This window comes from Centroberyx gerrardi, chromosome 8, assembly GCF_048128805.1.
Source record: "Centroberyx gerrardi isolate f3 chromosome 8, fCenGer3.hap1.cur.20231027, whole genome shotgun sequence".
NCBI lineage: Eukaryota > Metazoa > Chordata > Actinopteri > Beryciformes > Berycidae > Centroberyx > Centroberyx gerrardi.
Genome location: NC_136004.1, coordinates 10901605 through 10962552, shown reverse-complemented (window position 1 = coordinate 10962552; position 60948 = coordinate 10901605). Strand labels below are relative to the sequence as shown.

General features: G+C 41.7%; 7 protein-coding genes across 7 annotated transcripts; 2 read left to right on the top strand and 5 right to left on the bottom strand.

Moving 5' to 3' along the window:
• Positions 1–907: 907 nt before the first annotated feature.
• Positions 908–5179, bottom strand: gatd3l (glutamine amidotransferase class 1 domain containing 3, like). Its single transcript, XM_071927873.2, has 7 exons — positions 4999–5179; positions 4788–4840; positions 4576–4689; positions 4295–4426; positions 4074–4166; positions 1288–1453; positions 908–1160 (listed from the first exon to the last, which is right to left on the bottom strand). Exons 1-7 carry the CDS (start codon positions 5113–5115, stop codon positions 1026–1028), a joined length of 810 nt encoding a protein of 269 aa, XP_071783974.1. The 5' UTR covers positions 5116–5179; the 3' UTR covers positions 908–1025.
• A 760-nt stretch (positions 5180–5939) lies between these two features.
• tmem127 (transmembrane protein 127) lies at positions 5940–8686 on the bottom strand. Its single transcript, XM_071927861.2, has 3 exons — positions 7923–8686; positions 7649–7813; positions 5940–7473 (listed from the first exon to the last, which is right to left on the bottom strand). Exons 1-3 carry the CDS (start codon positions 8164–8166, stop codon positions 7163–7165), a joined length of 720 nt encoding a protein of 239 aa, XP_071783962.1. The 5' UTR covers positions 8167–8686; the 3' UTR covers positions 5940–7162.
• Positions 8687–8862: 176 nt separating this feature from the next.
• ciao1 (cytosolic iron-sulfur assembly component 1) lies at positions 8863–13127 on the top strand. Its single transcript, XM_071927865.2, has 7 exons — positions 8863–9256; positions 9880–10028; positions 10122–10233; positions 10368–10456; positions 10539–10740; positions 11537–11606; positions 12304–13127. Exons 1-7 carry the CDS (start codon positions 9118–9120, stop codon positions 12536–12538), a joined length of 996 nt encoding a protein of 331 aa, XP_071783966.1. The 5' UTR covers positions 8863–9117; the 3' UTR covers positions 12539–13127.
• Positions 13128–13199: 72 nt separating this feature from the next.
• On the bottom strand, positions 13200–27652 carry snrnp200 (small nuclear ribonucleoprotein 200 (U5)). Its single transcript, XM_071927846.2, has 44 exons — positions 27400–27652; positions 27018–27181; positions 26706–26877; positions 26394–26586; positions 26172–26227; positions 25923–26021; positions 25648–25800; positions 25446–25545; positions 25215–25351; positions 25032–25109; positions 24418–24591; positions 24133–24270; positions 23840–23995; positions 23260–23430; positions 22933–23126; positions 22568–22691; positions 22164–22313; positions 21798–22040; positions 21518–21706; positions 21220–21417; positions 20956–21108; positions 20771–20851; positions 20228–20311; positions 19902–20008; positions 19651–19769; positions 19413–19567; positions 19130–19319; positions 18867–19040; positions 18440–18600; positions 18121–18348; positions 17802–17993; positions 17321–17499; positions 17045–17196; positions 16833–16941; positions 16619–16727; positions 16338–16527; positions 16062–16226; positions 15817–15938; positions 15528–15671; positions 15233–15409; positions 14687–14847; positions 14349–14430; positions 14156–14248; positions 13200–14008 (listed from the first exon to the last, which is right to left on the bottom strand). Exons 1-44 carry the CDS (start codon positions 27442–27444, stop codon positions 13859–13861), a joined length of 6411 nt encoding a protein of 2136 aa, XP_071783947.1. The 5' UTR covers positions 27445–27652; the 3' UTR covers positions 13200–13858.
• A 1743-nt stretch (positions 27653–29395) lies between these two features.
• slc20a1a (solute carrier family 20 member 1a) lies at positions 29396–37771 on the bottom strand. Its single transcript, XM_071927847.2, has 11 exons — positions 37634–37771; positions 35360–36018; positions 34845–34985; positions 34639–34724; positions 34388–34484; positions 31910–32029; positions 31305–31514; positions 30665–31136; positions 30396–30581; positions 30185–30269; positions 29396–30012 (listed from the first exon to the last, which is right to left on the bottom strand). The coding sequence occupies exons 2-11, from the start codon at positions 35706–35708 to the stop codon at positions 29857–29859; spliced, it is 1902 nt and encodes a 633-aa protein (XP_071783948.2). The 5' UTR covers positions 35709–36018; positions 37634–37771; the 3' UTR covers positions 29396–29856.
• Positions 37772–41512: 3741 nt separating this feature from the next.
• vgll4l (vestigial like 4 like) lies at positions 41513–45733 on the bottom strand. Its single transcript, XM_071927868.2, has 5 exons — positions 45581–45733; positions 43669–43792; positions 43270–43522; positions 42574–42655; positions 41513–42408 (listed from the first exon to the last, which is right to left on the bottom strand). Exons 1-5 carry the CDS (start codon positions 45645–45647, stop codon positions 42113–42115), a joined length of 822 nt encoding a protein of 273 aa, XP_071783969.1. The 5' UTR covers positions 45648–45733; the 3' UTR covers positions 41513–42112.
• Positions 45734–50286: 4553 nt separating this feature from the next.
• On the top strand, positions 50287–58343 carry syn1 (synapsin I). The gene is made up of 13 exons (XM_071927859.2): positions 50287–50600; positions 51611–51668; positions 52984–53075; positions 53262–53418; positions 53559–53648; positions 54217–54279; positions 54389–54531; positions 54682–54756; positions 54855–54957; positions 55051–55200; positions 55744–55813; positions 55964–56516; positions 58208–58343. Exons 1-13 carry the CDS (start codon positions 50287–50289, stop codon positions 58341–58343), a joined length of 2004 nt encoding a protein of 667 aa, XP_071783960.2.
• The last annotated feature ends 2605 nt before the right edge of the window (positions 58344–60948 follow it).

Genomic DNA, 60948 nt, shown 5'->3' with positions numbered 1-60948 from the left:
AGGAAACAGTGATGAGGAGGGAAGGTAAAACACTCTCAAATGAAATCCAGTCTTTGTGTGCCATTCAATGAAATAAAGACACAATTTAATGGATGCATAGTCCAAAAATGTTACTGGAGCTTAGTGGTTGTAGGCTGAATAAACCAGCTAACTCAAATAGCTTCTAGTTAGCTAATAGACAATGCCATGTTTCAATAGTGTCAGAATCATCAGTTCTTTGACAGATTTAACATCTCAGTGCTGTGTGTCTCTGTCATGGAGTTTGAGTCAAGTTAAAAAATGAATAGTGTCTACATGCAAGGCTTATATTAACTTTGAATCGGCCTTTATGTGACCAAAAAATATTTGCTGTTACTTTTGGATATATATTGTTTATGCTTTTCAGTTGTCTTCCTCACAATGTGACCTACTGACATAAGAATGCCACTGGTGACAAGCATCTCAAAATCAAAAATTGTCCTGCATGAAAATATATTTTTAGACAGTGTAATAGTACTGCTCAACTACGACAAACTGATGCTTAGTGCTCAAATTCATTGCACTGCTGACCTCTAGTGACCAGGTCAGTGTTAGCTTTGATTGATTTAAGATGTGGGCTCCCAGGACTAGTGTGCGTGTTACAGATGTAGTGATCCCCCTCCTGCATGAAGAAGAACTACTTTCTCTAGTCCAGAAAGATGTCTAAACAAGGGGTCACAGCAGATGGAAAGGGTGTCCTTTTTGTAGACTTAAGCCCCTGCCCCCTCTAAATGTCAGTGCACCACCCTGCTGTCTGTAATCTTTATCCAAGCTCATTAATACAGCTACATTGGCTCACATACACGTGACATGTTTGACCTATTACCCAATACTGTTAACTATAAATCTGACTTCATGAAAAAAATGAGACGACAAGCCATTTGCTCTTTAACTAAAGCGTTTATATGAATACCGGTATTCATTTTAAAATTCATCACAATACAAAGGTATATTTTGGATGTCAACAGAACCTTCCTCTATTCCTCGTCCAGGCTCATCATCTTCGCTTACTTGGTTGACATACGCATGACATGTTTGACCATATTGCCAATACCATCAAAAATATAATGATAGTGGTAGTCTGTCTCCCACATGAATGTAGGGGTGCTGATGACTTTGTTCTTCTCGTCCACATAGGCTTCGTGATACAAACAGTCAAGGCCAACACAGGAATTAGCAGTTCAGAACAAATAAACAGACAGTGTGCATCATTTCGCGCAGCGTTAGTTAACTAACATCTATAGTAAAAAGAGACATTATAAAGGATATGTATGGCTCACGGACGGTGTGGCGTGCGCCCATGCTCTTTACAGCTTGCACCATGTTTGTGTGGGGCCAGTTACCCCAGCGACTGTTCTCATCCCGCTCATAGCCCATGGTCACCTCGATGCCGGGCAGCACGCGGCAGGCCAGCACAGGAGCCATGCTGGCAAGCCTGGAACAAAGGACAGCAGCAGACAGTCAGTGGAGCTTTTTATTAAGTCAAGATTAGGAGAGCAAGACTGATCAGGGTGTAAGAACATTTGCTGTACCTGTATCAGCCAGGAAAAATGTAAAGCCTGAAGAGTTATGGCTTTCACAGCATACAGTCAGTTGCGGAAGTATGGCGACAGTGGTGTGATGTTGGTTGTTTTCACTGTATACTTAAACAACTTGCATTACTGACCAAAATATGAGTATGAGGCAAAAGTACAGACTGTCAGCATTTGATTATGACTACATATTGCCTACAAGTTAAAACAAATTAGAGAAATTGCTATTGTTGTGGCCAGCCACCCTCCCCCAACTTGAGAGAACAAATATTCAGAAATTAAACTTAGTCAAGTTAATATTTGATTACTTGCTCTTTGTGAGCAAAATTGGCAAGTAGCTGTTCAAAATATCCTGTATAAGGTAGCAGCTTTAATTGTGCCTAAAATTTTTAAATAGAAGTACATATCTATTACTTGTGCACCATATAGGTCATAACTAATTACTTTTGTTTACAGTGACAGCAGCCTTCTCTGTCACAATAGGTAATTAATCAGCATCCTTAGCAAATACCACTTTGGGGGTTCCACAGGGCTTAATTTTAGGATGTATGTTCGTCTCCCCATGCATACTCCCACTTGGCCACATCTGTAAATAAAATGTACCTTTCCACACAGATGATGCCCAGTTATATCTTAGCTAACCCAGTGATCCAACTTGCCTTGACACAATGAAAGATTGCCTCACAGATATCATGTTGGATGTCGCAAAGTAAATTACAATTCAGAAAATCAAATCTGAAATTGTTCATTTTGGCCCTTCAAACTCTACAAAAATGTTTTGGTTTTTTTGGTCAAGATCAAAGTGCAATTCTGCTTCTTTGTACTGAATATTTTCAAAATCAAGCCATTTTTACCACTGTGATCTGAGGAAGGTCAACCATGCTTTTAACTCCTCTTGCTTAAGACTGCTGCAAATCTCCCTACTCCTGCCTGAGTCAAGTCACACCTTCAGCTGCCAGTTCTAATTGGTGTATTTAGATAACTGAAAAGGATTTGGAAGACCAATTATGCTCCTCCCTTGACAATTACAGGACTAATTCTAAACTGTCTGTCCTGGCCAAAGTGCTCAAATCTCTGATGAGGCAGCAACTCAAGGAATTAAATGTAGTTGTATCAACTTACCAATCAGGCTTCACGAAGCAAAACATAAATGGTAAGTATTAAGATTTTAAATGATATTGCTGCTGCCTTTAATAGGCAGCATTATCTCCTTATTTAACCTACAGATCTTTATAGAATTCTCAGCTCAAGCACTTGGTGTTTTGTAAACTATCCTGTCCAGTGCACACTATGTGATAATGTTAGTTCTGTGAAGGAGTGACCCAGGTCTCTGTGCTTGGCCCTTTCTTATTTATTATCTGCATTGATAATTTAGGCCACAATGTGTCAAAATGTGCCTTCATTCTGATGATATGATCATTTACTATCCTGGAAACCTTGTAAACACTTCTAAAATGTTTTTAAATCCATTGGATTGAACCCTGACAAAATGAAACTTTGTACTGACCACTTTTAAAGGAAGGCTAGGTCTAAGCCAAAGCTCCACATACCTTTAACCCCATATGAGCCACAGTAGAGGTCATAGGTCAGGGCCCCAGATTCAAAACTGAAGTTCATCAGACTTTGACCATCTGGGCTCTCAAACAATATATTGACAGTTTGTAATGCACATTTTTACAGGATTGCTATTATATACTGTTTATATGTTTGTTTGTTTTTCTTTTACTTGATACCTCTACTGGTTTTATTTCAGCTTATGGTTTTACTACTATTCTCTATTTTTATGGTGTTCCTTTAAGATACAATCTGAAATTTATTTAAAGATATAAATTGTGACTATATTTCCTTTGTTCTTTTAGACTGAATTGTAGTTGAAAGTTTTTGAGAATTGTCTTAGTCCATCCTACATCAAAAGGCCTGTTTTACTCCAGTGTTTAAAAATACAAATTACAAAATACATGTAATCCTCAGGTTTAGCTGTCACATGCTGTCAATCATTGTAGCATTATTATTATTATTGTTATTATTAGTAGTACTAGTAGTAGTAGTAGTTTTAGTAGAGGAATTATCAGTATTATTATTAATTGTTATGCATAACTTATTGTTCATAATAACTATAATAATAATGAATGTTGGGGGAAAAGGACACAGTTCTCCAAACTTTTTTAACATGTGAGCAACATCCATTTTGACGTATACAGCGCTCACTGTCTGTCTTATTCTTATCTAGCTTATATCCAATTCTCTGCTGCTGCGACCCGATTTCCCCATTATGATAATTTAAGCCTCATCTAATTATCTAGTCTAATCTAATTTAATATATGGTCAGAATCAATGGCAGTCTGTGATTTTGCCTCACATTCATGTCTGGATCTAAAATACAAATGTAATGTGAGTGAGTGTACAGCCAAAAGAAGTTCAGTTTCACACCGCTGCCCCAATACTTGAACCTCTGATTGCACTTCAGCAGGGATCTGCTGTACCTTTAGACAGAATAGACTGAATATTCAGAGTCATACATACCCAATAGGCTTGCGTGAACGGTGGAAATCTTTAAGGATCTTTTCCACATCATTTTGGAGCTTGCAGTCTTTGCCATCCTTCATAAATGTGGATCTAAAGAGTTGAGAGTTATTTTTACATAAAAATACTGCTGCTATTCACTCTATCGTATCATAATCATTATGTATGGAGTTTTCTCTCACAACCTCTAAGTGACTACTTCACATTCCACTATTCCTCACAGATTCTTGGTGATGCCATGGCCTCCAGGAAAGATGACAGCATCAAAGCTGTTGACATCCAGCTTGGACAGGTCCTGCATTTGCATCATTCCCTGGCCATGACTGAAACGAGCTGACTCCACCATCATGTGCCTATGTAATGGCCAAAAATAATCATAAATACTATTTTGTGGAATTAGTCAAGTCAGACATACAAAGCATGCGACATCAAACAACTCACTGGACTGATCTGTAACCTCTTTCCATTTGAAAGTGTACCGATGCCGTCCTAACAGACATACCGGTTGTCTCCGGAGGCAGGCTGCTTTTTCATGTGGTCCATCACATGCATCTGCTGCTGATTTGGAGCAAACATCTGGAAGCGTGCTCCGTTACGGCTCAGGTGGTACATAGTGCTGAAGACACAGTTGTGAATTACATCTCTGTGTGTTGAAATGTAATGCTGTGCAATAAACTGAAATTCCTATTCTGAGTCAGCAGGCATGATACTCACTATACTGCCTCATGGACATCAGTCCCATCCCACCAGCCACATCCTGAGAAAACCTGAAGTAAGGGTTAGATACTGTCGGTATCACTTTTACATAGTGGTTCACAAATCAGAATACAAAGACAGCCTTTTTTTCCTGCTAATCATATAATTGCCCACAATAATGTATTTTCTATCTATTTTGCCAGAGCCTGTATTGATATGTTCCACTTACCACTGCAACATTGGTATTTCCCCAGTTGCCATAGTCACCTTGGTGAACAAAGCAGGCAGGCTGACGAGAAAGAGCAGCCAGTGTCTGTTTTGAAAGCAAGGTCCTGGTTGCCAACATGATTTAGCTTCAACCTGTCAAAGTGTTGTAAAAGAAATCTGAGTTTATGCCACCAAGCCTTGAAGACGTTTGATGCGTGCAATATTCCTCTCGCTGCGGCTGTATTTATACCGGCAAACTCTGGCGAAGTGACGCCGCCGCATAAGCCTTATTTTCTGGGAAGAGCCCTTGCTTCCTTGCCTAGACTGACCTATACCTCTCCTTAACACCTCCTCCCTATTAATACCTTGTTTATTCATCGAATTAACTTAAGTCATTTGGCCACCAAGCAACCCCTCAGCTTTGCAATGTAGTCTAAACATGAACTGATTTAACCCATGAAATGTCTTGTGGCCCATTTAGAATTTAACTCTTAAAATGGTCTCTTGTTGGAAAAGGTCAGAGAAATAACGGCAAGTGTTTGGCTTTAAAAACTAAAATTCAATATAACGTGCTGAGGTAGTTGCCCGTGACTGCTGACCTTTGTGCAACACTCTACATCAGTATGTATTTTGTGAAAAAGTGCTGAAAATGCTGTTTATGTGGTGCATGTAAGGTAGCAGTGGAAGTGATGTCTTTGTACAGTATGAGACATATGCCCTTTAAAGTCTATTAAGTTGTAAGGCTCTTACTTGCTGTAATGCCAGGTTGCGTCTACAATGTCTAGACAGCAAACCTTGAAATACCCCGGTCAGACGGAAGTGCCAAAGTCAATGTACTCTCTGCCTGTTGAATCCAAACTGCGGCTCCTGCCCACAGTGCTGCATGCGATTGTCATTAGTAAGGTCAGATTTCCCATTCCCCAGGTTCAACGTCTGGTCACAGATGACAAATGCGAGGCAAAACTGGGCATTTATTTTTATTATGACCACTCTTATGTATAAACAGTCAACAATATTTACATACTGAAGAAAGTATAGCAACAATTTGAGAAACAAAATGCAGAAATTGCGTAAACAGAACAATATATGACCAAGTAGAATCAATACATCGTAGATCACAACTTTAAGCCTCGGCTGGCCCCTAACTCGAGATGCTCTTGTAGGATTCTGCCAACAGGTTTAAAATTTGACAAATGGGATAGTCATGCATAGAAAACACATACTTAACTGTCACACAGGGGGATCACGGGGTACAAATAAGGTTTGTAAATCAAACACAAGAACGTGACAAGACTAATTTATGTGGTGAGATTTTGTCTACTAAATGTTGCCCTTATTGTCATTGTGAAACATAGAAAAAACATGTTCCTCTATTTTCTCCACGAGTGTCAACTTTCTTATGCTGTAGCAAAAGACACAGAGCATGCCATAATCCTTTTTAAAGTACATCCTGTCTCACATTATCTGAAAAATCTGTTTTTTTACCTTGTGTCATCTCAAATACAGATGTGATTAAATGAGACTAAAACAGTAACAACAGATGTCTACACAGCAAAGGAAAGAAAATAAGACACAGCACTAGGGACAACCAGTTAATAAATAAAGGTCCATTTGATAGAATATAAAAAAGAAATGTCTAAAACAATCTTCTCAGTGTATTTCTACATTGTTGATGTTTCAGTCAAATAAAACCATGTACATGTGGCAAGCATATCAAAAAATCAATTCAAAATGATGCTTAATGATGTTCCATCCACATCCAACCAGGCGCAACACAACTGCTGTGACACACTGCCAACAGCCCACCTTCAAAATTTGGCATTGATCAGGCTGCGACTTAGACCATTCCATCAATTACTGGCGATGAGCCATGTTGAAACTGCACTTCATATAGTTTAGTTTGCTTTACATGTAAGGACCAAATCCTAAGAGCCATTTACATGCAAATCACTAAAAGCTTCAGTGGTGAAAGAAAGAATCAACTCCCAAATTTCGGCCCACCACTAAAGAAAGCTTTCATGCACCCAAGCACCGACAATCAAGGAAGATGTGCGCTCACTGTGCACATTGTGTTCATTATGGAGAGTATTTGCGAAGATATCCACCTGATAAAGAGTGGGTTTGCTGATGAAGCCACTAGCAGTGCTCATAGAGAAGCGTGTGTTAACAAGGCCAGTCTGGTTACATTAGGGCGTGTAGGCAGGCGGCGGCTGAAACTGATTGGCAATGTCATAATCAGCGGGATATGTCTCGCTGCTCTCCTCCATCTCGGAGAGCAACTCTAAAGCCTGCTCCTCCTCCTCGGTGGGGTAGTGGCGCAGGAGGTTTGCAGCTGTGGCGAGGATAGAGGCTCCGCCAGCGCCGGCCACCAGGTAGAAGCTGATGGCGAATGTGACGTATATGAGGGAACCGTGGTACTTTTTGTGCTGCTGCTGTAGCGACAAAATCAGCTCCGAGGCCCAGTAGCAGAAGCCTATCACCGTGGCACACTGCAGCACTGAGGGCACAAACAGATAAACAGGGAAAACAATCATTTACTAGTTAATTGGCTGATCCAGGAATAGTTCAGATTTAAATCAGTTAGTACAAATGACCTACTTGGAACATCAATGACAAATTAAAGTACTTCTCTGCGGCTCGTACTGAAGAGCAGTGATAGGAGAAACTCATACCTGTGAGAATGTGGGCAAACGCATATCTGCGTGTGATCTTGAGAGCAGGGTGCTTGGGTCCAAACACATCTAAAAGGAAAGCAGTCAGGCTGCACAGGATGCCCAGGAAGCAGAAGGCAGCGATCACCCTCAGCAGCAGGATGGTCTGGGGGTTCACACAGTAGTCTAAAAGACAGTGACAACAACACAAAGCATTAGAACTAAGCCATTGGATATTGACCGTTTCACAGCTGGTTTTGATGTTATTTGCGCTGGGCCTAGGGCTGGTTCTCACCATCCAGAAGCTTGGGGTCAATGTACCCCAGGACGTCTGCTACCCCCAGCTCTTGCCTCGGACACGTGCCCCCGTGAACCCGCAGCCAGGCCGGTTCCGCCAGGGCCGTGCACAGCGCCGTGATGGAGAGGGCGCCGGGCAGCGCCGATGCCAGGCTTCGCTCTGGCTGCTTGGGCAGAGAGGTGCCCCCTCTCCTTCTCCGGCCTCCAGGAACGTTGGACCCCGGTGGTGCATACATTGTCATCCAATTTCCTTATCGTCTGTCGTTATGGTGTCCCACTAGTTTCGATTTTAAAATCCCTAAGGCTACAAAGGTCAGCAAACTGACAAGCTCCCTCGGTAGCCAGTACAAATTTTTGTAGCCGACCCAGCTAGCTAGCCAATGGATGATAGACAGGAGGACAGTTATTGTTAATTATAGTAATGTTCCACAGTCGACGTTTTTAACTTTAAATTAGCTGCTCAATCGAAACGCGACAGGCAAATGACGGGCGGACAATGGACAGATGGCCTTCAGGCCTACTGTGTTGTTGTTAGCGTTGTGAGCTAACGTTTGCTGGCCAAATCTCGTCAACGTTACTCTCATACAAAAATCGACGCACTTAACAGAAACAACTAAAGTAAACTCACATATATAACGAATCTAGCTAACTAATCCTATGATAAAGATCCATCCATTTGGTAGAAAAAATAAAGACAAAACAAAAACAAAAGACAGCTTATGCTGGCTTCCTGTAAAATATTTTCTTCCTTGTTCATGCCATTCTTCTTCGTGGCTTCCACAAGCCACCGTGTAAACGATAGTGGTGAACAGTGCTTCCATCTACTGGTGATTTCTGTAAGGACACAGCCGCATTGGGAACATGGCGAGCTAACGTTATACTCCCGACCGATAGAGGGCAGTAATATCAAGGTTGTAACGTTACTCATGACTGTCAGAAGTAGAGGCATGGACAGGAAGTTTGTGAAATGTAACTAAACTGGAAAAGTAAGGGATTGAACTCATATTTTGCATGATTTTGTACTTTGTCAGGTGGTGCAAATAGTTTCCGTGTTTTCCTTTCCTTTCTAACTCGACGTTTATTTCTGTTTTGGAGATTAGCATTTCGTTTGCGGTTGGGTTGTTGCAGCGCATTGTGGCGCACGTTAATTTAGGTACCGTTAGCCAACTGTCAGTTGTAACAGTTAGCTAGATATGAAGAACGCGTTGGTCCTTGTTGAGAGACTGAACGCACATCCAGACTCCCGGTGCTGGTATGCTGCCTGGAACCCGACCGGGACGCTGCTGGCCTCGTGCGGAGGCGACCGGGCCGTCCGGATATGGGGACGAGAAGGTGAGCTGGTCAGCTAAATGTATTGAGTGGAAAGATTACAATGCAATGACTGCCTGTGAAGCTACTGCTAGGTCTCTGTTACAATTCTGCATTGGCAATTTCTGGCACAGCAAGAATAATGAACCGTTTCCAGTGATGTAACGGTGAAATAACAAGGTGGGTAAACCATGACCTACAGTCTGCGATCAGCATAAGGCAAACACCCGCGAAAAACTGTTATATTTTCACAAAAGCAACATTTTTTTCTTTGAAAGACCCTATCCCCATAACCTAGTTACCTCTCCTGTGAATGACCAGAGAAACCAATAGTGTTGATGTCCAATGTTCCTACCATACTTTTGTCAGATCAGAGACAGTAATCTTTTCTGCCATATCTCATCTAACGTTAAGCTATAGCTATTTTTTTGGATAATTCAACTTCAATCTGATAATCAAAGTAACAAGTTATTTATTGGATTGGTAACTGTAAAGGTATTACTGAAGATGAAAGAGCAGTTTGTTACTGAAAAACAAAATAAGATTACTGTAATGCATTACCACCCAACAGTAATTGCTAGCTCCTCTGTTATTTGTACAATTACACTTTTGGGACAGCAAGAATAACATAGCTCCCCCCATTTTAGGTGACTCTTGGAAATGCAAGACTGTGCTCCAGGACGGACACCAGCGCACTGTGAGGAAGGTGGCATGGTCTCCCTGTGGGAACTATCTGGCCTCTGCCAGCTTTGATGCGACTACAAGCATCTGGAAGAAGAAGAACAATGATTTTGAGGTCAGATGAGATGTTTAATCTGCAGTGTATTTGTCATTTAATGCTTTGCTCTACCTGTTCAGATTTTGCTTATAGTGTAATCTCGTTTTCTAGAGTTTGACTGTGTTGGAAGGACATGAAAATGAGGTCAAGTGTGCGGCCTGGGCACCTTCAGGGAATCTGCTGGCCACATGTAGCCGAGACAAGAGTGTCTGGGTTTGGGAAGGTTAGTGCTAAACTACAGTATGTCGACACCTCATTCATTCTTTTCATTGACGGCAAGAGAATGGCCATCTCATTATTTACCAATGCATCCCACAATGTTTATGGAAACGATCTCTTATGTTTTGCGTTTCACAGTGGATGAGGAGGATGAGTATGAGTGTGTTACCGTCTTGAACTCTCACACGCAAGATGTCAAGCATGTTGTGTGGCACCCAACACAGGAGGTAGGTAACGGCTTACTCCATACTCCTTATTGATTCCCCGGTTTTGCCACACCGCTGTTCTCTGATCTATGTCTCTCTGTAGCTTCTGGCCTCAGCCAGCTACGACAACAACATTTGTATTTACAAGGAAGAGGATGATGATTGGGAGTGCAGGGCCACCTTGACGGGGCACACATCCACAGTCTGGAGTCTGTGCTTTGACCCGAGTGGACAGAGACTGGCCTCCTGCAGCGATGACCGCACAGTGAAGATTTGGAAAGAGTCTCCAAATGGAGATGGACAGGGTGAGCTCGTATTCTGTTATGTTCTGTGTGGGCAGCGTTAATCCTCTCACGATAATGACAGAAAATGTATGAATTTTGGGGGTTTTTTTGTTTTGTTTTTTATTTAGTCAACAATGTCTATGTAAAATTCTATTCTAAAATTCTTTACCATTACTGTGTTAGAAATAATTTCATATCATTCAGTTTATTGATAAAAATATGTCAAAATGAAAAACACTGCAGGAGACGATTATCATAACTATCCTGGAGAAAAAGGTACTGTTTTGTTAAAAGTATATTTGGAAAGAACATAGTTTATAATATCTAATCACATTCACATATTTACTCTCGAAGACTAGCAAACACAATGCATGCATACCATTGGAGACATGATTTATTATTATCCAATGATTCCAGTCACAGACATGCATTAATGTACAGAGCGTGGCACCTCTTTGTCCATCTTGACAAGTTTCCCAAAAATTTCAGACAGCTCTCAGATTGTGAATGTTTGTTTGCAGCTTCCAGGTCTACAGAATTGAGAAATGTGTAGATGTTTTAATCTACACTAATGCAGTGGTGCTAATTCTTCTAATATACAGTTAAAGAGCTGCTGCAGTAGACATTTTTGTCAACTATATTGCTATTTTTGTTGACTAAAACTATTTACTATTTTAGTCAGTTAATAATACGGTGAACTGAATCATTTATATGACTAAAATCTGACTAAATTAAAGTGAGTGTGGATGCGTGATGGGACAGAGACTGGTACAATATTTCATCTTAACCGTTCCCTTCTGCTCTGCTTGTTTAACAGGAAATGCATCTTGGAAGTGTGTTTGCACTCTGTCAGGTTACCATGGACGCGCAGTGTACGATGTCGCTTGGTAAGACACATTTCCTCTTGAGAGGATTAACTGATGATTCCCATATATGGGCACAATACACTCTCTCCTTCCGTTCATACATTTGTTCGTTCATCCATCACGTACAATATCTCAGACACCACTGTGAGGATTTTGACGAAACCACTGTGTTCAACACGTAAAATGTTACTAATTGGCCCAAGGGGGGTGCTACATCATTCGTTTTGTTTGTCCATGTGTTATATGCGGTATCTCAGACACCACTGATCAGTAGATGAAACTTGGGGGAATGATGCATTTTAACACTGCATTTTGTCATTTTCAAAATTACACCAATTATTGTCTGTCATGCTATATTTCAGACACCAATAATTTGATTTTGACGAAACTTGGACAACTGATGCATTTCACTACTGCACTCCAGCATTTTCAAAATTACATGGAGTGGCCAAAGGGAGGCGCTACCGTTACAGGTCAAAACACAACTGACCAAGAGGGGGACTGCATCATTTGTGGAGGATGACATGTTAACTGTTGCCTCGTTTCCAACCAGTAGGGATAACAGTGTGGTATAATTTTGAGGAAATGGCACTTAGTCCATACAGTACCATGAAAACACATGAAAATGTGCCATCTGCCCTTCACAGGTCTGCACTGAGCTGAGTTTATTCCAAGTCACCTAGTTAGATTAACCTGATTAACCTGCATTTGTGTTCAGGTGTCCGCTAACCGGTGCTCTGGCGACTGCCTGCGGTGATGATGGAGTGCGTGTTTTTAAGGAGGATGAGACAGCCGATCCAGACCAGCCGGTATTCTCTGTGGCTGCCCAGGTACCCAAGGCCCACAGCCAGGATATCAACTGTGTGGCCTGGCATCCAAAGGAGGCAGGACTCCTAGTCTCCTGCAGTGACAATGGAGAGATGGCCGTCTGGAGGTACCAAGAAGAGGACTGAACACATAAGCAACATGACTGGCCTCTCATCAAAGAAAGACAGTATTCATCATTGCAGCTCACACTGGGATGTGTGTGGCACTTTAGTTGCCACACATATCAGCACTGTTGGGTAAAAATCTTATATTTCCCAAATCCCAACTTTTCAGGAAGAAAAACAACTTTGTTTCCAGATTGACCATCATGCATTTTTGAGTTTATACGATGGGGTTTTGAAAGGGTTTCATAATTTTTTTCAACCCGTAGAAGAGCATGTAATCTTTCAATTGAAGCTAAAACATGAAAATTGCCAAATTTGGAGTTACAAGATTTTCACACGGCAATAGAGATATGTTAATATTGTTCATTCATCCTTATACAATAATTGTGCTAGTTGGGTAGGTTCATGCTTGATATTAATTATGGTGTATCAGATCATTAACATGTCACCTGTAGGCCCTCAGGTCTGTTTCTAAAATGAATATACTGCCTCAGCAAGTATTGTGCTTGGTGCATCTGTTTTTATAACAATGTAATTAATTTTCTGCCATTTCATGATAAATGTTTAAAGAGTTTACATTAAATGATTTAATTAAAGGGGGTCATCATCAGGTCGTTGTCCTGTTCTTTGTCATAATTACAGAATTTGTCAACCATGAGGATTAACAGAAGATAGTCAGAACTATGTGGATTCTCTTTATTGCAAAAAAAATACTCAAGACAGCACATCATACTAAAAACTTTTAGACCAGTCCAAGAATTACATCTCATAACAAAGCAATTAAAGCCCACAAATATAACTGGACAGTTTACCTGAATATTTAAAGGCCCAATCTGGAATAAGAGTATAGCACCAACTATATTCTATAGGCCTGACCATGATAAATTTGTTTTTGAATCTACGTGGTTTATACAATCTGTTGCTGGTAAAATAGCAATAGAATAGCAAATTACTATGTAGTACTACCCTCCAAAGAGTCTGTAGATAATATTGATATACTCAATAAAATCCCAGATTGGGGCTTTAATGACAATTGTTCACTACAACGGTAAGCAGACTTTCCCATGTACCTGTGATACATGTCTGGTGACATTAACAGATCCTGTACATTATAATTCTGGACTGGTGTACATCTTACACGTGATCTAAACTAAGAAAACTGTACTCACAAAATTGCCATTGTTATTGTCACAAGAGCAGAGAAGATAATGGCATACTTAGAGACAAAGATAAGGGAAGTGAATCTGGTTGAATATCTACAGTGAGAACAGCTACTGATCCCTCCAGATCAAACAAGATATTGGAGGCTACAGTGATTTCTGGTCATCGTCGGGTCACTGATTAGTCAGAGTCGCTATCTCCATCGCTGTCGGCCTCCTTCACATCCGCGCTGAACTTGTACTCCTGGTCACAGCCCATGTAGGCGTCGCTCATGAAGTACAGGGTGTAGTTGTGAACACCCATCACCGGGGCAACAAAGTCCAGCTTGACCTGCAGTGGGGGGAAACAATTAAACATAATGAGAACGCCACTGGTTTACTTATTGCATTTATACAGATTATATTAAATGATTTTGCAGCACCAACAAGACTTCGACTTTACAAGCTCATAGCTGCCTATTTGGGGCGACTCACTGACCTTGGCTTTCTGCTGAAGAGTTAGCCTCTTGATAGAGATGAGGCTATTAGACTTGGGGTCTCCGATCACAACCCACCAGCCCTCCTCACGTTTCTGGAACAATAAAAAGAATTTATATGACAGGGTCATTAAACACGGTTAATGAAAACTAATTATAGAAACTTGAGAAAACTCAAAGATACTTGGTACATACCTGGGGGAAGAGAGGTGCAATGACAGGCCCAGTCACCTCCTCCTCTCTCTCTAGCTGAACCAGAACCAGCACTGGACTACCACTGTGAATGAATATGGAAACATGCACACTTTATATTAACATGTGCCTCCTATTCAAATTCAGAATTTTTATTTTGGCATGAAAATATTGACAATATCCACAATGAAATCAAGATTCCTCTTTGCCTCATAAAATGTAAACGTGTATGCTTGTAGCAGCTCTTCTGTCTGTATTTTTTCCTTCACAATATTATTACTATATTTTTAACAGTCATTACTTCCTCTAACAGTACTGCTGACAGAATCTATTCAGTGTACCTCTTGATGTTGTCCTTTTCTGCCACCTCGTATGACAGCTCGATGTTGGGGTAGCGGTTGCAGAAGCGAGCCACATCAGCCATCTGGGTGTCTGAGAGCTGCAGCAGGCCAGTTCGGTCTTCATCCTCCATCTCCATGATGTCAAAGATACTCTCCACACCCTAATGGAAAGAGGGAGGATAAGAGGATCAGTTTCAAGTAGTTAAGTCCCACAGATTGAATCAGAAAAGAAGAAAAAAAAAAAAAAAACTTACAGGGTACAGTGTCATCCCTAGCATTTTTACATCGTCAGTGAACCAAATCTAAACATCTATTTTGTATTTTAGTTTATCTGTCATGATGTTTGATGACGAAGTCAGCCTTCACTGTCAGCAGACTGCATTATGTTAAAACTAATACTACCAAGCATAAAGAGAGACCATTAGCATCGCCAGAGTAATAGCTGTAAACCGCAAGTACAAAAATGATCAATGTGCATCATCTATACTGAAGTAAGAATTTGATTTTGTCAAGTACTTTCAGCATAATGAGGAAGGATTAGTTTACCTTGTCTGTGCAGCGCTTGATGTGCTCAGAGGTAAAGAAGGGCAGTTGTTTGAGATAGGAGTCCTTGGACCACATGGCCTGGGTGACCATCTGGGCCAGCTCCATAGCTGCCAGCGCAGGACTCAGCCAGCCGTTACTGGACAGCACATCGACACAGGCCTGGATCAGACGGACCGCCTACAAACAGCACAAACACGCAGGTTAACACACACTCGGATCCAGAAATATAACAGTCTCTGTGCATGGTTTGTTCCCCTAAAGCAGCCAGAGTGTCAACATCTTCAGGCATCCTAACCTTGCTCAGAATCTCCTCAGTGTCCGACTGGAGCTCAGCGCTCAGCTGCATCCTGGACAGATGGGCTTGCAGCAGCAGGTTAGTCTTCACATGGGGGTCGTTGAACTTAGGGTTGTTCAGTTTGTGGGGGACTTTCTGTGCAAGCTGAAATATAAAAAGGAGTTGTTCCAACAAAATTAGTTTCATCTTATTGACAAGCAATGGAAGGCCGTGTTTATGTTTACTTATTCAAAAGTAATGAGGAAAGATGGTCATTCATATTTGAGTTACGTCAATATAGTGGGTTCACCTGTCGGAGTAGTGCATCCTCATGGTGTCTGATGGGAATGTTCTTGTACTCAGCGGCGTTGGAGATGATCTCAATCAACCCACGGATCTTTGTCTTGGCATTCAGGGACATGCTGAACAACTCTGCCATACACAAAAGTAAACAACACATAGGCACTTACAGGAAGGATCTATGACAAGCATGACAGTCAGGCAGTTTTAACAGATTTTCAGTGAGTGTGGTAGGATAGTTGTGTTGGCACAAACCGATGGTGGTGTAGTTAATGTAGTAGTAGGCTGCGATCATGCCCAAATTGAGGGGAGCCACATCCATCTCATCCTCAATGCTGATACATTTGGACTGCTCCAGGTCATGTAGCGTGTTCTCCACCAGTTCAGACAGGTGGTCCGACAGGTGACGATGGGACATGCCTGATGGGCAGAGAGAGAGCATATCACACAAAACCCTACACTTGAAACTTGTAGTATAACTTTGTTTTGTCCTTTCTATTAGCCTTTAAATCTGAGCGTGCAGTGGCTCACCCTGCAGGTTGTAGTAGTTGGGGTTCTGGGTCATACGGCGGTAGAGGAACGTCCAGGTCAGGTAGTCCACAGCATCCTGCTTGTTCTCCACCGTCTTGGTGACGATCTCAGCGTTGAAGTGGTCGTGGAGACAGTGGTCCAGATGAGACTCCACTGGCAGTGGCTCGTACAGGAACTTCTTGAAGAAATCCTGTCAAGGATGGAGAAAGAAAAGATTTGGTTTGTTCTTACCCTTATATCTTTATATCTGAACAAGATAGAAAAAAGGTGGGGCTTGCTACCTTCTTGGAGCCCTGACACATGATGACACAGCGTCCCTCGTCATCTAGCATGGGCCTGTTCGCCTTGCCTACCATCTGGAGGACGTCATATATGGGATAGTCCACATAGCTGCACACAAAGGGAGGAGAATGTCACCGACGCAATATGTACACATAAGTGTTTGCAGTCACCTTATGAATTCAACAAGAGTATCCAACCAATTGGAAGCCTTACGCATGGATTTTGCCGTTGTAGTACTGGGTGTCCATGACGATGACGAGATGTGCAGAGATATTGGTGCCCCAGCAGAGTGAACGGGAGGCTACCACCACCTGAACTGCACCTGTTGAATGAGAAGGACCAGAGATGCACATCAGAAATGATCATTTAACTCTACACCTTCAGAGACCACCAAGCTGGAAGTGAAGAGGACTGGTGAGTCATACCTGAGTTGAAGAGCTGCTCCACTATTTTGCGTTCAGTGGACGACAGGCCCTCGTGCAGGTACCCCACCCCGTTGGCCAGAGTCTCCTTCAGGGTTGAATCGCTTATTTTCTCCAGGAATGGAGCCAGGTCTTTCTCAGTGCAATGCAAGAACCTAGGTAAAGACAAAAACAATTCTTGCTTTACAGTGTAAAGGTGTGATTGAGGTGTGATTCCCACCTTCAGCAGTATCATAATCAATTCCTATTCTACAAGCGTGTTCATCAGTTGTGACTAACCTCTGAGGAACCACGTCAGCAGCACAAAACGTAAGGATGTCAATGGCTGTGAGGCGGGTCTGTCTGCGCGATGGGACGAACACCACGGCTGGTTTGGAGGGAGAGTGCTTCATGATGGCGTGATATACTGGCTTAGCCATGGACAGCAGGCGAGTTTGAGTGTGACTCACATTGAAGCCCTAAAGAGAGCAGAAAGGAGGCTTAACAGCAATTCAAGCACCTGATAAGATTAAGGTATGTTTAGGGTGTCTGCCAGTTTCATCAAGTTAAATCAACACTTTTTAATCCGAGTTAGAATGAAATATAAGACCTTTTTCGCAACTGAAATGTAAAAATTAAAACTATATGCCTATCAGAATATAGGTTTGCATTACTGGGCAGATTTCTCACTGGAAAAAAACAAATAAAATACATAATCTAAAAGTGAATTCAAGACATTTCAAGGCCTTTAAATTAGATAATTTGAAGCAGTTTTCCATACCTGGATGTGCAGCTCCAGAGGCACGGGCCTGACGTTGGGGTGAAAGTTGAACGTGGCCGTGGTGCTGCAGCCCAGCCAGTGGGCCACGTCTTTGGCATTGGACAAAGATGAGCTGAGGGCCACGATGCGGATGGGACGCTCAATCTGAGAGGAGATGTACCTCATCCTGGAGCAGATGACCTCCAACACAGGCTAATTAAAAGAAAGTGTGTACTTTAATATGCATGTACAGTCTACAAATGACTATCACAGTACACTACCTAATGAAGTGGTATATGGAATTGCTAAAAATCAGCACAAAGCAGGGACGCAATCTTACTCCGTTTTCTCCTCCAATGAGGTGCGTCTCATCCACAATGAAGAGGCTGACGTTCTGGACGTTCTTCCTCTGCTTCCAGCGGCGAGACAGGATGTCCCATTTGTCTGGGGTACTGACAATAATGTCCCCTTTTCCCAACAGCTTCAGGTCTGTGCTCGTCTCTCCGGTCAGCAGCACCACCTTCTTGTTCAGGACGTCCTGGAACTTCTGGTGCCAGTCAACAAACACCTGATAGACAAAGATGCAAGGAATTATGAATTGTTAGATGGAAAGAAATAGTTTTGATAAGCAAACTTCCAACTTCCAAATGACTCAGTACCTGTTCAGCCAGTGCCTCCATGGGAGTGATGTAGACACAGCGACCCTCTGCATTGTGCAGCAGCATCCTTAGGATGGCAAACTCAGCACAGATGGTCTTTCCACTGCCGGTGGGAGCTCCCACAAACACGTTATCGTCACTGTTGTACACCGCATTGAACACTGGAGGGACAGAAACAATCCAACTAAGTCTAGAGAATAATGTAAGAGTGAAACGGTTGGTCATCACTCTGGGGAAATTACAAACTTATTCCTGAGTCCCTGAGCGTTCATTCACTTGCTTAAAACCCCTTCACTTGCACAACCAAGAAATGGCCAATTAGTATGCCATCACTTTGAGACCTTCAGTTCAAAGTTCTCCTTTCATGAAACGAAAACATGTTTTGGAGAATGGCATTGTAGTTTCTCTGCTGTTTCTTGTTCCTTACCTTGTGTCTGGATGGGGTTGAAGAAGGGGAACTTGTTCTGGTAGAGAGTCTCAAAGGCAGAGTTCCTGAGAGCAGTCACAGGCAGGGGCTGCAGGTCCAGCAGCTCAGTAGGCGGGGGGTACTTCTCTGGCAGGATCAGGTGACGGAAAGACACTGGAAGCTGAGTCTCACAGGCTGAGGACAAAAGAAAGAAGTGAGCAACGCTTACATTTAAGAACATTATGTGAATTATGTTTAACACACGCTTAAAACAAGTTACTTACAAAGCCAGCGGTCTGAGGCCACACGGATGAAGTACTGCGGTGGCAGAGGCTCAAACACTGGAACGAAGAAAGTGACCAGGTGTTCGTCCTGGGCGTACTTGGCTTTGAGCAGGAAGTACTCGTGGTGGAGGATGACCTCGCTGTCCACATCCTCAACCAGGATCCAGAAGGCCTCAGATGAGCCATGAATCTAAGTGGGCAACAGAGTGTGTGTCAGTCTACGAAACGTAGATAGTTGAGGTACAGCACATCATGGGAAGTTTGACCGGATCTTACGACTGACCTTGTCGTCCCACTGGAAGTCAGGAGTGATGGTGAGCTCTACTTTGAGTGTGGAGCGGGTGATAGGCTGCAGGTGCACAGCCAAGTCCAGCTTGGGGAACTGGTGAACATATTTGTGGATAGTCTTCCCCATCTTTGGCATACGGATCAGCTCACCTGAACACAAAAAATACTTCCAATTACTCTTTAGGCTGAGGAGAGAATTCAATAAGCATGTGTGACGGGGGATGGAAACTCACCAATCTCATTGTGGTTAAGGTCATAGAGACGCTCGAAGGGGAAGTTCTTCTTCTCAATCTTCTTGATCACTTCCTCAGGCAGCTTCTTGAACTGCCGCAGAGGGGACATCGACTGCCACCTGTGGAGAACGGGGATACAGAAGATCAACAGCCTGCCTTGGCAAATAAAACATAGCATTATGTGCTTGCTACAAAGTGACGTGAAAACAAGGCCCTATTTCAGTTTGGAGAGAAAGCACTGATGGACTCACATTCTCTTGTCAATCATCTTGCAGAGATTCATGGTCTTGTCTGTGAGCTGAGCCCAGCCCCTGTTCAGTACGATCTCAAATATGGCCCGCATCAGTCTTCCAGCACTCTGGAGGAAAAAAAGCGCTATGGTTAGACTTATAACTTATGATAATTTAATTTTAAGGAGAATAATAACAAAATTGACTTTTACTCAAGTTCTTTTTAGTTTTCTGGGGGGAAAAAAGATAAACTTCTTGAGAACTGTACGGAAAACATACAATTTTGAAGGGCAACAGCCTAAAAGTCAACTTTCATGGCAAAATAATGAGGGCAGGTCCTGCCGTACCTGTGTAACATACACCATGTCAGCCATGAGAGCAAAGCCCTCCAGTTTGAGTTGAGAGATGTACGCCTGGAGCAGCACATTGATCTGAAATGGAAACACACAAAGTACAGGAACAGTTCTCTTCACTGGGATTTGATAGCTCATTGTAAAATGTGACATATTACTTCAAGGTACACTTAATCTGTGCACTGGAAAAATAAAACAAAAAATACCAAGCCATGATCATCATCATGACCAAGTATCATACTTAGTTGACTGTAACAGAATATCCTAAATGACATCATTCAAGATAAACTGTCAAGACTGTCTGAAACCTGCAAACAAGAGCCTTTAATGTGATCAGAAGAATGTTGCCTAGTTTGGGGATTGGCGTGAGGTAACTGAGGCTACAGTGGAATACATGTAGTCTGAAATCAACCATATTCTCCTTTAACTTCTTTTACAACCTGGGCACTAAGAATGCCTCTATTTTGTTAGCGGACTTCTCTGAATAAACATAATATAATCTAATTTTTCAAATTCATCACTAGTCATGAGCTCTACCTTAGCGCTAGGCTCCTCAATGCTTTCCTTCACTGGAATAGGAACCCTTTCCAGCAGCTTCTGAAGTTCCAGCTTCTCTTCCTGAAAAGACAAAGCTACATGTCACCATTTAAATATAGTGTGTCTAATTATATTTTGCTGGGGATTAAAATTGAACCACCATGATTGTCCAGAATCAGCCATACCTCTCTCACAGTGATGTTCCTGAACTCAGAGGAAAGTGAGAAGACACGGAAGAGCTCAATCTCACTGAGAGTGGGCTTCAGCAGCTGGTTGTAAGTTTGAATCGAGTCATGAGTGATGTAGAAGTGACTGGCAATACGTCCCAGGTCTGTAACCTTAAGGTAGAGAAGGAAAGAAATGTCAAATTTTAAAGTACAATTTAAAAAGGTACCTGAATCACAAAAAAAGATTAATCAAACACACACTCAGTTGATAAAGGTGCATACCTGGAAGCTGCCAGTCCTCTTGTCATACTTGATCAGGCTGTTCTTGTCCAGGACATTGGCTGCTGTATGCACCAGGTCCATCCTGCGCCTCTCCAGCAGGGGGTCTGAACTACGGTCATCATGGGAGACACCGTACAGGGTGGGGTTGCGGAGCATACGCACATACAGGTAGGTGTAGCCAAGCCAGTTGACTGCATCCTGGCACAGCGAAGAGAATATGTGAGACATTTTCAAAGGATTTGATTAATTGTTCCTTTGATCATTTTTGATGAGGTGTCTTTGCATGCCAGCCACTAACCTTTACATTCTGCACGTTGCCCAGTACTATCTCAGCATTGAGCATGTCAGGCAGCTTGCCCACCATCTGGCTCTCTATGGGCAGCTGCTGGTTGAGCAGAGACAGATAGTACTGCAGCTCTCCGTGGGACGTGATCAGGATACCCTCTCCCTTGGTGTCGTACTGGGGACGGCCGGCTCGACCAAGCATCTGAAATAATACATAATTTATGTATCTATTCTACAGCTAGGCTAGAAAACAAGCTTTACTGTAGCTTAGTGTCCAGCCAGCTCAGACTGACCTGTAAAATGTCCAGGGCTCCCAGTTCAGTCCATCTGCCTTTCTCAGGACTATACACCTGGGTGCCTTTGATGATGACGGTGTGTGCTGGCAGGTTGACACCCCAGGCCAGGGTGGCTGTGGACACCAGAACCTGGATGTGCCGATCCGCAAACAGATCCTCCACCAGGGTACGGTCCACTCTGGTCATACCAGCGTGGTGGATAGCGAAGCCATAGGGCAGCAAATCCTTTAGCTCAAGGTTCTGGAAGAGCAAGATCAGGCATTAATCTACCAGGATTCTGAAAAGGTACTAAAGATACCTTATTTTGAATTTGCTCATCTGTCCCAGTTTGCTGCAGTGAGGTCTCAGGTTAGTGCAGCTCACCTTGCACTGCTCTGCCTCAGTCCTCAACACTTCTGTGGATGCCGAACCCTCTCTGAGGAAAAGGCCCAGAGTGTCCTTCTCCAGGCACATGTCCCTGATGGCCCTGGCAGTCTTTCCCGTCTCCTTCCGGGAGTGGACAAATACCAGCACCTATTGGAGATGGATAAATGTCATGAGGCCCTCGGATCTGGTTACATACAGTTGTGTATGCATGTAAAGTTGTCTGTAGCTCAATAGGCAGAATGTTGCACCAACACTGCCATGGTTAGAGGTGTGTTTCCCCACCAGAGTCACCCATAAAAACATGCAGTCACAGTATTCTAAAGCATGATGGATAAAAGTGTCTATCAAATAGCATGTGCTGTGTTAGCTCACTTGGGATGAACATGTTAGACAGGCCTTACCTGGTTCTTCCCAGCATGCTCCATGATCTTCTCATAGACAATCTCATTCATGATCTGGAAGCGTTTGATAGCCTTCTTCTCGGTGATACCCACATAAGTCTGCTCCAAGGGAACAGGGCGGAAACTACAGAGAAGGAGAAGGTGTTTATCAGAGTTGAACATACAACAAGGCCAAAAAAGAAAACACTGCTGTAGTCACTGGGCTGTGGTCTTATTTAGCTCAATAGGTAGAGCATGGCACCAACACTGCCAGGGTTAGCGGTTTCATTCCCACTAGGGTCACTCGTGTACTAGCATGAAAAGGTGCTAAAAGGTGCTTCAGATAAAAACAACCAACAGATGGCATATGATATGTTATACATTACCTGTTGTCGAAGTAGAAGAGTCCTTTGGCAGGGTCTACGCGCAGGCAGGTAGCCACGTCCTCGTAGTTGGGCAGTGTGGCACTGAGGCCCAGCAGACGGACATCCTCCTGGGTCAGCTCCACATTGCGGATGGTCCTCGCCACCAGGGACTCCAACACGGGTCCACGGTCATCGTGCAGCAGGTGGATTTCATCCTACACAGCATATAAAAAACTTGTTTGTCATCGTCAAGTTTGACGTCAAATAGTCTGCACATAAAATTTGATATATGCTGCACTAGGTGAGTTTTACGACAGTGCCCGTCTTCAAGATGGGCTCAGCACTTACAATGATGATGAGGCGCACTAGCTGGGTGTAGGTGCGCTCTCCGCCTTTACGTGTGATGATGTCCCATTTCTCTGGGGTGCAGACGATAATCTGGGTGGCGTTGATCTCCTCCTTGCAGAGCTGGTGGTCACCTGTCAGCTCAGAGACGGTGATGCCATAACTCGCCAAGCGCTGGGTGTTAGAGGGAGGCAGGGAAGAGGACCAAATCATTGAACCTTAGTAGAGAGTCCTTGTAGATGTGACTTTCACTTTAAATACACATGTAGAGGTGGGGCTAAGCAGAAATAAAAACAGTGATAGACAGTCATCCCCTGCATGTAGATTCCCATCCAAATTGTTTATTTTTAGACCACTGATGAACCAAATCCCAACATCTGTTTTGTATTTCTCTTGTCGAGTCCTCATGTAGCATATAATATCTATGTAAGCCATGTTGACTTAAGCATATTTGGCTGCCTCTGGTTGACTGTAGAATATACAGTATGAATATCTGTTAGTAGTGGATTAAGTTTTGCCTTGCAAGCACGCAAACAGCCTGAGTGTATCTACACAGAGCTCTAGAAGACAGAACAAGGCTCACCTTACTAAAGCTTCCCACCATCTCCTGTACCAGTGAGCGCATGGGTGCAATGTAGATGATTTTGAAGTCGTCTACATTGATGGTTCCGTCCAGGTTTATGTGCTTTCCAATTTCCCTCAGCATAGCCATCAGGGCAACATTGGTCTTACCCGCTCCCTGCACGCACAAAGGAATACCATAATTATAGGAGAAAATATAATTGTTCAAAAGGTGTTACGATGCTGTTGGATTCACATGAGCAGGCCTTTGAACAATATGTGACAGCCTATGGATCAAAAACTAAGTTTACTTACCGTAGGTGCGCACACCAGCAGGTTCTCATCTGTCTCCATGGTTGTCTTAAACAGCTTGCTCTGGATACGGTTCAGGGTTTTGAATCCTTCAAACCCAGCCTGGGCATACTTGGGCAGCTTCTCAATAGCAACAAGCACCTGATGACAGCATGATGCGTTGCAGTTAGGACAGAACCACATTGCTAAACTATCCATTGCTTATCAAGTGGGAGCCTTTGCATTAAGTGCCGTATAGCTGAGCACCGAAATGTTTAAGGCACTGTGACATACAACCAACATACAAACCTCATCTTCCGCGAAGGGCTTGGGTTTGAGGGCAGGCACGTGAACTTCTTCATAGCCTTTGCGCTGCTTGCGAAAAGATCCATCTGGCAGCTGGCACCTCTTGTTGGCCATGAAATGGCTGCCCTGGGTGAATGTCAGGTCCTCTAGATCTAGCAGCTGCCGAGGCGCCAATGACTGTAGGACAAGAGAGGTGGATTATCACAGACATGCTTTTAACTCCAATGCATGCATACCTTCAGCAGTGGCACTTAAGAATGAAGAATGGCTGTTTCCACAGCAATTTTACTTTTGGATAGTGGTTGCATTTCCCATCAGATATCAGAAAAGGCATATGGCAGTCTCAGTTTTGTTGTCTCGCAGCCCATTGACACAGGTGCGCATTCTCAATGTACCCCTATCTTTTCAGATTATTTAACTTAATTAATTAATGGAAGTATCCTAAACCCTGGAATTGTAACAGCCATTTTTCAAAGGGGGATAGGTAGGGCATAAATTATCGTCTCCTTTATTGTTTTTGTACTTACAGTATCTTAAGATATGTCAGACATAATGTAAATATGAAAATGTAACAATTCTGGGTTAATCTGGATTAAGAACACTGCTAATGTATTTACCTCTCCATGGTCAATGTCCATTGATTCCAAGTCGTCGACACGAGACTTCCTCACCCTTTCTCTGCGAGATCGCTCCTCCTAAACACATAAAGACCAACAATAAGGGATGTGACTGTTTGTACAAAAGGATCCACTTATGTGAACAGGACGTGTTTACATAATTCTGGAAACAAGACTGCTTACCCGAATAATATCCTCCTTCTCCGTTTCCTGCAGCTGGTAAAGAATCTTTGACAGTTCCTGATCAGACTCCATCTTTCCTATGATCCGTTCCTTTTCCGCCTCACTCTGAGCGCTGGCCAGCATGGTACAATACTGGACTGCATGGCAGAAACACAACATTGATTATCAGCTCCAAAGAGCACAGGATGAAATAACTTTTTTCAACTACTCCATCCTAAAACAATGACTTACTCATGCGGCGATGCTGGCGGAGGATTTTGATGAAGTCAAAGGTGTTGAACCCCAGCAGCAAGACCAGCTGGTTCTCACATTCTCTGTCATCACTTGCAGTCTGTGGAATACAGAGACAGAGGGTCAACTGGGCTGAAAGCTCACAAAAAATACACATGTGTCTGTACTAAACAGAAACAGCAAAACAGAATGATAGAAATACCTTGAGGATGTCCAAGACCTCATCTGCTTTCTTTTGGGAGACAATGGCATCATCATAGAAGCGACTGAGCTGACGCTGGAGCCAAAAGGCATCAATGTCCCGAGGGTGTAGGTCCTTTTTCTTCGCTGTCATCACATCGCCCGTGACACCAAGCTAGACGGAAGAGAAATTAATACATTTATTGTGTAGTGCGCAATATTTCAAAAACGTTTGATTAGCTTTGTATATTTAGTAGCCTGATCCAATGCAGATATTGATGTAGATGTTGGACTTACATTGGCTGAAAGAGTGCAGCCCACATCTGCCTCCTCTCCTTCACTGTCTTCATCTGAGTGTTCGTCTCGTACCTCCCCAAACTGGTCCTCGTCACCCTCCTTAATAATGGGGGGAAACAAATCAAACACAACCTATTCAGCCCAGACAATTTTGATTTATTATCGTTTTAAAACTGTACCTTAGTACAAGTTTTAGTGCAAATGTGGGATAACTCAGAGCTGCGATTCTTAAGCAAACAGCAAACTCACCTCCTCATCAGATTCAAATTGGACATTCACACCATACGTTTCATCAATGTTGTCATCTGTGGAGAAAAGTATTAACAGATATTAGTACACAGTCACAACGTGCCATTGGGGCGGTGGGACTATCAATCGGAAAGAGACGTTTTTTTGAACCTGTTACAGCAGATGAAGTACGCAATCTGTGGATGTGAAACATTCCTCCATAGTTCCTTCTTTTGTACATACCCATATTCTGTAACTCCTTATCACCGCCGTAGTCAGAGATCTTCTTTCCCAGATTGACCAGCACATGGTAGCGTGTGTCATCAGCAGGCCCAAGAAGCTGCTCTACTTCACGCCGCCTCTCCTTATCCCTCATTTTATCGTTCTTCAGCACTGCTAGTACTTCATCAGCTGCTCCACACAGAATATCACGTGGCTACAGAAATACATATTAACCAAGTCAAAGGATGCTTCAGGTGTCGGTCATTGATTAGCAATACTAGCTGACATTTTTAATAACACAGTACTTTGCAGTTGTTTGAGTGTTTCTCTGACCTGATCTCCCAAGGCAGCCTGGATGAAGCTGAGCAACACTTCATAGGTCTCTCTGGTTTCTTTGGTTTTAGGCTTGTACACGATGCCCACCATTTCATCAATGCCCTCAGACAGAAGGGTGAAGCCCTTCATTTTGTTGATGTCATGCCTGTCCTCATCTCTCTTTCGCCTCCTGCATAAACAAAACAAGGGGAAATTAAAAGGATCGAGGTGTCACCATTCTCACTCAACAGATACCCTAGAAGCATGTACTTCAGTTAGGTGAAGTGAGTTAACATGACAGACACAAGAGCAATGTGGTGTGGCACTAACTTCGCACGCCTCTCTTCCAGCATCTGAGGTTTGGTCCTCTGCGACTTGTCACCCATTTTGGTCCCCTCCAGCTTCCCCACCAGGGACAGCACTTCTCCCGTGGGTTCATCTCGCCGTGTGCGGTCGATCAGAGAGCGATCAGCTTGCAGCACCAAGTTTGAGTTCTGACATATGAAGCACAGGGACAGTGAGAAAGTTTGTGGGCTAGCATAGCCGGTTAGGCTAACTGCTAACTGCTAACAGTTAGTTAGCGGAGTAAATACGGACCAGCCTTACTAAATTACAATTAAGCGAATGTTTGCACGATATATTTCAACCAGCAAAAGATGCACTACTGACTGAGTGTTGCTTATTAAAGAGTTAGCTCAAAAAACATACTCACCGCTTTGTACTCATACTGCAAGCTACGCGCAGTAACATCCGCCATGGTGGGACTGTTGTATTTTAGCTACGTTACGTTGCCGCACTTTTACTCAATGCGGAACAGCCAGCTAACTCAAAATAGCTGCAGAGTAAAGTTCACCCTGCCTTTCTTATGAAGACGTCGGGAGCATCAGCCCAGTAATGTGATTTACAGCATATAATATTACTCAAAAAGCCGGAGTCTTGCAAAAGAAAATGCGTCCTCCGTACGTTAGAACGGCACGACTACACGAGCGCACAACAATCCCTCCCTGCCATTTCCGTTTCCGGGATCAAAGGTCACGCCAAGTACAAACAAAGACGGTCCGTGCAGGTACAAAACTACACAACTAGACAACTAGCGCCCCTGCTTGTTGTGTTTAGTCTTATCTACTACGATCTGTGGTTTTATTCTTAACAAAATATGTAGGCTATTCATTTTCCACAATTGTGTTTAACGAATATAATTTCTCACGAACAATAACCTGAACTTAATCAGAAAAATAGTTACCTACCCAACTAGAGCCTACGCTAACATTTATTACAATAAAACATTGTAGAAAATTCAGTTTAGCCTTTAGCAACGAGTAGGACTACAATCCATGAAGGAAGGGCTTTTAATGGGATCCTTATCATGTTTAACTCAACAAACTGTAATTTCCTATGAAGAAGTCAAGATTTTTTGTCTTTACAAAAGCACTAGAGGGCGATATAACTTTCCCTCCTCATGTGAACAAGAGGATGTGTTTTGCCTACAAATATCAATAGGCAAATTATTAGGTGAAAGAAAATGCTTAGACTGCAGAACACCCACACATTGGAGGAGCATGGTGATTTGAAGCTGGATCAATAACTCAGACCCTTGTCTGTTCTCATTTAGGATCCCTTCACCATGCGCTGCATGATATGAGGGCCCATGTGTGATAGGATCTCAAATAGGAAATAATAAATATAGATATTTAAATAAATACAGTTATATTCATATGGAAAAAAATAATTAAATGGACACAAATTACAGCATGAAGCCTCAGAGTCATTTAGAGCCATGCTGCCTCAAACCAAAATTCTCATAGATATTGACTGAGATGCAGTGATGCTGGAAACGTTTTTGAAAAGATGTCAAGACGTTTTTATAACACGTCTGCATGCTTTGATGATTTTCTTTTCTGTACATGTGGGCCTGAATGTGAACAGGATGCACATTGTATGTAAAATCATACTTTTTGTCATATTTTCATTGAAGAATCTATCTTCATTTTTTTAATATATTTTCCCTTTTGTCTCCCAACATTCTGCTGCGGTTTGCAAATTGCAAGCAATTTTCATCATGTAGGACGTGTATATGTGTGTGTGTGTGTATTGCTTGAATGGTGTGTCATTTGCAGAATCAAATTCATGTGCAACAACATTTTTTTGAATGTCGGTCAGCCTATTTATCCCAGCCAAAGAATACATTATTCACCTTCAATGGACAACTTTCTTTTTTACACGTTCACAAATAGCCAACTACAAGTTGTAACTTACATTTCAGGTTTGGGTTTCTCTATGCAAATATTTATTAGACAGTGAAGCTGGTGATGCACAAGTTGCAAAGTATAAGTGTAACTGTAAAACAATTGTGAAGACATTATAGAAGGCGTCTGACCCAAATTAAAGTAGTATTTCTCTTGTAATGGTAGCGTTTAACCTTCATTTTGTCCCCAATAAACCATTAAAAAGCAAATATCCGTCTTGACCTTGAATGTATGCTGATGTGGGGTGAGGAGGGTATAAACTGTGTGTGTGTGTGTGTATGTGTGTGTGTATGTGTGTTCACACACACACACACACACACATGTATTTTGTTCACTAAACAGGATTCTCTGAGATGAAGTTGTTGAAAAATGTTTGATAGTGAGCAAAGTAGATTTATATCCCTTCCAGTATGGTAATTCCTTGTTTCACCATAGCCTAATAAACTACTAAAACACACAATATAGTTGTTAATGTTTATTTCACAATATAGGTTCTTAGAGAGGTGTTCTTTTTTCAGTCAGGATTTAATTACTTGATTCTTGACACATCTTGCCATTTCATAAATATACACAGGAGAATAATGAGATCACAGACTTCTGGATGTCTGAACAGTGTTAATAGGTCATCATGTACATTGTTGTTTTCATTTACACCCTGTTTCAGGTCATGTTGCATAACATCATCTTATATAATATCATATAATGATCATAATTGTGTTGATAGCAGTGATATAGGCCACATTCATGATTGGCTTAACTTGGAATGCACAGAGAACTTAGAAAAATAAAAAAAAATGTGGAACACGTTGTTTATCAATACAGTTTTAACAATTGTCAGTCAAAAAAACTATTCACGTAGTGCGCCGTGTAGTCCGTCGGTGGAGGTGAAGTTATGTGGCCAGGCTAGCTGCACAGTGGGAGGCTCACAGGATAACATGTATGAAGAGAGCCATGATGGCGGCACTGATGAACCCAGAGATAGGAACCGTAACAAACCAGGCGATGAAGATGTTCCTGAACAGAAGCCAGTCGACCGCCTTCCTGGAGCGCAGCCATCCCACAGCTACCACAGAGCCCACCTGTGTTCACAACACATGAAAGTTACTCAACACACGTGATCGCAGTCCCAGTGGGTTTATAAAGGGTTTCAAAACCAGACCACAGTTCTTTCAGAGTACACACAAAAAGCTGAACCTACTTATAATTATTCCATTCATCTATTTGGGTTTGTAAATGATTCAGGTCCACTACCTTGCAGTGGGTTGTGCTGACAGGAAGACCGATATTGGATGCCACCACGACTGTAACTGCTGAAGCCAGTTCAATGCTGAATCCACTAGATTGGAAGAAAATATGTTAATAATAATAATTTGAAAACAATTCCCCATTTCTTTCTTTTGACTATATCATAAGATATCAAAGGAGACTGAATGGAAGCTATGGTAGCATATGGAGGGCATACCTAGAGGGTGTAATGGGGGTGAGGTCCTTGCCCATAGTCTGGATCACTCTTCGGCCCCACACCCAGAGCCCAGTGCAGATACCCACTCCTCCATACAGAAGCAGCCAGATGGGTGTGGGTGCATTGGACACCACAGAACCGCTCTCATACAGGAGCCAGAGAGCCACCAGTGGCCCGATCGCGTTGCTGGTAAAGAAGATAGACTTATGTAAGTCCTCTGGACGAGCAGAGAGTGCACACATTCCTTACACATTCCACTCATTTCCTACCTGACGTCGTTCCCTCCGTGAGCGAAGGAGCCAAAACACGCTGTGAGTATCTGGAGGAACTGGAAAAGCAAGGAGACGGCTGGTTGGTCCGTCTCCAGCTCGTCCTCCTCCAGGGCGAGGACCATGCCAGCCTCCTGCGTGACGCTCCCCTCTTTGGCCGCGGACGCATCTGTCACCGCTGAGCTGTAGCTGCTGTAGCTGTCCACCCTCGATCTTCTCTGCAGCCCGCTGTCCAGCTCCTTGTATTGAGGATCTCCTTGAATGCCATAGATGGCCATGGTGTAAGAGGTGTAGCTGTTGTTCCTCCGGATGGGCCGCTCTTCCGTGTCGCTGTCGCCAATGCAGTCACCCACCTTGGCCATGTGAAGCTTGTGCAGCAGGTCTTTGTAAAGCCCAGAGTCCTTGTGAATTGTGTGGGACCGTCCGCTGTGAGGATCGGTGATGGTCATGGGGCCAAAAGTGCCGTTCAGCCCTACGGAAATGACAATACTTTATTCAAATTCAATCTGTGAAGCTAGTCAGAATTACTTGCGTTTATATCTCCATGAATTTGACCTCAGAGGTCAAGTATTTGACATTTACACAAGTAATTTAAAGTACAAATGAAGTAATAATAAGTTTTACGGCAGCCATATTTCACCATTGATGATATCCATGTCTTTGGTTTCCATGTCATTGCTGTCCAAATCAGCCTCCTCTGAGCCCCCGAGTCTGAAAGCCACCTTCTGACTGTCTGCTGGAGGGGTCTGGGGTTCAGGGTCACAAGGCTTGGAGGGCTGCTCCGCTAGGACAGGCTTGCTTGAGTTCTTCTCCATCAGTGGAGTTTCACAAGGACTAGCAGCCATTTCACCTAAAGTACAAACTTGTGTAAGACTGAGGGTACGACGGAGCAAGATGCCGTATGTCAAACTGTAGAGAAGGCTTATACCATTATGCAATAATGTACATGCTGTATAAGCTTTCAGCCACATCTGGTGTATAAATGCAACAAATGAAAAAGCCTTGCATTCCAAAATGTGATATTAACTTTTTGAAAAATGTAACACCTACTCTGATGAAATCATTCATGACATGAAAATAAAACCCACTATTGAATATTATTGAAGGTCTTAGCTATCTCAAGACTTTTGCTTACAAAGCTGATAGAACTACATTGAAATATTGAGCACTGACCATTAAGTAAAAATGTTTTTTCCAAAATGTATTTTGGAATGAAAGTCCTCAAATACAGAAATATTTACTCACGTTTGATTTTCTTCTTGAGGCGCGGACAGACAACAAACCAAACGACCAAAGCAGTGACGAGGGCACAGCCCAGTGAAATGCACAGTGTACCCCACCATGGCACTCTGTCAAAGCCCAGCACTAGGCACACAGAAGAGGGACATGAGCCATCAGATGAGGAGCCAGAGAAACTCTATCTCTTCTTTAATTCATTCATAAATGCTATTGCCTGGTCCTTTGAAAGTAGTGAGAAAATAACTCAACAGTTACCACCTATAAGTTCACATTCATTTTTGGAAATATTGTAACATCTAATAGGTCACTTGACTTTATATTCAACATTTCAGGAACATGTAGTGCAGCTGCATGCCCCTTAGGACATCCTTGCAATGTCATTTTTCCAAGGTAACCCCGCCCCTCCCTGCCTCGTGAGTCATGGTCAGGTGACTTGGCAATAATGACGTTATGCAAAATGTGAACTGCCTGTTCGGATGTTTGAGTATGCTTTTATCAGCAGGAGTACAAACTCCTTAAAACAGATAGTGAGAAAGAGACCGGCCTTGCAGCACAGTGATAATGTATACAGTACAGACACTGTCAAGGACAGTTGGATCACTTTCACTTTGCTTTTAAAGCTGATACATCCCAGCAAGCATTTCATGGATGGGAACATGCAGGAGATGGCCAAGTTTAAGTTCAAGTCAAACCAAACACAAATTCTTCTTACAATGATGTTATGACACAGAAAGAAATTGTAATAAAACAGCTTTGGAAACTGTTAATTGATATCAGAATGATATTTAAGGTCCAATTTCACAAAACAATGCAGGTAGCAGCTATGGACAACAACAACATTGTCTCAACTTTCATTTTGGTGATGTATTTACACAGGTTTTCAGTGTTGTGCAGATCATCATATCAATACTTATTCAACATCAAAATGTTTGCTGGAATAGAATAACTAACTAAATTGTTGTTGTGGTTGTCATTAATTGAACCAAGTAATATTTTGCTAGAATTAGCTCACTTGAGGTAGGTTAGTATGACAATTTTCCCTTACAGGGACAACTTACCTGTTTCTTATTGTAGACAATGGCAGGTTAACTACAAACATAAGCAAAGGTAATTGCTGTGTGGCCATACTTTCCCCATCTTCAATATGGATATGAAGCAAAACGGCCATAAACATTGACTCTGCCTATCTCAGTGAGGTCGTCAACAGAGATGGGAGACGTGGTGCAACACATCTTATCAGTTAAGATGTGTATGCAGAAAAAAATAATTTTTATATGAAGCCAATGAAATTTAGGTTTCCTGCATTGTTGTGTATGTCAAATTGTGAGAAAAGAAGTTGGCCTGGATGTGTGCATAAAAAATGTGTTTGGGTGAGAGTATCAGTGTGAGAAGTGCATTCTGCAGTATTTTGTCATAGCAGGGGTTATGGTGTGTATTATTCCTTGACCCATACACACACCGGCCTGCAGCCTTCAGTGAAGGGCCCAGGCCAGTTGACTTCTTGAAAAGTTCAAGCCTGCAAATGAAACAAAAAGGAGCGGAAATTGTCCATTTAATAACCATATCTCTCTCAGATGCTCATTCAACTCAATTTTATGCTGTTTTATTCTGCTGTAATCCTGTTTTTAATTCATGTTAATGGATAGCCTTTTTATTGGTTGTCCTAATTGACCTTACCGGTTTTACCTTACGGACAGATCTTCACCAAACTGTTTTGGTTGAATAAGTATGACAAAAAAATAATGATCTGAGAGGTTTAAATATTTATGAAATTACTCCTCTTTTTTTGTCACCTGCTCTTGTAAGTAAGTAAGTAATGTTTATTTATATAGCACCTTTCACAGAGCAAAGTCACAAAGTGCTTCACAGGAGTAAAATAGTTAAAATAAGACCATCAAATAGTAAGAAACAATAAAACATAAAAACAAAGGACATAAAAACACACAGAAATACAGACACAAGAGGCTAGACAAAAGCCAGTCTGAACAGATGAGTCTTCAGCTGCTTTTTAAAAGTGTCAACAGAGACCGCAGATCTTAAGTCCAGTGGAAGAGCGTTCCACAGTTTAGGTGCCACAATTTCAAAGGCTCGATCACCTTTTGTGTTGAGCCTGGAGCGAGGGACAACCAGTAAGCCTTGGTCAGAAGACCTAAGTGACCTGCTGGTAATGTAGGGATGGAGTAGGTCGCAGATGTACACAGGTGCCTGACCATGCAGGGCTCTATATGTGATTACAAGAACCTTAAATTGAATCCTAAACTTGATGGGAAGCCAATGTAAGGAAGCTAAGATGGGTGTGATGTGAGACGTCCTGCTGTTGTCCTAAGAAGATAGTCATCAACACTCCATTGTGTCTCCAGTGACACATCTATTCAGACCTCATCTTGGTCCAGGGATTTCAACAGCTGCTGTATTAGTGCAGTGCAGTAAGTAATGGAGTGCCTCAGAGGAATCATGCGTGTAGTGTGTGTGTCTTGTACTCACTTGGTGCTCCTGTAAACATGATGGAGAAAAGGTTGATGCCCATAGTGACGGCGTAGAAGATGGGAAGAGCTCTGAGGCCATTGGGCACAGGGTCAGCCTGTGGAAATCAGTGTGTGAGAACTGAGACGTGTCTGGGTCGTACCAAAGACTCCTTCATATCAATTCATATTGTACATATCAAACATGTATACACTAGCAAGGCAATGGATAAAAAAGAGATGAGCTACAAGATACTCCACCCCCATTCTTACTTTGTTCAGGATGAATTTGCGAACAAAATAGAAGAGAATTCCTGACATGATGCCAGACAGCAGAGGTGAGAGGAACCAGGATGCCACTGTTGGATAACAAAAGATATTTCAAAGAACACTGATTATAATGAGCTTTTAGCTCTACTCATTCCAGATTTAACAGAAAATTGTACTAAAATGTGGGGAAAAAAACAAAGTCTATTCACCAATGCGGAGTAGCTCCATCCATTTGACCCCTTGGTGACCTCTGGCTACCATGGAGAAACCAATTGTGGCTCCAACAATACAGTGGGTTCCAGAAATGGGGAGCTTCAGGAATGAAGCCAGCAGCTGCCACACAGCAGAGCCTGTAGCACAAAAACATGACTTTTTAAAGTTTCAACCAGATCAGTCACCATCGAGTCACCATTCAAATATCTGCATTTCTTTATCTCTGTAGCAAGTAAACTAAGAACCCATTCCTGTTTAGAGCAATGCCCTGATTTACATTCTTGCCCACACCCACACCTGGAAGACACCCAGGACAACCATAGTCTTGTCACAGTTTGCTAGTAAGCCACTCCATGGAAGCAACTGGGACCTGAGAGCCTTGCTCAAGGGCATTTTGTCTGTAGTTGTGGAGGGGGGTTTTTTGCTCCCTCCCTCCATGCACCTGTTGCTATCTGGCCCGTCGACCTCCAATAAGTATCTGAACTACAGTGACAAGTGCAAAAACACTTACCGAACATGGCACTTATGGATCCTGCCATTAGGACGTGTTCAGAGCCATTGTACATTCTGACGTCAATGATGCCCTGCCGGATGGTTTCACTGACTTTGGCCCCCAGCAGTATTGAGCCGACCGTCTCGAAGATAGTGGCCAGGATGCAGGCCTGCCGCAGGGTGACGACCCCGGAGCCCACCGCCGTGCCAAACGAGTTGGCCACATCATTGGCCCCCACAGAGAAGGCCAGGATGAAGGCGATGATGAAGCCCACCACCAACAGCCACAAGTAGCCTGACATGTCCGACTGGGAAGCCAGAGCCACAGTAGTGGCAGCAGCTAGGGTCGCTAGTGTAGTAGTATCCATCACCAGATTACTTCCAATTAATCTTAAATTTCAGTCTGATTGTAATAAAGTTAAATGAAGCCAGTTTCTGTGTGGCTTCACAGTGGTTTATGAGGTAGTATGTGTTTATAAATAAAGTTCTACCTCCACTAAAAGGATAATGAACAAAAATATATACTTTTTCACTCCTTTCTTAGCTCAGTTGAAAAAGTTGCTCAACACTTATTACTATCTAGGTATACAGGGCTTGTGTGCAGGCTTCATCATAAAATAACAGGATATAGAGACAGGAAAGGCGTCCATTGTGACAGTCAGCCTCTGGTGATGCACGCTGTAAGAAACATATATAAATATATGAGATAGTTGTTAAGAATGCAACCAACAAAAAACTGTCTCCTTATTTACTGGACCATAAGTAAGTTGAGTTAGACATTAACAGGCCCAAAACTTGCTGACAAGGCAACAGCATGGATCATTCTGTTCTGCAGACATGATTTGGTTAGCCAAGGCAGAGGGAAGCTGTTATGGTAAAGTATAACAGTAATAAGTTAATCATAAGGGGTGTGATGCACATTCAATTTGGACTTAAACTTGCTGGAGCGTAACATTACTCCACAGTTATCTGCTGTGACAGAAGGCTTCGCACAGCTGAGTTAACCACAATGTGAATGATTAGCCCTTGGAGTCATCTAATGCAGTTTAGGCAGTAGTAGTGCACTTTGTCTAGGCTATTTACAAAATTATTCATCCTTCAAAGGGTGCTGTTTTCATGAAGGAAACAGGCAGAGACCCATAGGCGGAGTTTGACTTTTAAGGGGGGCAACAAAAAAAAAGACTATATCCCTGTCAATATGCTGCTACCACACCACATACAATGCCAAAACAGATCACTTGTAGCCAACAGATCATACAACACAACAAATTAAAAAGCAGACAACAACCAACGAACACGTCCAAACCGGTCCAAACCCAGGCTAGCATAATTCAATACCATATGGTGCAAAATAGCCTAATTGAGTAGTGGGAAAATAGATCACTTGCCAGTAGACCAGAAGATAGTGCATGAAAAAGTTAGAACCAACACCTCAAGATATATTCCTACTATCCACCATCTCTGATAGAGTCGTTTTTCACTCATTTAAAGACTCGTCTGGATCTCAAGCAGCCGTCCGTAGCTTATCAAGACCTTAAACTTTACATTATTTTGCCTAAATCAAATAAACCTCTGGCAGAAAAAAAGATAATTGTCTTAATTGGTCTAAATGTGAGACACTCTGATTGGCTCCCTACTCTACTCTGTCTAATGGTGGCAGAAGTGAGACTTATCTATCACTTCAGTTGTATAGGCCATGCCCCCCTGGCCACCTCTGGACACCTTTATAAATAATGCAGTGTACAAACAGTTATCATCATGATGTTCCTATAAAGGCTGATAGTGTCTGTGGTACTCAATAGTGAGTTTATAGTGACTTTATTGTACTCTTTTTAATCTCTTATGGTATTTCTATAGGATTTTCTGTGGTATATTTTTTTATCTATTTATTACAGAATCATGGTAGTTCTTTTTCTTTAGGGCCTGTGTAAATCTATCACTGTAGCCTTTCAAACATTCAAAAGCACGCACGTAATGAGTTACATAATTCTTTCTCAAAGTAGCCTTTTCAAATTCCAGTTGCATAGTGAATCACAAATAAACCACTTAAAACTTCAAAAAGGGATTTAGGGGAGCGCAAATAATTGGCCTATTCAGTATTGTCTGCGGTCAATATTCTGAGCAATCTCGCCATCGATATAGAAAATAGTGGCATGTTAATCTTCTTAGCTGCTCTTGCATAATTCAAATATTTATAAGATGGAAATCCGGCAGCTCGGGAGCGACAGCCACACACTGAGGAAGAATACAAAGAGAAATAGAAATAGAGAAAAGCAGTCGATAGGCTACTCACATGTGAGATCAAAGCGGAGGTCTCTCGATGGGTCTGTGGCTCCACTGCACTTGTGCGTCTCTGATCTGCAGAGACGCGGCCCCGGCAGTCTATGCAAAGTGAGCGGGACGTTTTCAGCGGAGCGCCTGTGTGATTCACGGAAGCCTCTAATGTTTGGAGGCTTCTATTGGTCGTGGACTTATATATCGGGCTGGCTGTGAACACGCCTTTCAAGTTCAGTCATGAGACCACTGCTGCCAAAAGCTAATGTTTAGCTTTGTTTGTTGACAGGAAACAATAATTACAGTTTACTTTTTTTTTTTTTCCCCCTAAGAAGAAGGCTTTGCCCTTGGTTGCAAATGTACCTGTAATTCCAAATGAACACAAACATCTAATGTTTTGCCTAATTCACCCAAATAAATAAATCTCTCTCTCTTTCTATATCTATCCCAAAGAAAAAAACACTTGAATATTCCCATAATATTCCTATATGAATTTATAGGATGTCTTTGGTAGTAACTCAGTAGTACGTTTATAGTGACGTTTATGGCATTTTTTTTATTATGTCCTATGATATCACTATAATATTCCTACAGGTAATATAAATAGTTTATAGATTTGCTGTGACATCTGTATAGTATCCTTTTAAATCTTATTACACGCACAGACACACTGGGGGAAAGGATATCAGTTAAAAAGCCCATTTCCCCACCATGAAAGACCTTTCACATATGTACAAGCAATTTGTTCTGCAATAATACGATCACAGTGAATCAGTGTTCCTATGTCAGACTATGAGAGAATCACTATTAACCTGTTGCATGTATATAGCTGTTTATAGCTATAGTCAAGCAGAGCATGAACCAAAAATCAAAAACGTTGTTACTGATCAACCTGTTATTTACTATGGCTTGCCTCTTTCCTGTGAAATTCCAACAGAGTGTCTGTGCACCTTGTAAGTCAGCAGAATCTGCTCATTTCTGCAATGCTACAGTGCCTCCAAAACTGCTGATGACCTCCCCTTCATTACTCATTATTCAGTACCTGTCTGCAGTGAGATGACATGGTTGGGATCTATGGCATCTGACAAGTCACGCTCTGAAGTGCAAAAATGTCAGTTGTGTGGAACATTGTGACCTCTGACATATGAGTGAGTCAAATGGAAATGACTCACACTAGTGAATTTGTTTAAAACAAGAGAAAAGGTGAGAGGTCAATGCCTGGACTGCTATTTGTATGTGCTTCAGAAAAATAAGAAAGCACAATATTGGGGTACATTTTTGATTTATGAAATTGAAAGTGGTCCAAGAGTTTTATAAACATAAAGGCTATCAATAGACTGTGTGGCCATTACTGAAGTCCCTAGACAAAGTTTCCTCACTTGTCAGTAATGTTTATGTGGCATTGGATGTATGGAAGCCTCCACAGGCCATATGGTGCTCCATTTGATTTTCATCTGACTTTTAGATGGAACAGTTAATTATTTTGATGAGCTGGATGCCAGATGTTAAAACCAAATGAGGCTGCCAGTTTCTTAATATCCTGAAGTGTCCCTGTAAACAGAACAAACATTATTCAAACAACCATTTATCTAAGATATTAGCTGATTTAAGTAAGAAGCATTTGGACTGTGAAGAACTGTGAAAATGAATCTGATACAGCACTACAATAGAGAACATTGTCCTGAGTAGCTGTGGAAAACCGTGACCCCCACAGACATAGTTGTAGTCACACATTCATTCCATGTTATTTTGAGATTAGAGGCAGTATTTTTAGTATATACAGAATACTCGCTGACTTGTTGATGCTCATCTGTCTTTTGACAGGTAGGGTGAAGTGCAAGAATTTTCCCAGAAAGCTTGGCCAATTTTTTGTATTGTGATGCACACCTAATTACTACTCCTAAAGTAGAACCAAGTTAAATGTTGTTTTCTGTCATGTTTGAGGCACTGACATGTGTAATTATCTACCATTTTTAGCCTGAAGAACAATGTGTTTTTGAGTATGAGAATTTTTTTTCTCTAGCATTCACATGGCCATGGCCTTATACAGTATATAACTTCAGCAGCCTCTTGCAATTCATTTGTACAGACAACAGTACAACAGTGCCCCCTAGCTGACAATGAGAGAACATATTTCATTTATTTTATACACAGCACTCTACCTATATCTGCACATGCAGTCCAGCGTATGTGCAGATATCAGTATTGGAAATATAGTTATGTCCTGAAGTGAGAGGAAATAACAATCAAACTGGATCTGTAACAAACAATATAATTATTACTATATTTTTCACAGAATTATACTATGCATCATGGTTTGCTAACACTATCAGAGGGTCAAGTGTCACGTATTTTGATTTAATCTTAATATGCTTTCATTACAACAAGCACACACACAGACACAGACACAGACACAGACACAGACACACACACACACACACACACACACACACACACACACACCTTCCATCTTTATTACTATTTCAGGAAGAGAGCCAATATTTGACATTTTGGATTCGAATATTGAATATTTATAAACCTCTTATTTAACAGCATTGTCAAATAACCTGTGAAATGGATTTAGAGCTTTAGAGTGAAATCCCAAGATGTGTGGCTACAATAACCTATTGAGGAGTCGCCCCCTAGTGGTGTGACAAGCAAGGTATACTCTCTCCCTCTCTTTCTCTAGCCTCTCTCTCTTTCTCTAGCTCTTTCTCAAACATGATCTCTCCCTCACCAACTGACGATGTCCAGTATTACACTCATAACAGTGTTTCCACTTGTCTGTGCTGCTCATCATGCAACATGAGACCATTTTTCATTGACACTGCCTGCTGTAAACGGTTTACCTAAGGGCCTCTAGATGGCATCAATGCCCCTGTTCAGGTTACACTGAATAAAGAATGCACTCTGAGTGGAAATACCAGTTTCAACACTCTTTAATTAGGTAGGAAAATAATCAGCAATATCCATCCACATTAAAAAGCATTTGGTCACCTTTTACTCATGTATGCACTTGCAAGGTTAATGCTAATAATCTGCTTCATGTGAACTGCATGCTACTGTAGCTACTGTGCACTATTAGAGGGTTTGTGCAGATGCCTCAAATCTAACCATCCAATGACACCAAACAATATTTTTTTTTCTTTCCCATTGCTTTGTAAAATCATATTCATCTCATTTATTTCCCACCGTTCTGCCTGATTTACAACATATTCTTCCAAAGCTGTCCAACTTGTCAGTACACTCAGGTTATTTCCCAGAGCATGCAAATTGAAAAAACCCCCACTGTGATTTCAAAGACGGAAGCTTTGGAAAATTTTTCAATGCTACCTATCATATTTAAAGTTAGACAAGATAGAACATGCAAATAAGTAACTGAAGAGCACGGTCGGTTCTCATGCTCAGGCCTATATTGGCCCTACCCTTCCTTCCCCTCTTCCCTCCCTCCTATCCCTTGCCAAACAGGATCTGTAGGATCTTACAGAGTCATTTTCTCAGGAGACAGGAATGTCAGAACACAAGCCCTGGTGCCTGCTGGGACACGCACCCTACATTCCCTCAATCTTACAGGGAAAAAGCCCCGACAGAGTTGCTCATCTGTCCATTTCATTTCCACTGAATGTGCGGTAACAGCTCTCTGTGTTAATATGCTGTGTGTGAACCGGACGTGCTGCAGACACACGCTGACTCACCACTGAAATTAAGTTGTCTGGTACACCACCCTGCCCCTTTCTACCAGGTGTCCACATGAGTTCACGACCTCTACAGTCAAATGGGGTTTTGTTCGTTTTGGTGATGTGATGCACACTGCAATCCTCAACTTGTCTTATTCTGAAGAAAGTGTAACCAAAGAAATGCAGTAATAATTTGTCATCGAACGTTGTTTAGACATTTGCCAGATATGAATGACACCATACAAATATACTTTGACAAATGACAAGGACACAAGAACTTTCAAGGATATTTTGACTTTATGAGTTTTTACCATTTTTTCAAAACGTTCATTAGTTTTCAAAGTCTCTGTTTTGTGTACAGCTTGTAAGCACAATATTATACAGCAGATAGGCTAGTCATATAGACTGTAAGGGACCCAGGTGTATCAGAATATAAATATAATACAATGAAATTGTGGCATTCTGTCAGCACGAAATGAATGACACAAAATTAAAGAAATGTAAAGGATTATTTGGTTGATTTTCCAATCATCCCATATCACCATCTACCTCAGGTATTCAAATGCTATTGACAAGCAGAGGACAGAAATGTAACAAAACAAGGACATCTCAATTAATGCTACATTTGTTTGCACCAACAGCTCTTAAATTTGGACACACAGTGGTCCAATGCGACAGCAATCAGCGCCCGGCATCTGTTAGACTGCCCTCTCAGCAGTAGTCTTGGCATTTCCATTCCTTGAAAAGCAGAGTTGCACTCAGTGAAATGTTAAAAGTCACAAAGTCCAATTTCTCCTCTCAGAGCAGAGGTCTTTTCTGCTTTAATTGACAGACCAGCGGCTAGAAGTCGGTGATGAAGTGCTCGAGGATTCTTTGTGGGACTGATTTGGGCTGTGGCTGTAGCTGGGGGAGTGAGTAACACTCGGACTGCTGGGCGGCGTGGAGGAACAGGAAGAAGACTTGGATTTAATCTGCTGCCACTTGTCCCCCAAGGCCTTGGCAAAATGGTCATCCACAGACACACTGATGGAGAGCTGTTGGGAGCGAGCTTGCTGGTAATTCACCCCGAGGCTCCTCTGGAAATGCTCTTCCACTACATGGTCGTAGTTAGGAATCACTGGAATAGACCGGATGCATGACAAAAGTCAAATACACACCTTCATGATGAACCATCAATGAGTCAATAAGAGTGTGTAGACACCTACATTATGTGTGACTACTGCCAGTGTTTAAGGAGGGACAGTGTGATGAATGAGTTGATAGACAAGAGTGTGAGACTGACCTGATGGGTGGCTGCTGTGGACCTCAGATCTGCAAGAAGGGTTTCTTATTGAGGAGACACACGTGATCACAGAGGGACGCATCTGAAAAGGAACAAATGGATTGTTGATTGAATGAAAACACAGACTAAATAAGTAGTTGGTTGTTCCCCTCATAACACAACTAACCAGATTTCCATTTTCTCATTATCCTTCAAATTTTACATTGAGTTTTTCCAATATAGGCTAACCCTGAATGGCCTCTGTATAATAGTTACAGTCATGTAGAAAGTTCAGTATGAACACTGAACAATCTGAAAACTTATTAAACAGGTTGGGTTTGCCAGTGGAAGCGGGATCACTCCCATTGTGGTGGCATAAACAGGTCAAAGAGAGAGCAGTCTGTTTGGTCTTGTTGATGGCATTCCTCCCTCCATTGCTCACATTTTCTTCCCGAATCTGGCTGGATTGCATAGCTTGGACAAGCATAGGCCTGTAAAATGTCTTGGGAATAGAATGCCTGCGCAGTTGGATTCACTAGCTATAGAGATGGGAGATATACAGATGCCCTGGGTAGCCTGGGGCTACATTGAGATTACAAAGACCCACACACCACCACTTTTCCTAAATGACGACAGCCCAACTATCCGTGATCTCTGACAGAATCGCATTTTACTTGCAGTAGGCACACACAGTACTTATTTGTCCTGGTGAATTACCTGTATTTGACTGGTAGCACTGCTTTTAGTCTTTTCCTCTGTGTTCTCAGGTTCCTTTCTTGGTTTCTTGATGAGTGCAAGTGGTTCATCCATGACTGGTGTGTAGTACACATGGTTGGGCAGAGGACTGGTGGGGCTGGGTGTTGGACTCCAGGTGGATGTGGGACTCTGTGGAATGCTGAATACTGCTGGTGCTGCCGCCGCTGCTCTCTGGGCAGCTTTACCACTGCTTCTGCTCAGTGCCCTCTCTCGCCTGAAACACAGACAAATGTCATCACTCTGTGGGCACAAGTACTTTAATAATATCAAACAAAGAGAATTTCCATTTTACATGACTCATTCAGCCTATTTAGAATTTTGAATTATTATTATAAGTATGAATAAACAGGTTACACCAACCTTTCCTCCAAAGTGAGGCCTCTCTCATGGCTGCGCTTGCGTTTGATGGGATACACTGCTGGGACTCGAATCCGATCATTTGTGATATGTCTGTATCTGTCTTCGCTTCTGAGGTTGGGCTGACCTGAAAAACAGAAGATATTATAGGGAAAAATTAGAACGATTTGATAGAGGTGATAGTTGATTAGACAGATAGATACAACTGGTAAAAAGACAGACAACCAAATGTTGGTACTGGTGATTTTGGCTACACACATGGTACATGGCACTCAGTGATCAGTGACTGGTTGTTTTGATCTATGACATCGTGGGAAAACGATCCTGTCACCGTTAATTGTAAACTCCGTTAAGTGGTAGAACTAGAAGTACCTGATCAGTGAGGGTTACAACACTACACAGCTGATTCAGTGCTAACGGTAAATGTTGTTTTTCTGCATAATGTTGGCATTCAGCCTATTTGCATAGTCAGCTGAGCAAGATTGGCCATTTTAATTGTCATGGAGTATGACTAATCTAATGGCTTTTAGTTTTTTAGGACCCTGATTAGGCAGCACTTTTTGTGTGAGAACTCAGAGGTGAACAGAGAGTTTTTGCAGTTAAACAAGTTGAAACACATCAACATGCAGGTGATAATGTCCTTTATGTGTTGAGTAGGACAGATATGTGTAGTATACTTTAAAATCTATGAGTCCATCAGAACACACAAAATGATTAGGATACCACCACATTTTGATCAGTGCAAGTTATTCACTTTATAGTATGTAACGAAAGCAAAAGGACTACTATTCAGTTACATCTTGTTGTTCTTAGTGCTCTTGCTTCTCTTATGGAGAGGCAATTACTGTGCACATTTTCACACCAGTCACGCATAGAGTCAAAACATCAGTGCTGTGTGAGACTGTAATGGAAGCATTATTGTTCACCATTTAGGTGTTACTGGTGACCCAGTCTTTGATTGTATGCTCATACTCTATAGTGGGCCTCAGTTAACACCACACTTGGAAATCCACATTGATATGACAATTGGAAGCCTTCAAAGCTCTTTCAACTATATTCAAATAAAACTCACAAAGCTTTGAAAGAAAAACTACCCAATCACAATGATGTCTGCTACTGTGCTGCCATAAAGAAATGCAACAGTGGGTGATCATCTGTTTTGCATTGTAAGACAAAAATTAGCTCACAATGTTTTCACACCCCCAGTCTGCAGCCCACGTTCAAATCCACATTGCCTACTGGCCAAACACTCCAACACCTATGAGCTATTCCCTCAGACAGAGTGCCATTGTGGAGGGGGGGCAAGTAAAACCACACCTATGCTGATTTTCTGATGCCTCAGGCATGGTTATTTCTTCCCCATTAGTAGAGGGAACATGTTGCCTGACCCTCTGGTCGACTGTATTTACTCAGATTTTTATGCAGGTTAAACAGATATGCTGCAAGGTTTTAAAAGTTACAAAACAAGGTACAAAATCTTGGTTAAATCTTGAGTACTTTGAAAGCCAGTAAGTTTTAATAGTGAATCCTTTTTACTCAAAATCTGAAATCCATCTACTTTTTCTTTCTGACCAGAAACTTGACATGTTTCACTAAGTGAATTTCATGGAGTTACAAAGGTTCTTATTACATCTTATATTTAAATGGCATCGCAATCGCAATTGGTCTAAGCATCTGTAAGTTTCCTATTGCCATTTACACAGAAATCATGCAAGACATAATAAAAGCCACTGTAATGAAAACGAAATGGCCTTGATGACATGGGATCTGAATATATAACTATATAACTATAACTATAACATTATAGCATACCTGTTGCAGAAATATAAGTTAGTTCCACTGGTGAAGGTGATACAAGTCTTCACTGTTATTGAGCAAAATTAAGTAATAAAACAAAAACAATGATTAAGCTTACCTTCTAAAATGTAGACCTTGAAGCCACTGCTCATCCGCGTAATGTAGTGAAAATTCGCCACAGCCATGGCTGCTTGTCTTTGTCTGAGTAAAGCCAAATACAGAGGAACACCTTGACTGCTGGGGCTTACGGGACACAATGAGCCTCAGTTATGGATTGTATTGGAAAGGTAATGAGATGCTGGGTCTGAGCTCAGCCAGGTAACGTATCAGGTGAGTGCAGAGAGGTGCTGTGGCTTCCCTGTGACTCTTTCCCTGTATTCAGATTGGCTGCTCTCGGGCCAATCACATGCTCTCCTTTACTTAGCGTTGTTATTGTGCTGCAGGCAGAAGGTGATCACAGGTTTCTCAGGTGGAAAATGTAGTTCAACTGATTGCTAAATGTCACAGTACCACAATAACTCTGTCCTAATGATTTTAACCAAAGTGATTAAAGGCAACAGAGATTTTTATTATATTCAGCACTCCCTTCGTAGACACTACCATAACAAAAACTCATTACCAGTGGTAATAAATCATATTTTTCTCAACTTTGGAGATTTCTCCCCTGAGCCATGGAGAAATTGAAGTGTGCCTTTTGTTTTCTCTCCATGGAGTCAGCACCTGTCCCCCCCAGCCCCCCCCCCCCCCCCCCCTACTAATCTACAATCTCACCAAACTGCATTTTTTCGAGCGCTTAGCCCACCGGAGCTCCAGTCATTCCACTGACCTGCCCATACACGCTCACAGCTGTACTGTGAGCCAGCCTCACCAGTAATCCAAAGGCTTTTGTTGATGGCCAGACAAAGACTCCTAAGTCCTGAAAATACTGCTGCCATGAGAACAATCTTGCCTGGGCATACTGAGGAGCCTGGACACACATGTCTTTGGAGGCTAACACAAACGTGAGCCACTCAGGGGGAAGCACAGATGCTTTTGACATTGGCACTACTGAAACAGTGATTAAGATATTTGTACTTAAAACATTTTGAGATATGTTTGCCTATAACCACAATGAGAATAAATTAACAGGTCCAACGCACTACCCTGGTACAGTGCCTGAGATGCCATATCAGCCTATTTCAGTCTATTCATAGCCTACTCCTGGTGATTGTTGTCAAAACTACAGAGCAATAACAGCTGTTGGGGAAGACTGGTTTAGAAATGATTAAGTGCTGCACACATAAAGGTCTGGATGTGCACACAGGCATGAAATGTGCTATGCTGGGTTCAAGTTAAGATCAACAGTGCCCCCTTAAGTATGCTGCAGTGATATGTTTAACATTTTAATATCAGTGATTCAATTATTTTTAGGTAGGCTAGATCTTATTTCTAGACGTATGAAACATCACTCCAGTCTTTACATTTGCCGACATTACATCATTTTTTGTATGATGGTATTGATTCCTTCCACAAACCTATTATCATGTGATCAAACTGACCACAGATTTGTCAGATTGGAGGTTTTGCATTTACATTCCTGATAGAGCTACTCTGGAGGAAGAAATAAGCTCATTGGTTGAGATAAACCTCATGGGCGGACCCAAAGAGCCACAGTTTTTTGGAGTGCAAGTTGAATGGCAAAGAAGGAACTCTGGTCAAAATATAAATATAAATGCCATTTTTTTTTATTCATTCATAACAATTCATGATCCTGGAAGGTCAACAGCTAGCTAACAAGCTTACCTAGATAGCTATAGGCTAGTATGGCTCTTTTAAACTTGGAAGGTCAGCTAGGCTAAGTATAAAAATATTCTTGACTATTAGTTAAACAACAAATTTTACAGATCTAATAGCCAAGAAAGAACTAATTAAGAATATATCTTTTCTAGCCCTAGTATATCAATGGAGAAAGGCATTTTGATAATTGAACAGTTTCAGCTTGACTTTTTGAATCATTAATGCTGAAACTTGGCTGAGCAATGAACACTCTGACAAACTCCTGCCTCAGGCTAGAAAAAGAAAGTCAGTCATATAATTGGTAGACTAACTTTGACTTGAGTAGAATTTTGAATGCCGTTTTTTAAGGGGATTTCTGTACTTTCTACAGAAATGAATGAAACCATTAATGAAATGCAAGTGACTTTGGCCTGAAATTAAATGGTGTACCTAATCAGCAAAAAACACACAAAAAACACACAAAACATTAACAATTATCTTGTTACAAAAATATTTTAAAAGAATAACTTATTTGTGCCACAGAAGAATTTAAATTTAAACATTTTATTTTATTTTCGGAAAACACAAATTACAAAAAAAAAAAAAAAAAAAGATAATTAAATTGGATAATTGGATTATTATTTCTTTTAATATTTGAATTGTTTTGGGAAATCTCTAACAGAAAGTATTTCAGTGTTTTGATACAAAAAATACTATCAGCATTAAGTTAGATGAAAATGAATAGCCGGTAACTCTTTATATATAAATACAGAGTACAGAGTACTTACTCTACTTACTCTGTAAATACAGAGTAAGTACTCTGTAAGTACTCTGTAAGTACAGAGTACTTACTCTGTAAGTACAGAGTACTTAGAGTACTTACTCTGTAAGTACAGAGTAACAACAGGGGGCAGGCTGGATTATGAAGTTTACACTGTTCTCCCGTTCTTACTCTGTAAATCTCTGTAGTACTCTGTACTTACAGAGTAAGAATGGGAGAACAGCACATAGGCTACCTTGTGGTTTCTGTGTAATTAAAGAATAAAAACATTTTTTATAACTCCCTGCATACCTTATTATTGTGTGATTAAAGATATACATATGTATATTATTACATTACTGTATTGTTAGTTTTTCGTCCTCGGATGACAATACAAGCCTTCTGTGCACTTGAGAGAGGTAAAAGTTTGCTTTCTACTCCAGCCTGCCCGTTATGAGCTGCTGCAGTGCTGGACGAACATGCCTGCTAGGAGCTAATTTTCAAAAGTACAGACCCATTTCTCAACTTGTTCTTATTAAAATTCATACAATGAAGTATAAGACATAAGCATAATAAATCCCCATGGTAGTTCGGCTTGCCTGCCGAACTACCATGAGCAAAGGGCAAAAGCATTTGTTTTTATTGCACTTCATCCATATACATATATACTGATTCATACGATGAAGTTACACCGTAAGTTCCGGAAATTACATGGTAATGACGGGGAGTTACACTCTAAAACACAGGCTGTATTATAAAGTGTTACCAAATAGCCTACTTGCAGGCTAAAATACTATCAGTTCAACCAAATAGTCAATTCCCAAAATGGGGACACCCAGGGGTCCGTGTGGGGGTTACAGAGTGGCACCTCTCCTGTTTTATTGGCCACAACACAATAGATATGATATCAACATCTATGCCACCCTGTGGAATCAACAGCACCCTCATGTCTGTCAGAGAGCTACGCCCCTGTCACCGTGCTCTCATCAGCACCACCCTTGTATCCCAACCTTGAGCTGTGTCAAGCCAGCCAGAGACAGGCAGAATAATACAGGAAGTTAGGTGATTTGATCATCAAAATAAAACCATAAAATGTGTCATGGGGGGAAAAAAGAGAAATAAAATAGGTTATATTTCCTCCCTAAATATAATCTTCATTTTCGCTTCAGTATAGAACAGATTCCGTCCAGTCTCATGGCACATTTGTGGTAATGATGTATATAGCCTACTAGCATGTTACTGTATTATAATATGATTTAAACTCTCTGGCTAGTTGATCAGCTGCCTATGGAGAATATAGTAACGTTAGAATACTTAGCATAGGTTATAGGCCTACATGCATACATCCAATTGAAGTTAAAGTCAAGTAAGCTAAGTGACATTTTCACTAAGCCTACGCTAAAACATTTATTTAAACATGTATTTCAAATCATGATAAAGTTTGTGTCTAAATTCTAAAATCAGTAAATGCCCAGTATCCCCCAAAAAATGTTGGAGCACAGATTAGTCGGTATGGGTTTTATTTTGAAAGTTGCGACCGGAGGTTGTGTATTTCCTATTCTGACTGGCTTGACACTGGTCCAACCTTGCAGGCTTCTCTCCCTCAGGATGACTGGGAGTGACGCAGGACAGACGGAAAAACTGAGCCTTGAGGAGAAGGAAGGCTGAGAGAGAGGGGGGTGAAGCAGGAACTGTTGGTATTACCGTGCATGTTTAATTCCACTGGTTCAAACCCGGTGCATGGCCTGCCTGGATAGAGGACAAGCGAGTCACCTATATGTAGGCTTTCTGAAGTGGGATAATAAGGCATCACCTCTTCCTTGAGGCGGCTCAATTTGGATATACTCCGAGGTAGGCTTTATCATGCCTTATTATACATACTGGTATCGTAATTACTTGGATAGATAGGTCCATGAACTGATGAAGATGGCTATGATACAAACCTATTAGAGATTGCAGAGAAAATAAAGTAGCATATTCCAGTTGAGCCAATCGTGTGGACCCACCTCATTTTATTCTACTATTCACTGCCAGGAGGATATGTGTTGATTTTTCCCTTAGCCCCTTTCTCAGTCTCAAGCTAAACAGTCACGACATTATCTCTAACTAGATTATTAATAAGAAACTGAAAATCGGGTCCTAATTCAAAGGCTAACACAAGACTTGTTTCTATTTAGGTGACATTGATCCTCCTTTCTTCACATGGGAAAGTAGTCTTTTTTTTTTTTTATCGAACACCAAGTTGGAACTCGCATCCACTGGGAGGATTTATTGGACACCGCTTTTCGTCGTGTTTCTAAATCTCCATCATGAACTACCTGCGTCGACGACTTTCGGACAGCAATTTTATGTCCAATCTGCCCAATGGGTACATGACTGATCTCCAACGCCCCGACCCGCCGCAGCAAAGCCCCGCAGTGTCGCCCGGGCCGTCGGAGAGGCGCCAGTCCACCAGCCAGCAGCAGCCGGCAGGTGCAGGGGCCGGCTTCTTCTCATCCATATCCAATGCTGTCAAACAGACCACGGCTGCTGCGGCTGCGACATTATCCGAGGCAGCAGACCGGGCAGGAGTTACCAGCAGTGCCAAGATACTCCTGGTTATCGATGACCAGCAGACCGACTGGTAAGAGGGGTGCGCATTGCCAGAGTGGTGCCTTGTCTAGACGAAATGTGTGCCAGACCGTGGGTTTTAGACCGTGGCCTACCATCCATCTAGAAGGTCATATGATTCATCCTATGGGATGTCACGTGTAAACAGCCCATGGGCTTCCTCAGACCAGAAATACCTTGCAGATATGGTTGGGCGCAAACAGGGCATTGGCACAAGCAAATGATCTGACGCGCAACAGATTGAGGAAGCAGAAGCCATTTTGACGACTTGGTAACCATCCTTTGCTTGTTGTGAAGTCCTCTTGCATTTTGCATTATGGCATTAAAAAGCCTAAAATTGCTTATGCATTGGTGTTCTCTGGTGCCACCATGATGATGCAGGTATTTTCAAATCGAGTGACTGTGCGCAGATGGTGCACTTGGCACGTTACCTGGCGTGCACCCGGTTAGTGAAGGAGGAGCCTCTTTATACTATAAAGACTTCACCACGTATTGCATAAAGATGGTAGCATTTTGTATCAATGACACTGGCTCCACCTGAACCATCCCACTGTGCAATGCCCATGTGGTTCGCCCACTCTGTCAGAGCAGGTGTGGACGTTTGGATACTTTGCACTTATGGATGCATATAAATAAGGAATGACATCAAACCGATATATGGCCATCTTTATGCACCATGTCTGTTGGTTAAAATAATGTTATATGTGATCTCTTTATATAATTTATATGATGTTGCATGATGCCATGGAATGGGCAGAAAGTACCTTAAGTCTGAAGCATATAATTAGATTCAGTTAGGCCTCATCTCGAAAAAGTCAATTTTTCAGCAAGTGATTTTCCCCGTTGATGTCTACTTATTTTGGGCATTTCATATCACATTTCCACTGGTCCGGATTATTCTCATGGTCATGAAATGTTAGAGAAAATGTCAGCTGTCAATTATAGGAAGAAATGAAATGAAAGATTCATGCTTTCTTCAGGATACAAACAACAAACAGATTCAGCTTCTTGTTTCTCCTTCAGGGTGAAAATCTTCAAAGGAAAAAAGGTCCATGGTGAATTTGACATAAAGGTAGAACAGGTGGGTTGCATATGGTTACTTTATGTCTTTATTCCCTGCCACAAGGACAGATAATTACTAAAACAAAGGAAACATCAACAAGGGGAGCCAGAACAGCCTCAGTGTGCCTTGTGATCCATCCTACAATAATGTCAAACTCTGTTGGAGGGATGCAACATCATTCTTTAATGAGATATATCATTATTGGGTGTTAAGATAGCTGATATAGCCATGATGTATGGGCTATGTTGTTTTAATGCTAGTCAAACTATTCAATGGTACTTGTGCTCTGTAGATGGAGACATTGGCATTGCCATTGGCTTCACCATAGGATGAGGTGATCCTTGAATAAATGTTGGATTTAGTGCCATTAATTAAGCTGGCTAAAGGGTTAAGTGTTTATAAATTAGACCAGAAAAAGACTCCCTCACCCACTTTTAATATATGCATTTTGATTTACTTAGGTGTTATTTGGTGCTTATCAGTATTTCCCAAGGGTGCCATCTTTTACTGAGTCACTTGGGGAATCGTTTTGTATGTCTATGATGTTACTAATTTTTCCACAACTTAAAAAAAACTGCATTTCAGTTGCTCCAATCCACGATAGGCTTCATACTAACATAAAATGATGCATGGCATCTTGAATAAATAAAAAATGAATCATTCAGAACAATGGGAGCATTTAATGTGTTCACAGATGGAGAGAGCACTCAGAGTGATAAATGCCCATAAGCGAGTTCACTAATAGACTGAGCATTGATATGTAGGGTACTGCCTTCATTCATTTCCACTTCACAATATCTGACTGGGAGACAAATATTGATATTTTGTTTGACGAATGCCTACACAAAGTAATTCTAAGTGATGCAAAATTTACAATTGTAATCACAAGAAATATAAATCAATTGCTTGTTGTAATTGACCAATTGGTCAATAATCAATTTGGGAAATTCATGAAGAATAATGTCTAGCCTATAAAGAATATTTATCTACACAGTATGTGTTGGCTTTTATTTATGCTGTCATCGCCACCATAGCACATTCTTAGCAGAAGAGACCTTGAAAGTTTTAAGATCTTTTTCACTGCCTCAGGCATTTCCCATGTGTCCTATTTTTGTCCTCCTCTTTCTTGTGTTGGGAGTTTAAATTATTTCCCTTGTGGCCTCCTAACAGGAAGAACTCTTTTCAAATAAAGTCTGCCGTCGTCTAATTGTACCTTGTTCAATCTGGCTCATAGTTGACAATAGGTAGCAATTCAGTGCCCTCCTGCTGTGATTGTGATCACAGTGATTTATATGGTTTTTGGTTGGGATTGACCTTGCTGTTGTCCTTTTAGGCAGACTTCTCTGAAATCAACCTGGTGGCCCATGCTACAGGCACTTATACTGTGGACATTGATGCAATCAGGAACGGGCATAAGGTTACTAAGTAAGTGTACTTCAAAAAATTAATCTCGTCAAGGAAATTTCGCAATTCGTATTTAATGCTGATGAGACATTATTTGCCGTTATGGCGAAATCCTTTCTTTCCATACCCAAAATCAAAGTGCCTCATTACTGATTCAATTTGTCTTGTAATGCAGCTTAATATTTTGCTAATGTCCTCTGTCCCCAGATCCTTTAAGCCAGACTTTGTACTGATTAGACAGCATGCCTTCAGCATGGACAAGAATGGAGACCACCGGAACATGGTGATTGGACTGCAGTATGCTGGACTGCCAAGTGTAAACTCTTTACACTCTGTTTACAATTTCTGTGACAAACCATGGGTGGTAAGTATGAGCAAATACATGCAAACATTATCAATTAAAACCCTTTATTTGAAATCATCTTGGGTTTCAGCTGAACAGACATATACTGCTTAATTTTTGGATGAAAAATGTTGCATCCTAAAGATTTGTGTCTCTTTCAGTTCGCTCAGATGTCCAGACTGTACAAGCAACTGGGCCCAGAGGAATTCCCACTGATTGAGCAGGTTTACTATCCCAACCACAAGGAGATGGTGAGTACTTTGCCATCTGCTATCCTGCTCTCTCCTCCCCCTCCCACTTGGGACACGTTTTCATGCTAAACAAACCTTAAAGGGACACAAACATAGACAGGTCATCCTTCTGCACGGGTCACAGAAGATGGTAGGAAAGTAATTCACTTCCATGTCAATATTCCATCTCATACAGCAGCTGAGACCAGTCTAATTTTCAGGGGAGTGTCTTGTTTTCAGTTCCCAGTAGAGGCAGAGTCTTTGATTATTTGTCTGCCAAATCATCGTCAGTACAGTTAACACTGAGACTGTGCCGCAGAGTCATTCTCTCCACCCCTGCAGTCACAGGCTTCCAGTACTGGGCTTGTTTTCAGCCATCAACATGAATCACTTCATCAAAAGACATTTATGGTTCCAAAACCAGGAGTAGGCTGGGCTTTGGGATTTTTACAGAAATAGAGAGTGTATTTAAATGTTGTTTGATTAAAGTACATTAGAAGATATTTTTATAAAAACCTAGAGTGCTATGATGTGGAGCATTGGTAAAACAGCTTTGAAGTCTAAGGCTGTTCTGGTGCATTTGTTACAGATTACCTCCCCTGGTTTCCCCGTAGTGGTGAAGATGGGCCATGCTCATTCAGGAATGGGAAAGGTAATACTGAAGCACTCAAGCAATTGTGTGGAATGTGATCAAATTATTTACAGATCTCTGGATTACAGACCAGTACATGTATTTCTTATTTTAACCTTTGTTACCCCAGGTGAAAGTGGACAATCAATATGATTTTCAAGATATCGCCAGTGTTGTTGCTCTGACCAAGACTTATGCCACATCTGAACCCTTCATTGATGCAAAGTATGACGTCCGTATCCAGAAAATTGGCAGCAATTACAAGGCTTACATGTGAGTGAAATTAGCATTCTGCTCTCCTCAGCTCTAGACATTTTAAAGATCCAGCAGATGATCATCAAATTCTACAACCAAAGATTCTATAATATTGATGAAAATGGTCATAAAGAACATTAAAAAGTAAATGTTCATTCTGCTCAACAGGAGGACATCAATTTCTGGCAACTGGAAAACCAACACTGGCTCATCTATGCTAGAGCAGGTGGCCATGTCAGACAAGTAAGAGCTCACTGAGGCAGCATTAGACTGGGAATCATATAGTGTCTCACTGTACTATTAGTGCTATACTATTAGGCCTGTTTACCATGCTATTGCAGGTACCGAATGTGGGTGGACTCTTGCTCTGAAGTCTTCGGAGGGTTGGATATATGTGCCGTGGAGGCTCTACATGGTAAAGATGGCAAGGACTACATTATAGAGGTACTGGAAGAGGGTATAGTGTCATGTTCAAGATAATAATAATTTGTAATGAAGAGGGAAAATCCATTAAACCTGCATCTTATTCTTTTTCAGGTGGATGACTGTTCAATGCCACTGATTGGGGACCAACAGGATGAAGATCGCACTCAGATTGCAGAACTGGTGGTTTCTAAGATGAACCAGATTGTTCCACGCACTTTAAGCTCTTCTCCAGTCCGTGCCACGGCAGGACAGCCACCACAGGTGCTCAAACCACTGATGCTTCATGCTTGCTCCAATAATTTCTCCATAATTTCTCCCCGTTTCTATTTGTAATCTGTGTGCCAATGGGCCAGGTGCAAATGCTCTGACGGTCTTTGACTGAAAGCTTAGCAGTTTCCTCAATAAATGTGAACTTGTGAAGTATTCACAAGTGTGTGGTAGTTCCACGTATCTATTGCAATGGGCCAGGTGCAGAAAGATTGCAACATCCAGTACTGGCGTCATTCAGTCCCCCTGCAATGTTGGTGTTTACAAGGTAATGACGCCAAACCAAGGGGCCAACCTTTGTGCACCTAGTCTATTGAACAAGTCTCCGAGGAAGTGTGTTGTTGATCCTCTTCGCTTTCCACATGCCTTACATCTTGCAGTAGAAATGGTCAGTTTTCTAGACCAAATTAAGCCAATTGTTGCATTGATTCTCCATTGAAAATTATTTTCTGTCTATCATTGGAAAATGACTTTTTTTACTTCCGTTTTCTTCAATAAATATTTGCTCCCTGCCCTTTTAACTCATGTGCTTTATAGAAAGCAGTTTCCCCTCAGCCCATCTCTCAGCCCAGAGTACCACAAGCTCAGCAGCGCCCCCCCCCCCAGGGTAAGAGGATGACTAATTCACAACAAAATAAACCAAGTGACATAATATTTTGTATTTGTTTTTGTTTATATTTTCTTCATTTGCAAGGTTAGACATAGATATGGGCTATGTAGTACTGATGTGAGGACTGCTTCTGTTTGTCTACTTTAGGTGGTCCCCAGCAAGTTCCCCCCTCTCAGCAGCGCCCACAACCTCAAGGCCAACCTCCTGCACAGGCTCAGCAACCTGCTGCCAGTCCCGGCACCAGTGAGCCCAGCGGCCAGGCTAAAGCTATCCAAGGACCTGGAGCCCAGCAACGGCCACCAGGTCAGGGAAGTGGTCAAGGCCAGAGACCTCCTTCTGGTCAGGGCTCTCCTCAGCGAAGCCAGGGAGGCTCTCCTCAAGTCCAGAGGCAACAGTCTGGCTCCCAGCAGCAGAAACCACCTCCAGGAGGCCCAGGCCAGAAACCTCCAGGGGGCCCACCCCAGCAGCGGCCCCAGCAACAGAGGCCTGCACAGCCCCCCAGGCAGCAGTCACAGGGAGGCCAGCAGCAGAGGGCTCCTGGCCAGCAGAGCCGTCCCGGAGCGGCCACCACCCAGCAGCCCCGACCTGCTGCCCAAGGCCAGGGAGGCCCAGGAGGACGACCCCCGCTGCAGCAGAAGCCTCAGCCGCCACAGAAGCCCAGTCAGGACAACCCGGCTATGGGCGGCTCTCCACAACTAAAGTAAGTGATTTTTATGCTAAAAGAGTTGGAATCAATTTCTTCTAATTTTTCATAAAGACAAATTTACAGCTGACCAGACCAGATGACCCTGTTTCACCTTTTGCCTGTATTAAGATGTGCATGCCATTCAGTGTAAATCTATTCATGCTATTGGATGAGATATGATCTACCTGACTGTGCATGATTTACTGATGCTTACAATTTTTTTCAGCCCAGTCCTTTAGCAGCAGATTCACACAACATACATTTCAGAATGCCTGCAGTGATCATGTTACATTAAAACATTTTGAACAGAGGAAGCTCACTTGAAGTTGCCCATTACCCACTGAATCTATCACAGTGAAAACCTACTACTATCTATACTCAACCTTCTCTCTTAGTAGCAGGCATGGACAATAAAACTGTAACTAATATACAATATATATAATATACAATTTATAGAGCTAATTAGATGTTTTCAACATTTACAAGTTAATTTTAGAAGTTGGGTAAATGATGCAGATGAAAATAATACTATGTGATTATGTTAACTCAATTTAAATTGATCTGTGATCTTTGCTTGATTGTATTAATTTATGACATTCAAATACTGTTTTTGCCCTGTTGAAAAAGAGCATTTGATGAATTTTAATTCTTGATATGATTATCCAAAATATATTATTGTCGTATGATGTTAAATAATTGTGATTGATCTCTTTTTTGATTCACTTTCAGTCACATAATATAAAATGTGACAACATATTTGGTAACTATAGCTTTTTGCATTCTTGTCCAGGAATTTGGAGGAGTATTATCAAACAAATTCACAGTGACTACTATCAAATATGTGCTGTGAAATGGAAAATACACAACTTGGACAATTTAGAAATTTCTAATATCAAATCTTTAAATTATTGTTGCAGGTAATTCTCGTCACATTCCTTGGTGAATAATGCAAAACTATAAAAATGTGTAATTACTGTTGCTGTGATGCTACAATGGACATGGAGGGCACAATACATTGTACTGCTGGCTGAAAGACAGTAAGCAAGTATAAAATATAGGCAGTGGTAATAATACTGGGTAGAAAGTACTATAAATACCTTCTATGACAGAAGCTAAAAGACAGAACATACTACAAATGAATGCAAAATTGACCGAGTACTTAGAGTCTACTTATATAAGTCATTCTGGTTTATAAGCTAACAATCTTCTCTCTAATAAAGGCTTGCTAGTCAAAATGTGGTTTTGTTTTTTTCAGTATGTGCCTGTTTTAAATAAATTAAAGTGCTATGTGAGTACGCTTACATTTTTGCCTTTATTTGTTGGATGCTCTAAATTTTCAGTAGTGGTAGCAACAATAAACAAGCAAACAAATCAACAAAAAAAGAGGTCAAAGGCCATTTTTGGATTGTGCTCTCTTGAACATAGAGCCATAGAAACACTTGTCATCAATCACGGATGAAAACATGCATCACTTTGCATCCAGAAAAGTCATTCACTATCCATATCATATTCAAATGTTACCTTGAAATGATAAGGTAATAATGAATGACCATACTAGAGGAATGCGCTTTTGTCATCTATGAATGAGCCTTCTCTCTCTCTCCCCTCTCTCTCTTGCCATGCTCCAGTCTTATCATTCCATGGGTTTGCTGCATGACTTTAATAGCCTCTTCCTCTCCTCTATTGCCATTTTCCTCTCTTTATAGCAAGTCCCAGTCTCTTACCAATACCTTCAACATTCCAGAAACCCCAGCACCACGGGCCAGCCTTAGCCAGGACGAGGTGAAGGCTGAAACCATACGCAATCTACGCAAATCTTTTGCCAGTCTCTTCTCAGACTGAGATGGCATAAGCCCCCTTCCTACTGACAGAAAGATGGACAGCAGACTGAAGGACAGATTCCTTCTTTCCCCAACGAACATGGACCAACTGGATGCCATCTCCTAATCATGGACATTGACCCTGAAAAGAAAATGTACACACAAAACACCCACTGCCTAAATAGTTTAAATATTTTAAAAGGATAGAATAGATAAATATAGGCACTAATGTCTGAAACATTCCTTGCCTCGCTCAAGCTCAAGTAACTCATTTAGTCATCTTGTCGCACATGTGTGAGCGTACACGCTCACATATGCCCATTCATACACACCGCACACATGCACAAGCACGTATATGCATGCACAAACACTCACATACGCACAAACATCCACAAAAATAACAAAACAAAGCAACAACAAAATAGTGTTCCCACTTGTTTGTTGGTACTGTAAAGTCACCGTGATTTTTATGTTCAAAGTTTGGTTGGTCCTCAAATTAATCATTCTGTAACAATTAATCAACTCAGCACAGCTGCACACATAGGATGTCCAGTGTTAGCCAACGCTAGATCTGTTTGAGCTGTTGACCGCTCATGGTGATGTTTTAGCTGCATGTCAACAGGAGGCAATGGTTGCAATTTCCAACTCCTGACATTGGCGCTTGTAACTGTGTCGTCACATGTAGTTGAAGTAGTTAGTATAGTAGCCTAGTAGGTGTTGTGAGAATGTCGTTGCTGCCACTTTCTTCCCTTTTTGTTACACAAGAACAGAAGCCCTAACACTCTCCACCTTGAAAGCATGCCTTATGCAGACAAGAGTTCAGTCAGATCAAATGGAGTTGTCTCAGGGATGTCCAATTGATTGTGACACTCGTGTCAGGGTGAGGGTCTTCCATTGCGGCTTTATATGGTTGCTGATAATGCTCTACCATTAATGAAGGAAAAGCATGTTTTTAATGAAGTAGAATGTATTTATTATTTGAGATGCATTTGCACACAGAGTACAACAAAATAATACTTGAATATAGTGACACTGACTGAGGTATCAAGACTATATTTTCAGGTTTATTCGTCTGCCTGTTGACAAAGCAACAACTCAGTGTTCCTACTCTGGGATGCTGCTGTGTCTGTGATGGGTACAGTGCAGTAAGATACAGCATAGTCAGGGTTGGCAAGTAACAGAGTGTATGAGATTACAATAATCTGATTACAATAACTAGGTAACTGTTCAGTTACAGTTACTGAAAAAATATGACACCACTGGATTACTCACAAGCATGTTTGAACAGAAAAAATGCACTGATTTCAAAGGCAATGCAATGCAAAAGCATCTGACAGCAATCAAACTACATTACTGAACTTAGTGGTAGTACAGTAACGTAGTGGATCATGTTATGTAGGTTTTTAGCAGGTAATCAGTATATTGTAATTTTGCATTTAATTGACTCCATTTTGAAACTTAACACACTCCAACCCTGAGTCTGTATAATATGGTGCAGCAGAGAGTCTCTAGTTCCATGTCTGGCTCTCAGTTTTCAACAGGCTCACAGCCTGCGAGCAGAGGGCATACTCCAAAGCATACTCAGCCAAGGAATGTTACATGGTTCATCTATACAATAAAGGCAGAAAAAAATGTACAGGTATAGGAATGTCAACTGTGGGATGTACCCACCACCACCCCTTCAAAGCACTGACAACCCTTTGATCATTGTTCAGAAAGTCCTGAAACTCTTATGTAAAAAGTTTCTGTTTCTAGGCACTGAACATGTCTTCCAGAAAGAGTGCTCTCCATCCCAATGTGGATATAGTATGGCAATATCACGCTTTGTAGAGAAGACCCAATAGCCAAAACTTTGTTGAGGAGCCCCAATTCCCCTGCAAATTCTCCATGCTGCCTGTGTATATCAGTCTGTTTGTGTATCCACAGTGACCCCTTGTGATAAATGGTGCATAAATGTGTGAATGTTGTTCTGTAACTGGTCAAACCAAATAGATGTGTTGTACAGAGCTCTGAGTGATGCAGATTGTCACCTTTATCCCCTGCTGCTATCTGTGCTTGTCAATATTATGTGTGTCCCCAAGCGTTATTTCTGCATTTTGATTTGATTATTATTTGTGTATTTTTGTTTTGCTTATTTTTTGTAATCTCTTCCTTTTTTCTACAAATCAAGACTATCTGAGGGCTTGTGGGTTTATGCATTAGCTTTTGTTTCAGGGTATCAATGTAAAATTTTTACAGTGACTCAGTGTCAGTACATGATTGTCAGATTTATCGTGGCACAGCCTACTGCCAAAGGAGTTAATGAGAGGAGCCTCATGTAATTGTTACACTGAGTGTGTAATTTATGAAATTGAGTCATCTAAATTAGCATGGATGGTTTAAAAATGTCATTCTGTCAATCAGAGGCCCCTTGGCTCTATTAAGACATATACTATTTGCCATGTCACCTTTTGAGACCAACAGGGTGAGCTGTGATGGCAATTTAAAAAAGTTGTTTTTTTATTTAAGTCACCCCCATTTTTGATATTCACAGATACTTTCTTTTTAAAGGTTTACATTATTTATAGTGGATATATTTGAATGTGAATGTATACAATTTGATTTTGTTGTTAAAGCTAGTTTCACTT

Bases quoted from the DNA above. Each gene is read 5' to 3' on its own strand.
- tmem127 (XM_071927861.2), bottom strand. From the start codon at position 8,166: ATGACAATGTATGCACCACCGGGGTCCAACGTTCCTGGAGGCCGGAGA. The intron at 7,814-7,922 runs GTGAGAACCAGC...ACTGTCTTTTAG, and splicing joins TGACCCCAAGCTTCTGGATG to ACTACTGTGTGAACCCCCAG. The intron at 7,474-7,648 runs GTATGAGTTTCT...TTGTGCCCTCAG, and splicing joins GTTTGCCCACATTCTCACAG to TGCTGCAGTGTGCCACGGTG.
- vgll4l (XM_071927868.2), bottom strand. From the start codon at position 45,647: ATGGCTGTGGCGAATTTTCACTACATTACGCGGATGAGCAGTGGCTTC. The intron at 43,793-45,580 runs GTAAGCTTAATC...TCTGTTTTTCAG, and splicing joins CAAGGTCTACATTTTAGAAG to GTCAGCCCAACCTCAGAAGC. The intron at 42,656-43,269 runs GTAATTCACCAG...GTTCCTTTTCAG, and splicing joins GTGCTACCAGTCAAATACAG to ATGCGTCCCTCTGTGATCAC.
- slc20a1a (XM_071927847.2), bottom strand. From the start codon at position 35,708: ATGGATACTACTACACTAGCGACCCTAGCTGCTGCCACTACTGTGGCT. The intron at 31,137-31,304 runs GTGAAATATGGC...TCATTTCCGTAG, and splicing joins AGACATGGATATCATCAATG to GGCTGAACGGCACTTTTGGC. The intron at 30,013-30,184 runs GTAGTGGACCTG...TTGTGAACACAG, and splicing joins TCAGCACAACCCACTGCAAG to GTGGGCTCTGTGGTAGCTGT.
- gatd3l (XM_071927873.2), bottom strand. From the start codon at position 5,115: ATGTTGGCAACCAGGACCTTGCTTTCAAAACAGACACTGGCTGCTCTT. The intron at 4,427-4,575 runs GTATGTCTGTTA...GCCATTACATAG, and splicing joins CCTGCCTCCGGAGACAACCG to GCACATGATGGTGGAGTCAG. The intron at 4,167-4,294 runs GTGAGGAATAGT...TCAACTCTTTAG, and splicing joins CATGGCATCACCAAGAATCT to ATCCACATTTATGAAGGATG.
- syn1 (XM_071927859.2), top strand. From the start codon at position 50,287: ATGAACTACCTGCGTCGACGACTTTCGGACAGCAATTTTATGTCCAAT. The intron at 53,076-53,261 runs GTAAGTGTACTT...CTCTGTCCCCAG, and splicing joins AACGGGCATAAGGTTACTAA to ATCCTTTAAGCCAGACTTTG. The intron at 54,757-54,854 runs GTAAGAGCTCAC...ATGCTATTGCAG, and splicing joins CAGGTGGCCATGTCAGACAA to GTACCGAATGTGGGTGGACT.
- ciao1 (XM_071927865.2), top strand. From the start codon at position 9,118: ATGAAGAACGCGTTGGTCCTTGTTGAGAGACTGAACGCACATCCAGAC. The intron at 10,029-10,121 runs GTCAGATGAGAT...CTCGTTTTCTAG, and splicing joins AGAAGAACAATGATTTTGAG to AGTTTGACTGTGTTGGAAGG. The intron at 11,607-12,303 runs GTAAGACACATT...ATTTGTGTTCAG, and splicing joins GCAGTGTACGATGTCGCTTG to GTGTCCGCTAACCGGTGCTC.
- snrnp200 (XM_071927846.2), bottom strand. From the start codon at position 27,444: ATGGCGGATGTTACTGCGCGTAGCTTGCAGTATGAGTACAAAGCG. The intron at 23,996-24,132 runs GTAAGTAAACTT...TTGTGCGTGCAG, and splicing joins TGCTGGTGTGCGCACCTACG to GGAGCGGGTAAGACCAATGT. The intron at 17,197-17,320 runs GTTAGTCACAAC...GTCTTTACCTAG, and splicing joins GCTGACGTGGTTCCTCAGAG to GTTCTTGCATTGCACTGAGA.